General features: G+C 40.5%; 2 protein-coding genes, 1 long non-coding RNA gene, 1 pseudogene and 1 gene segment (V, D, J or C); 4 read left to right on the top strand and 1 right to left on the bottom strand.

The window, feature by feature from the left end:
* The first annotated feature begins 28,789 nt into the window (after positions 1 to 28,789).
* On the top strand, positions 28,790 to 29,700 carry LOC109201807 (uncharacterized). Its single transcript, XR_002061736.2, has 2 exons — positions 28,790 to 29,371; positions 29,505 to 29,700. It is a non-coding gene; the product is annotated as an uncharacterized LOC109201807 (long non-coding RNA).
* A 2,073-nt stretch (positions 29,701 to 31,773) lies between these two features.
* Positions 31,774 to 32,502, top strand: LOC106097417 (lymphocyte antigen 6D). Its single transcript, XM_013267602.3, has 3 exons — positions 31,774 to 31,926; positions 32,063 to 32,173; positions 32,307 to 32,502. The coding sequence occupies exons 1-3, from the start codon at positions 31,878 to 31,880 to the stop codon at positions 32,411 to 32,413; spliced, it is 267 nt and encodes an 88-aa protein (XP_013123056.1). The 5' UTR covers positions 31,774 to 31,877; the 3' UTR covers positions 32,414 to 32,502.
* A 2,793-nt stretch (positions 32,503 to 35,295) lies between these two features.
* LOC112845277 (WD repeat-containing protein 17-like) lies at positions 35,296 to 39,445 on the bottom strand. Its single transcript, XM_025904729.1, has 5 exons — positions 38,919 to 39,445; positions 37,943 to 38,042; positions 37,714 to 37,854; positions 36,930 to 37,052; positions 35,296 to 35,795 (listed from the first exon to the last, which is right to left on the bottom strand). The coding sequence occupies exons 2-5, from the start codon at positions 37,989 to 37,991 to the stop codon at positions 35,764 to 35,766; spliced, it is 345 nt and encodes a 114-aa protein (XP_025760514.1). The 5' UTR covers positions 37,992 to 38,042; positions 38,919 to 39,445; the 3' UTR covers positions 35,296 to 35,763.
* A 649-nt stretch (positions 39,446 to 40,094) lies between these two features.
* On the top strand, positions 40,095 to 43,940 carry LOC100698994 (immunoglobulin heavy constant epsilon-like; annotated as a pseudogene).
* LOC102083215 (Ig heavy chain V region 914-like) lies at positions 43,621 to 46,472 on the top strand. The segment is given in 4 exon segments: positions 43,621 to 43,764; positions 44,440 to 45,121; positions 45,707 to 45,882; positions 45,967 to 46,472. Coding segments are annotated over 3 exon segments (495 nt in total).
* The last annotated feature ends 25,617 nt before the right edge of the window (positions 46,473 to 72,089 follow it).

Genomic DNA, 72,089 nt, shown 5'->3' with positions numbered 1-72,089 from the left:
ATTGCACAGTGAAAAAAGCACTACAGCTCAGTTGTTCCCGCCCTCATTTGTCCTCCTGTTCCCCCTCCCTCTCCCCTCCAACGAGGAGTTAACTAGAGCAACACCCAGGCTGGAATATGGCCAAAATATTTTACTCAAGAAATCACTTAACTAGAACGTGTCTGACAAAGTGAAGTTGACTAAAAGATCTCAGAAAGCAACATCATGGACATCTAAAGAAACAGCTAAGAAACACTGAACTCTATCAGTCTGGAAAGGGTTACAAACAATGTTCCCTATAAGCTGCGCACGTGCGCAATTGCGCACTGCTGGCACGGTCTCTGCGCACAAAAAATCTGTGTTGCGCACAAAGAAAATTAACCTGAATTGAAATTAAAATTAATACTTTAACAATTCTGTTTTGCAGTGTTAGTCAGTGAGTGACTGGCTGCTCCCATATTGTATTAGAAGATGCCACCTTATCCCATAGTCCAGCCAATAATGCGATTTACATTCGTATATACGCAGCTAATCAACGTGGTTGACAGGCTATGACAGCGTCCTTATGTGCCGACACCGGTGTTTTAGCTGGCAAAGCGGCGTGGCTGATGTGGAGTGAAGCCACGTTAATGACAACGTGTACAACCGTTGGAGATGTGAACAGGACAGACAGAACAATTGATGGAAAAAGTGTGGACTTTATACCAGTTTTTAAATTGTGTTGATAGGCCACGTAAAACCAGAGTTGTGATTAAAAAAAATATGCACTGTTTGGTTTTCTTCCTGAATACTGTCATTGCTTATATTTACTGCGGGAATAAACGGTAAAAACAGCGTTTTATAAGAAAAAAGGCTCGAAAGCACTCTCCGCCTGTGAGCAAAAACAAACTCCACCCCCCTCTCCCTTTCCTATTCGTCCAAAAAAGTACCATGTTGACCAATCAAAAAATGATATGGCAACGTGGCATCTAGTTGTTAAGAAACGGGGGGAAGTTTTAGGAGTGACGGCGGTGCTTTGATATGTGAGAGATTTGCGACGTTTAGCGCAAATCTTGTGTAGTTAGTGTGTAGTGTAGTTTTGTTGTGTGTGTCAGAACAATGAGGCGGCTGCTGAACGTTACAGGTGTTACAGGAGTGATACATCTGCTGTTGTCAGGCCTGCAGGTATCAGGCTGTTGTTCTCCTTTATCTCATAGGGGACAGAAATTATTTTTTGGAGTGGCACAAATAATTTGTGTGGCATCAGATTTGATGCAGAACAGCTGATTGTTCTGTAAATAGTTTGAAATGTTTTTAAATAAACGCCTTGGCTGCATTTAAAAAAAAAAAAATAGCTGCAAAACTCTTTGTTGTTTGCCAAACTGAGTTACTTTTTTGAAGAAGTAACTATATAATTAATTGCCCAACATTGGTCATTATATACTGTATTTTGCAGACAGAGAGTTACAGGACTCTCTCCCAGACCACAGACTCATAATACAAGTCAGAGCTTTTTTTAAAAGAGAGAAAGTTGTGTTTTCAAAATTGGAGTTCAAGTTATTTTTACTTCCAATACTGTTAACATACTACACAGGTCAATGACTAGATTTTTTTTACATTTTCATTGTAAGTGGGCTTAAGCAGTTAATTAAAAGTAGTCTAACATAAATGTAAATGCTGTAATTTGATTATTTTAATAAACCATGTAAGTTGGATGGATTAGATATCGGCGCGACCACAGTGCACACGTCTGATGTCGCTCACAGTGGTCCAAGGGATCGCTCACGGAGTTTGTGTGTTCGCTCAGACACGTGAAAAATTAGAGGGAACATTGGTTACAAAGGCATTTCAAACGCTTTGGGAATCGAACCACGATGAGGGCCATTATCCAGAAAATGTGGAAAACCTGAAGGCCTCACTTGTCTCATTTAATGTGCCCTGAAGCTCAAGTGCACCAGGACAATAATGCAAAACACAGCAGCAAGATCATCTCTGAATGGCGCAAAAAACAAAATGGAGGTTTTGGCCTGGTCAAAGTGCAGACTGGAATCAGATTGAGATGATTTAGCATGACCTTAAAAACTCAGCCTATGCTAGAAAAAGTGGCCGAATTAAAACAATTCTGCAAAGAAGAGTGGACCAAATTCCTCCACAGCGCTGTAAAACACTCATCACCAGTTATTGCAAATGCTTGATTGCAGTTCTTGCTCGATGACAAAACCACTTATTAGGTTTAGAAGGATATTACTTTTTCACATGAGGTAAAGTTGGAGAGCTTTTTTCCCAAACTAAATGAAACCATCATTTAAAAAACTACAATCTGTATTTACTCTGACCATCTGTGTTAAAATTTGAAATTGGAAACATGTAAGTGTAACAAACATGTTAAAACATAAGAAATCAGGAAGGGGCAAAAAAAAGCTTTCTGCTAAAAAAAGATTGAGAGCAGAAGTTTTTTGCACTGCATTTTTAAATGAAGATATATTGCATTTATTTGCAATTAAAGACAGACAGAGCAGAAAGTGTGTTACTGTTTTACATCCACAGACACACAAGAAAAGAAGCAGGCAACATGAGGTCTCATCAAGTTATGGCAATTTTATTTGTGTATTTAAGTACATGTATTCAGAATAAAGTTTTTAAAAAACAAACAAACGTCCCAAGTAAAGTATGGGGGGATTTTTAGGAGGAGAGGGACGGTGAAAGAGAAAGTGGGTTAAAGGTGAGAGGTGAGGGTAGAGAAGATGAGAGAGAGAGAGAGAAGAAGGATGGGGTGAAAGAAAGGTGGAGAGACGGGGAAGGAAGAAGATGCTGCTGGGTCAGTTTTTTCTCAGCAGTCTGCTCCAGAATCCACTCCTGTCCTCGGCTTTCTTTTCTTTTTCTTTTGCCTTCAGCTCTTTTACGGTTTTTTTTAGCTGCTCCTCGGCATCTTGAAATTTTTCTTTCAGCTGCTGTTTGGCCAGTTTCCCTTTCTGTTTGAGGAGCTCTTTAGCTTCCTTTTTGTGCTTTTTTATTTCTTTAAGTGCATCTTTGCAGTCTTTCTTGGTCACCTCAGAGCCTGTCATTTCTTTCTTGAATACCTTCACCTCAAGTTTCTCTTCTGCAAGTTCTTCTTGCACTTTCATCAGTTCCTTCTTCAGAGTTTCACTTTCCTGTTTTGCCTCCCATTTTCCATGTGTCTCTTTTTCTAGAGCGTCTTGTGTTTCCAGCAACTTCTTCTTCATGTTTTGAGTGTAACTCTTTGTATCTTCCATTTCTTTCTCTGCTTCCTGTAGTTTAATTTTCTCTTCCTCCAACACTTTTTGAGCTTCCAGCAATTCTTTCTTGATATTTTCACTCTCATTTTCTGCCTCATGTTTACCTTTTTTCTCCTCTTCAAGTTCTTGCTTTACATGCAGTAATTCCTTTCTCAGTATTTCAGCTTCAGCCATTGCATTTTCAGCCTCTTGTGTTGCCAACTGCATTTTCCTTTTTTCCTCTTCAAAAGCTTTCTGCACCTCCTGTAATTCCTGCATCACATTTTCTGCCTCCTTCTTTGCAGTTTGATATTTATTTTTGGCTTCTTGTGCTGTGGTTTTCACTTCCTCCAGTGTTTTTTGAGCTTCCAACAGTCCTTTCTTGATATTTTCATTCTCATTTTCTGCCTGTTGTTTTCCCATTTTCTCTCCTTTAAGTCTTAGACTTACATGCAGTAATTCCTTCAATACTATTTCAGTTTCAAACTTGGAATTTTTAGCTTCTCCTCTTGATTTTTCTGCCTCTTCTTTTAATTTGACATTTTCAGCCTGTATTTTTTGAAATTCCTCTTGTAGGTTAGTCAGCTCAGACTGTACTGTACCATATGGTGAAGCACTCACCAAGCCTCTTCTTGATCTCCCTTGATTCATTTTGGCCCTTTAAACAAAGAAACCAACGTATTGTGGAGAAGGGAAGTTTTCAATGGGTTTTTTTTTCCTCAACTGTCGTTTGTCCTGCACAGAGATGCTGCTGTAGATGTGTCTCTAGCCGTGTCTGGATACAATGAAAAATGCTGTAACTAAGTGCTTGTGTTGCACAGTTCTTCTAAACATTCCATTTCATGCATGCTCCGCCCACATTGTCAGGAAGGTCAGGTGCTGCATCACCAAATGCTGCTCCCGTTGCCTAGCAATAACAGCTGTTTACTTTTGGGGTCTGGTTCATTATTTAATAAAGAAAACATGTCCAAGTATTGCAACCATGGTGCTGAGGCTCAGCGCATATTCTAGCCTGCTGTGTGTGTGGACAGCTAGAAATCACTGGTGGGCAACATGAGTGAGGAGAAAAGTTTTTTACCAAATGTTTTCATCAAAGCTTCTCCATCGCTGACAGGGATTGTTTGGGTCTTCACACTCATCTCCACGAACCCTAAAAAGTGGGTCTCACTTTGCTCATATAATGCCAGGAGTGTCTCCATATTCCACAAAAGTCTATGCAGACATGTAACAGTATCCCATATTCATATAAATATTATTAATATTATAACAAAAGCTGTCACCAACACAATTGTCCCAAGTGCTTTTGTTTTTTTTAAACAGGATTTTCAAGTAGAGGATTTCCCTATAGCTTATTTTTTAAATATTTTGTACACAATAACAGAATAATTTCAGAAAAACACAAAATGACTGGTGTCAATATTATTTGCCCCACAAAAAAGGTTCCTTTTCATTGAGCTGGGCAATGATGTGCTTGAACTTTGTAATGTGCAAAGCTTTTCAAATCAAGTTAAAACTGTGACCCAACAGTATAAAGGTAAAAGTTCGAGCTGTCACTCGACAAAGCATCATGCCAAAAACAAACAAAATGAGTTTAGACTTGAGAAAAAGAATTGTTGATGCTAACAAAGCAGGAGAAGATATACAGAGTTTTCGCAATGTTTCCAAGTGTGACAAACTGGAGTGAGAAGAAATTCAAAGAGAGCCACACAGTACAGAACAAGCCTGGCAGAGGCAGGAATCGAGAGAGTTCAAAGACTCTGGAAAGAAAACTAGTAAGAGATGTGTTTAAAGACTAATAAAAAATGCTAAGACACGAGTGAATAACTTAGTCAAGTCAGGAATTGTAGTCTGGAAGAGGACAATCACTAGAAGCCTGCACAGGAATGGACTGCAAGATTGCAAACCAAGAAAAACTCGACTTCTGCAAAACAGACACCTTCATACCAGACTGAAGTATAGATTAGATTAGAGATTAGATGAAACTTTATTAATCCTCGGGTGGGTTCCTCCGGGAAATACCGTTTCCAGTAGCACAGCACCGACAGAAGTTGCATGTTACAGAGTTGGAATACCAAATAAAGGGGAATGAGAGTAAGGATATGAGCATAAATATACCATATATACACATATATAAATACAGAACATATAATAGGGTTAAATAGGAATACCAGTGGTTTGCACATTTGACTGAGTCTATTGCACAGTCGAATATCACAAAAAAAATATTGCAAATATTGCACAGTGAAAAAAAGCACTACAGCTCAGTTGTTCCCGCCCTCATTTGTCCTCCTGTTCCCCCTCCCTCTCCCCTCCAACGAGGAGTTAACTAGAGCAACACCCAGGCTGGAATATGGCCAAAATATTTTACTCAAGAAATCACTTAACTAGAACGTGTCTGACAAAGTGAAGTTGACTAAAAGATCTCAGAAAGCAACATCATGGACATCTAAAGAAACAGCTAAGAAACACTGAACTCTATCAGTCTGGAAAGGGTTACAAACAATGTTCCCTATAAGCTGCGCACGTGCGCAATTGCGCACTGCTGGCACGGTCTCTGCGCACAAAAAATCTGTGTTGCGCACAAAGAAAATTAACCTGAATTGAAATTAAAATTAATACTTTAACAATTCTGTTTTGCAGTGTTAGTCAGTGAGTGACTGGCTGCTCCCATATTGTATTAGAAGATGCCACCTTATCCCATAGTCCAGCCAATAATGCGATTTACATTCGTATATACGCAGCTAATCAACGTGGTTGACAGGCTATGACAGCGTCCTTATGTGCCGACACTGGTGTTTTAGCTGGCAAAGCGGCGTGGCTGATGTGGAGTGAAGCCACGTTAATGACAACGTGTACAACCGTTGGAGATGTGAACAGGACAGACAGAACAATTGATGGAAAAAGTGTGGACTTTATACCAGTTTTTAAATTGTGTTGATAGGCCACGTAAAACCAGAGTTGTGATTAAAAAAAATATGCACTGTTTGGTTTTCTTCCTGAATACTGTCATTGCTTATATTTACTGCGGGAATAAACGGTAAAAACAGCGTTTTATAAGAAAAAAGGCTCGAAAGCACTCTCCGCCTGTGAGCAAAAACAAACTCCACCCCCCTCTCCCTTTCCTATTCGTCCAAAAAGTACCATGTTGACCAATCAAAAAATGATATGGCAACGTGGCATCTAGTTGTTAAGAAACGGGGGGAAGTTTTAGGAGTGACGGCGGTGCTTTGATATGTGAGAGATTTGCGACGTTTAGCGCAAATCTTGTGTAGTTAGTGTGTAGTGTAGTTTTGTTGTGTGTGTCAGAACAATGAGGCGGCTGCTGAACGTTACAGGTGTTACAGGAGTGATACATCTGCTGTTGTCAGGCCTGCAGGTATCAGGCTGTTGTTCTCCTTTATCTCATAGGGGACAGAAATTATTTTTTGGAGTGGCACAAATAATTTGTGTGGCATCAGATTTGATGCAGAACAGCTGATTGTTCTGTAAATAGTTTGAAATGTTTTTAAATAAACGCCTTGGCTGCATTTAAAAAAAAAAAAATAGCTGCAAAACTCTTTGTTGTTTGCCAAACTGAGTTACTTTTTTGAAGAAGTAACTATATAATTAATTGCCCAACACTGGTCATTATATACTGTATTTTGCAGACAGAGAGTTACAGGACTCTCTCCCAGACCACAGACTCATAATACAAGTCAGAGCTTTTTTTTAAAAGAGAGAAAGTTGTGTTTTCAAAATTGGAGTTCAAGTTATTTTTACTTCCAATACTGCTAACATACTACACAGGTCAATGACTAGATTTTTTTTACATTTTCATTGTAAGTGGGCTTAAGCAGTTAATTAAAAGTAGTCTAACATAAATGTAAATGCTGTAATTTGATTATTTTAATAAACCATGTAAGTTGGATGGATTAGATATCGGCGCGACCACAGTGCACACGTCTGATGTCGCTCACAGTGGTCCAAGGGATCGCTCACGGAGTTTGTGTGTTCGCTCAGACACGTGAAAAATTAGAGGGAACATTGGTTACAAAGGCATTTCAAACGCTTTGGGAATCGAACCACGATGAGGGCCATTATCCAGAAAATGTGGAAAACCTGAAGGCCTCACTTGTCTCATTAATGTGCCCTGAAGCTCAAGTGCACCAGGACAATAATGCAAAACACAGCAGCAAGATCATCTCTGAATGGCGCAAAAAACAAAATGGAGGTTTTGGCCTGGTCAAAGTGCAGACTGGAATCAGATTGAGATGATTTAGCATGACCTTAAAAACTCAGCCTATGCTAGAAAAAGTGGCCGAATTAAAACAATTCTGCAAAGAAGAGTGGACCAAAATTCCTCCACAGCGCTGTAAAACACTCATCACCAGTTATTGCAAATGCTTGATTGCAGTTCTTGCTCGATGACAAAACCACTTATTAGGTTTAGAAGGATATTACTTTTTCACATGAGGTAAAGTTGGAGAGCTTTTTTCCCAAACTAAATGAAACCATCATTTAAAAAACTACAATCTGTATTTACTCTGACCATCTGTGTTAAAATTTGAAATTGGAAACATGTAAGTGTAACAAACATGTTAAAACATAAGAAATCAGGAAGGGGCAAAAAAAAGCTTTCTGCTAAAAAAAGATTGAGAGCAGAAGTTTTTTGCACTGCATTTTTAAATGAAGATATATTGCATTTATTTGCAATTAAAGACAGACAGAGCAGAAAGTGTGTTACTGTTTTACATCCACAGACACACAAGAAAAGAAGCAGGCAACATGAGGTCTCATCAAGTTATGGCAATTTTATTTGTGTATTTAAGTACATGTATTCAGAATAAAGTTTTTAAAAAACAAACAAACGTCCCAAGTAAAGTATGGGGGGATTTTTAGGAGGAGAGGGACGGTGAAAGAGAAAGTGGGTTAAAGGTGAGAGGTGAGGGTAGAGAAGATGAGAGAGAGAGAGAGAAGAAGGATGGGGTGAAAGAAAGGTGGAGAGACGGGGAAGGAAGAAGATGCTGCTGGGTCAGTTTTTTCTCAGCAGTCTGCTCCAGAATCCACTCCTGTCCTCGGCTTTCTTTTCTTTTTCTTTTGCCTTCAGCTCTTTTACGGTTTTTTTTAGCTGCTCCTCGGCATCTTGAAATTTTTCTTTCAGCTGCTGTTTGGCCAGTTTCCCTTTCTGTTTGAGGAGCTCTTTAGCTTCCTTTTTGTGCTTTTTTATTTCTTTAAGTGCATCTTTGCAGTCTTTCTTGGTCACCTCAGAGCCTGTCATTTCTTTCTTGAATACCTTCACCTCAAGTTTCTCTTCTGCAAGTTCTTCTTGCACTTTCATCAGTTCCTTCTTCAGAGTTTCACTTTCCTGTTTTGCCTCCCATTTCCATGTGTCTCTTTTTCTAGAGCGTCTTGTGTTTCCAGCAACTTCTTCTTCATGTTTTGAGTGTAACTCTTTGTATCTTCCATTTCTTTCTCTGCTTCCTGTAGTTTAATTTTCTCTTCCTCCAACACTTTTTGAGCTTCCAGCAATTCTTTCTTGATATTTTCACTCTCATTTTCTGCCTCATGTTTACCTTTTTTCTCCTCTTCAAGTTCTTGCTTTACATGCAGTAATTCCTTTCTCAGTATTTCAGCTTCAGCCATTGCATTTTCAGCCTCTTGTGTTGCCAACTGCATTTTCCTTTTTTCCTCTTCAAAAGCTTTCTGCACCTCCTGTAATTCCTGCATCACATTTTCTGCCTCCTTCTTTGCAGTTTGATATTTATTTTTGGCTTCTTGTGCTGTGGTTTTCACTTCCTCCAGTGTTTTTTGAGCTTCCAACAGTCCTTTCTTGATATTTTCATTCTCATTTTCTGCCTGTTGTTTTCCCATTTTCTCTCCTTTAAGTCTTAGACTTACATGCAGTAATTCCTTCAATACTATTTCAGTTTCAAACTTGGAATTTTTAGCTTCTCCTCTTGATTTTTCTGCCTCTTCTTTTAATTTGACATTTTCAGCCTGTATTTTTTGAAATTCCTCTTGTAGGTTAGTCAGCTCAGACTGTACTGTACCATATGGTGAAGCACTCACCAAGCCTCTTCTTGATCTCCCTTGATTCATTTTGGCCCTTTAAACAAAGAAACCAACGTATTGTGGAGAAGGGAAGTTTTCAATGGTTTTTTTTTCCTCAACTGTCGTTTGTCCTGCACAGAGATGCTGCTGTAGATGTGTCTCTAGCCGTGTCTGGATACAATGAAAAATGCTGTAACTAAGTGCTTGTGTTGCACAGTTCTTCTAAACATTCCATTTCATGCATGCTCCGCCCACATTGTCAGGAAGGTCAGGTGCTGCATCACCAAATGCTGCTCCCGTTGCCTAGCAATAACAGCTGTTTACTTTTTGGGGTCTGGTTCATTATTTAATAAAGAAAACATGTCCAAGTATTGCAACCATGGTGCTGAGGCTCAGCGCATATTCTAGCCTGCTGTGTGTGTGGACAGCTAGAAATCACTGGTGGGCAACATGAGTGAGGAGAAAAGTTTTTTACCAAATGTTTTCATCAAAGCTTCTCCATCGCTGACAGGGATTGTTTGGGTCTTCACACTCATCTCCACGAACCCTAAAAAGTGGGTCTCACTTTGCTCATATAATGCCAGGAGTGTCTCCATATTCCACAAAAGTCTATGCAGACATGTAACAGTATCCCATATTCATATAAATATTATTAATATTATAACAAAAGCTGTCACCAACACAATTGTCCCAAGTGCTTTTGTTTTTTTAAACAGGATTTTCAAGTAGAGGATTTCCCTATAGCTTATTTTTTAAATATTTTGTACACAATAACAGAATAATTTCAGAAAAACACAAAATGACTGGTGTCAATATTATTTGCCCCACAAAAAAGGTTCCTTTTCATTGAGCTGGGCAATGATGTGCTTGAACTTTGTAATGTGCAAAGCTTTTAAATCAAGTTAAAAATGCCTGTGACCCAACAGTATAAAAGGTAAAAGTTCGAGCTGTCACTCGACAAAGCATCATGCCAAAAACAAACAAAATGAGTTTAGACTTGAGAAAAAGAATTGTTGATGCTAACAAAGCAGGAGAAGATATACAGAGTTTTCGCAATGTTTCCAAGTGTGACAAACTGGAGTGAGAAGAAATTCAAAGAGAGCCACACAGTACAGAACAAGCCTGGCAGAGGCAGGAATCGAGAGAGTTCAAAGACTCTGGAAAGAAAACTAGTAAGAGATGTGTTTAAAGACTAATAAAAAATGCTAAGACACGAGTGAATAACTTAGTCAAGTCAGGAATTGTAGTCTGGAAGAAGACAATCACTAGAAGCCTGCACAGGAATGGACTGCAAGATTGCAAACCAAGAAAAACTCGACTTCTGCAAAACAGACACCTTCATACCAGACTGAAGTATAGATTAGATTAGAGATTAGATGAAACTTTATTAATCCCTCGGGTGGGTTCCTCCGGGAAATACCGTTTCCAGTAGCACAGCACCGACAGAAGTTGCATGTTACAGAGTTGGAATACCAAATAAAGGGGAATGAGAGTAAGGATATGAGCATAAATATACCATATATACACATATATAAATACAGAACATATAATAGGGTTAAATAGGAATACCAGTGGTTTGCACATTTGACTGAGTCTATTGCACAGTTGAATATCACAAAAAAATATTGCAAATATTGCACAGTGAAAAAAAGCACTACAGCTCAGTTGTTCCCGCCCTCTTTGTCCTCCTGTTCCCCTCCCTCTCCCCTCCAACGAGGAGTTAACTAGAGCAACACCCAGGCTGGAATATGGCCAAAATATTTTACTCAAGAAATCACTTAACTAGAACGTGTCTGACAAAGTGAAGTTGACTAAAAGATCTCAGAAAGCAACATCATGGACATCTAAAGAAACAGCTAAGAAACACTGAACTCTATCAGTCTGGAAAGGGTTACAAACAATGTTCCCTATAAGCTGCGCACATGCGCAATTGCGCACTGCTGGCACGGTCTCTGCGCACAAAAAATCTGTGTTGCGCACAAAGAAAATTAACCTGAATTGAAATTAAAATTAATACTTTAACAATTCTGTTTTGCAGTGTTAGTCAGTGAGTGACTGGCTGCTCCCATATTGTATTAGAAGATGCCACCTTATCCCATAGTCCAGCCAATAATGCGATTTACATTCGTATATACGCAGCTAATCAACGTGGTTGACAGGCTATGACAGCGTCCTTATGTGCCGACACCGGTGTTTTAGCTGGCAAAGCGGCGTGGCTGATGTGGAGTGAAGCCACGTTAATGACAACGTGTACAACCATTGGAGATGTGAACAGGACAGACGGAACAATTGATGGAAAAAGTGTGGACTTCATACCAGTTTTTAAATTGTGTTGATAGGCCACGTAAAACCAGAGTTGTGATTAAAAAAAATATGCAATGTTTGGTTTTCTTCCTGAATACTGTCATTGCTTATATTTACTGCGGGAATAAACGGTAAAAACAGCGTTTTTAAGAAAAAAGGCTCGAAAGCACTCTCCGCCTGTGAGCAAAAACAAACTCCACCCCCCCCCCTTTCCTATTCGTCCAAAAAAGTACCATGTTGACCAATCAAAAAATGATATGGCAACGTGGCATCTAGTTGTTAAGAAACGGGGGGAAGTTTTAGGAGTGACGGCGGTGCTTTGATATGTGAGAGATTTGCGACGTTTAGCGCAAATCTTGTGTAGTTAGTGTGTAGTGTAGTTTTGTTGTGTGTGTCAGAACAATGAGGCGGTTGCTGAACGTTACAGGTGTTACAGGAGTGATACATCTGCTGTTGTCAGGCCTGCAGGTATCAGGCTGTTGTTCTCCTTTATCTCATAGGGGACAGAAATTATTTTTTGGAGTGGCACAAATAATTTGTGTGGCATCAGATTTGATGCAGAACAGCTGATTGTTCTGTAAATAGTTTGAAATGTTTTTAAATAAACGCCTTGGCTGCATTTAAAAAAAAAAAATAGCTGCAAAACTTTGTTTTTTGCCAAACTGAGTTACTTTTTTGAAGAAGTAACTATATAATTAATTGCCCAACATTGGTCATTATATACTGTATTTTGCAGACAGAGAGTTACAGGACTCTCTCCCAGACCACAGACTCATAATACAAGTCAGAGCTTTTTTTAAAAAGAGAGAAAGTTTTGTTTTCAAAATTGGAGTTCAAGTTATTTTACTTCCAATACTGTTAACATACTACACAGGTCAATGACTAGATTTTTTTACATTTTCATTGTAAGTGGGCTTAAGCAGTTAATTAAAAGTAGTCTAACATAAATGTAAATGCTGTAATTTGATTATTTTAATAAACCATGTAAGTTGGATGGATTAGATATCGGCGCGACCACAGTGCACACGTCTGATGTCGCTCACAGTGGTCCAAGGGATCGCTCACGGAGTTTGTGTGTTCGCTCAGACACGTGAAAAATTAGAGGGAACATTGGTTACAAAGGCATTTCAAACGCTTTGGGAATCGAACCACGATGAGGGCCATTATCCAGAAAATGTGGAAAACCTGAAGGCCTCACTTGTCTCATTTAATGTGCCCTGAAGCTCAAGTGCACCAGGACAATAATGCAAAACACAGCAGCAAGATCATCTCTGAATGGCGCAAAAAACAAAATGGAGGTTTTGGCCTGGTCAAAGTGCAGACTGGAATCAGATTGAGATGATTTAGCATGACCTTAAAAACTCAGCCTATGCTAGAAAAAGTGGCCGAATTAAAACAATTCTGCAAAGAAGAGTGGACCAAAATTCCTCCACAGGGCTGTAAAACACTCATCACCAGTTATTGCAAATGCTTGATTGCAGTTCTTGCTCGATGACAAAACCACTTATTAGGTTTAGAAGGATATTACTTTTTCACATGAGGTAAAGTTGGAGAGCTTTTTTCCCAAACTAAATGAAACCATCATTTAAAAAACTACAATCTGTATTTACTCTGACCATCTGTGTTAAAATTTGAAATCGGAAACATGTAAGTGTAACAAACATGTTAAAACATAAGAAATCAGGAAGGGGCAAAAAAAGCTTTCTGCTAAAAAAAGATTGAGAGCAGAAGTTTTTGCACTGCATTTTTAAATGAAGATATATTGCATTTATTTGCAATTAAAGACAGACAGAGCAGAAAGTGTGTTACTGTTTTACATCCACAGACACACAAGAAAAGAAGCAGGCAACATGAGGTCTCATCAAGTTATGGCAATTTTATTTGTGTATTTAAGTACATGTATTCAGAATAAAGTTTTTAAAAAACAAACAAACGTCCCAAGTAAAGTATGGGGGGATTTTTAGGAGGAGAGGGACAGTGAAAGAGAAAGTGGGTTAAAGGTGAGAGGTGAGGGTAGAGAAGATGAGAGAGAGAGAGAAGAAGAAGGATGGGGTGAAAGAAAGGTGGAGAGACGGGAAGGAAGAAGATGCTGCTGGGTCAGTTTTTTCTCAGCAGTCTGCTCCAGAATCCACTCCTGTCCTCGGCTTTCTTTTCTTTTCTTTTGCCTTCAGCTCTTTTAAGGTTTTTTTTAGCTGCTCCTCGGCGTCTTGAAATTTTTCTTTCAGCTGCTGTTTGGCCAGTTTCCCTTTCTGTTTGAGGAGCTCTTTAGCTTCCTTTTTGTGCTTTTTTATTTCTTTAAGTGCATCTTTGCAGTCTTTCTTGGTCACCTCAGAGCCTGTCATTTCTTTCTTGAATACCTTCACCTCAAGTTTCTCTTCTGCAAGTTCTTCTTGCACTTTCATCAATTCCTTCTTCAGAGTTTCACTTTCCTGTTTTGCCTCCCATTTTCCATGTGTCTCTTTTTCTAGAGCGTCTTGTGTTTCCAGCAACTTCTTCTTCATGTTTTGAGTGTAACTCTTTGTATCTTCCCTTTCTTTCTCTGCTTCCTGTAGTTTAATTTTCTCTTCCTCCAACACTTTTTGAGCTTCCAGCAATTCTTTCTTGATATTTTCACTCTCATTTTCTGCCTCATGTTTACCTTTTTTCTCCTCTTCAAGTTCTTGCTTTACATGCAGTAATTCCTTTCTTAGTATTTCAGCTTCAGCCATTGCATTTTCAGCCTCTTGTGTTGCCAACTGCATTTTCCTTTTTTCCTCTTCAAAAGCTTTCTGCACCTCCTGTAATTCCTGCATCACATTTTCTGCCTCCTTCTTTGCAGTTTGATATTTATTTTTGGCTTCTTGTGCTGTGGTTTTCACTTCCTCCAGTGTTTTTTGAGCTTCCAACAGTCCTTTCTTGATATTTTCATTCTCATTTTCTGCCTGTTGTTTTCCCATTTTCTCTCCTTTAAGTCTTAGACTTACATGCAGTAATTCCTTCAATACTATTTCAGTTTCAAACTTGGAATTTTTAGCTTCTCCTCTTGATTTTTCTGCCTCTTCTTTTAATTTGACATTTTCAGCCTGTATTTTTTGAAATTCCTCTTGTAGGTTAGTCAGCTCAGACTGTACTGTACCATAAGGTGAAGCACTCACCAAGCCTCTTCTTGATCTCCCTTGATTCATTTTGGCCCTTTAAACAAAGAAACCAACGTATTGTGGAGAAGGGAAGTTTCAATGTTTTTTTTTTTCCTCAACTGTCGTTTGTCCTGCACAGAGATGCTGCTGTAGATGTGTCTCTAGCCGTGTCTGGATACAATGAAAAATGCTGTAACTAAGTGCTTGTGTTGCACAGTTCTTCTAAACATTCCATTTCATGCATGCTCCGCCCACATTGTCAGGAAGGTCAGGTGCTGCATCACCAAATGCTGCTCCCGTTGCCTAGCAATAACAGCTGTTTACTTTTTGGGGTCTGGTTCATTATTTAATAAAGAAAACATGTCCAAGTATTGCAACCATGGTGCTGAGGCTCAGCGCATATTCTAGCCTGCTGTGTGTGTGGACAGCTAGAAATCACTGGTGGGCAACATGAGTGAGGAGAAAAGTTTTTTACCAAATGTTTTCATCAAAGCTTCTCCATCGCTGACAGGGATTGTTTGGGTCTTCACACTCATCTCCACGAACCCTAAAAAGTGGGTCTCACTTTGCTCATATAATGTCAGGAGTGTCTCCATATTCCACAAAAGTCTATGCAGACATGTAACAGTATCCCATATTCATATAAATATTATTAATATTATAACAAAAGCTGTCACCAACACAATTGTCCCAAGTGCTTTTTTTTTTTAAACAGGATTTTCAAGTAGAGGATTTCCCTATAGCTTATTTTTTAAATATTTTGTACACAATAACAGAATAATTTCAGAAAAACACAAAATGACTGGTGTCAATATTATTTGCCCCACAAAAAAGGTTCCTTTTCATTGAGCTGGGCAATGATGTGCTTGAACTTTGTAATGTGCAAAGCTTTTAAAATCAAGTTAAAACTGTGACCCAACAGTATAAAAGGTAAAAGTTCGAGCTGTCACTCGACAAAGCATCATGCCAAAAACAAACAAAATGAGTTTAGACTTGAGAAAAAGAATTGTTGATGCTAACAAAGCAGGAGAAGATATACAGAGTTTTTTCAATGTTTCCAAGTGTGACAAACTGGAGTGAGAAGAAATTCAAAGAGAGCCACACAGTACAGAACAAGCCTGGCAGAGGCAGGAATCGAGAGAGTTCAAAGACTCTGGAAAGAAAACTAGTAAGAGATGTGTTTAAAGACTAATAAAAAATGCTAAGACACGAGTGAATAACTTAGTCAAGTCAGGAATTGTAGTCTGGAAGAAGACAATCACTAGAAGCCTGCACAGGAATGGACTGCAAGATTGCAAACCAAGAAAAACTCGACTTCTGCAAAACAGACACCTTCATACCAGACTGAAGTATAGATTAGATTAGAGATTAGATGAAACTTTATTAATCCCTCGGGTGGGTTCCTCCGGGAAATACCGTTTCCAGTAGCACAGCACCGACAGAAGTTGCATGTTACAGAGTTGGAATACCAAATAAAGGGGAATGAGAGTAAGGATATGAGCATAAATATACCATATATACACATATATAAATACAGAACATATAATAGGGTTAAATAGGAATACCAGTGGTTTGCACATTTGACTGAGTCTATTGCACAGTTGAATATCACAAAAAAAATATTGCAAATATTGCACAGTGAAAAAAAGCACTACAGCTCAGTTGTTCCCGCCCTCCTTTGTCCTCCTGTTCCCCCTCCCTCTCCCCTCCAACGAGGAGTTAACTAGAGCAACACCCAGGCTGGAATATGGCCAAAATATTTTACTCAAGAAATCACTTAACTAGAACGTGTCTGACAAAGTGAAGTTGACTAAAAGATCTCAGAAAGCAACATCATGGACATCTAAAGAAACAGCTAAGAAACACTGAACTCTATCAGTCTGGAAAGGGTTACAAACAATGTTCCCTATAAGCTGCGCACATGCGCAATTGCGCACTGCTGGCACGGTCTCTGCGCACAAAAAATCTGTGTTGCGCACAAAGAAAATTAACCTGAATTGAAATTAAAATTAATACTTTAACAATTCTGTTTTGCAGTGTTAGTCAGTGAGTGACTGGCTGCTCCCATATTGTATTAGAAGATGCCACCTTATCCCATAGTCCAGCCAATAATGCGATTTACATTCGTATATACGCAGCTAATCAACGTGGTTGACAGGCTATGACAGCGTCCTTATGTGCCGACACTGGTGTTTTAGCTGGCAAAGCGGCGTGGCTGATGTGGAGTGAAGCCACGTTAATGACAACGTGTACAACCATTGGAGATGTGAACAGGACAGACGGAACAATTGATGGAAAAAGTGTGGACTTCATACCAGTTTTTAAATTGTGTTGATAGGCCACGTAAAACCAGAGTTGTGATTAAAAAAAATATGCAATGTTTGGTTTTCTTCCTGAATACTGTCATTGTTTATATTTACTGCGGGAATAAACGGTAAAAACAGCGTTTTGTAAGAAAAAAGGCTCGAAAGCACTCTCCTGCCTGTGAGCAAAAACAAACTCCACCCCCCCCGCCTTTCCTATTCGTCCAAAAAAGTACCATGTTGACCAATCAAAAAATGATATGGCAACGTGGCATCTAGTTGTTAAGAAACGGGGGGAAGTTTTAGGAGTGACGGCGGTGCTTTGATATGTGAGAGATTTGCGACGTTTAGCGCAAATCTTGTGTAGTTAGTGTGTAGTGTAGTTTTGTTGTGTGTGTCAGAACAATGAGGCGGTTGCTGAACGTTACAGGTGTTACAGGAGTGATACATCTGCTGTTGTCAGGCCTGCAGGTATCAGGCTGTTGTTCTCCTTTATCTCATAGGGGACAGAAATTATTTTTTGGAGTGGCACAAATAATTTGTGTGGCATCAGATTTGATGCAGAACAGCTGATTGTTCTGTAAATAGTTTGAAATGTTTTTAAATAAACGCCTTGGCTGCATTTAAAAAAAAAAATAGCTGCAAAACTTTGTTTTTTGCCAAACTGAGTTACTTTTTTGAAGAAGTAACTATATAATTAATTGCCCAACATTGGTCATTATATACTGTATTTTGCAGACAGAGAGTTACAGGACTCTCTCCCAGACCACAGACTCATAATACAAGTCAGAGCTTTTTTTAAAAAGAGAGAAAGTTTTGTTTTCAAAATTGGAGTTCAAGTTATTTTTACTTCCAATACTGTTAACATACTACACAGGTCAATGACTAGATTTTTTTTACATTTTCATTGTAAGTGGGCTTAAGCAGTTAATTAAAAGTAGTCTAACATAAATGTAAATGCTGTAATTTGATTATTTTAATAAACCATGTAAGTTGGATGGATTAGATATCGGCGCGACCACAGTGCACACGTCTGATGTCGCTCACAGTGGTCCAAGGGATTGCTCACGGAGTTTGTGTGTTCGCTCAGACACGTGAAAAATTAGAGGGAACATTGGTTACAAAGGCATTTCAAACGCTTTGGGAATCGAACCACGATGAGGGCCATTATCCAGAAAATGTGGAAAACCTGAAGGCCTCACTTGTCTCATTTAATGTGCCCTGAAGCTCAAGTGCACCAGGACAATAATGCAAAACACAGCAGCAAGATCATCTCTGAATGGCGCAAAAAACAAAATGGAGGTTTTGGCCTGGTCAAAGTGCAGACTGGAATCAGATTGAGATGATTTAGCATGACCTTAAAAACTCAGCCTATGCTAGAAAAAGTGGCCGAATTAAAACAATTCTGCAAAGAAGAGTGGACCAAAATTCCTCCACAGGGCTGTAAAACACTCATCACCAGTTATTGCAAATGCTTGATTGCAGTTCTTGCTCGATGACAAAACCACTTATTAGGTTTAGAAGGATATTACTTTTTCACATGAGGTAAAGTTGGAGAGCTTTTTTCCCAAACTAAATGAAACCATCATTTAAAAAACTACAATCTGTATTTACTCTGACCATCTGTGTTAAAATTTGAAATCGGAAACATGTAAGTGTAACAAACATGTTAAAAACATAAGAAATCAGGAAGGGGCAAAAAAAAGCTTTCTGCTAAAAAAAGACTGAGAGCAGAAGTTTTTTGCACTGCATTTTTAAATGAAGATATATTGCATTTATTTGCAATTAAAGACAGACAGAGCAGAAAGTGTGTTACTGTTTTACATCCACAGACACACAAGAAAAGAAGCAGGCAACATGAGGTCTCATCAAGTTATGGCAATTTTATTTGTGTATTTAAGTACATGTATTCAGAATAAAGTTTTTAAAAAACAAACAAACGTCCCAAGTAAAGTATGGGGGGATTTTTAGGAGGAGAGGGACAGTGAAAGAGAAAGTGGGTTAAAGGTGAGAGGTGAGGGTAGAGAAGATGAGAGAGAGAGAGAAGAAGAAGGATGGGGTGAAAGAAAGGTGGAGAGACCGGGAAGGAAGAAGATGCTGCTGGGTCAGTTTTTTCTCAGCAGTCTGCTCCAGAATCCACTCCTGTCCTCGGCTTTCTTTTCTTTGTCTTTTGCCTTCAGCTCTTTTAAGGTTTTTTTTAGCTTCTCCTCGGCGTCTTGAAATTTTTCTTTCAGCTGCTGTTTGGCCAGTTTCCCTTTCTGTTTGAGGAGCTCTTTAGCTTCCTTTTTGTGCTTTTTTATTTCTTTAAGTGCATCTTTGCAGTCTTTCTTGGTCACCTCAGAGCCTGTCATTTCTTTCTTGAATAGCTTCACCTCAACTTTCTCTTCTGCAAGTTCTTCTTGCACTTTCATCAGTTCCTTCTTCAGAGTTTCACTTTCCTGTTTTGCCTCCCATTTTCCATGTGTCTCTTTTTCTAGAGCGTCTTGTGTTTCCAGCAACTTCTTCTTCATGTTTTGAGTGTAACTCTTTGTATCTTCCATTTCTTTCTCTGCTTCCTGTAGTTTAATTTTCTCTTCCTCCAACACTTTTTGAGCTTCCAGCAATTCTTTCTTGATATTTTCACTCTCATTTTCTGCCTCATGTTTACCTTTTTTCTCCTCTTCAAGTTCTTGCTTTACATGCAGTAATTCCTTTCTCAGTATTTCAGCTTCAGCCATTGCATTTTCAGCCTCTTGTGTTGCCAACTGCATTTTCCTTTTTTCCTCTTCAAAAGCTTTCTGCACCTCCTGTAATTCCTGCATCACATTTTCTGCCTCCTTCTTTGCAGTTTGATATTTATTTTTGGCTTCTTGTGCTGTGGTTTTCACTTCCTCCAGTGTTTTTTGAGCTTCCAACAGTCCTTTCTTGATATTTTCATTCTCATTTTCTGCCTGTTGTTTTCCCATTTTCTCTCCTTTAAGTCTTAGACTTACATGCAGTAATTCCTTCAATACTATTTCAGTTTCAAACTTGGAATTTTTAGCTTCTCCTCTTGATTTTTCTGCCTCTTCTTTTAATTTGACATTTTCAGCCTGTATTTTTTGAAATTCCTCTTGTAGGTTAGTCAGCTCAGACTGTACTGTACCATAAGGTGAAGCACTCACCAAGCCTCTTCTTGATCTCCCTTGATTCATTTTGGCCCTTTAAACAAAGAAACCAACGTATTGTGGAGAAGGGAAGTTTTCAATGTTTTTTTTTTTCCTCAACTGTCGTTTGTCCTGCACAGAGATGCTGCTGTAGATGTGTCTCTAGCCGTGTCTGGATACAATGAAAAATGCTGTAACTAAGTGCTTGTGTTGCACAGTTCTTCTAAACATTCCATTTCATGCATGCTCCGCCCACATTGTCAGGAAGGTCAGGTGCTGCATCACCAAATACTGCTCCCATTGCCTAGCAATAACAGCTGTTTACTTTTTGGGGTCTGGTTCATTATTTAATAAAGAAAACATGTCCAAGTATTGCAACCATGGTGCTGAGGCTCAGCGCATATTCTAGCCTGCTGTGTGGGTGGACAACCCGTTCTCACTCCCGAGGCGTAAAATACTGACGATTTGTCACGTCCCTCGGTTGAAATATAAACAATGACAGTATTCAGGAAGAAAACCAAACATTGCATATTTTTTTAAATCACAGCTCTGGTTTTACGTGGCCTATCAACACAATTTAAAAACTGGTATGAAGTCCACACTTTTTCCATCAATTGTTCTGTCTGTCCTGTTCACATCTCCAATGGTTGTACACGTTGTCATTAACGTGGCTTCACTCCACATCAGCCACGCCGCTTTGCCAGCTAAAACACCGGTGTCGGCACATAAGGACGCTGTCATAGCCTGTCAACCACGTTGATTAGCTGCGTATATACGAATGTAAATCGCATTATTGGCTGGACTATGGGATAAGGTGGCATCTTCTAATACAATATGGGAGCAGCCAGTCACTCACTGACTAACACTGCAAAACAGAATTGTTAAAGTATTAATTTTAATTTCAATTCAGGTTAATTTTCTTTGTGCGCAACACAGATTTTTTGTGCGCAGAGACCGTGCCAGCAGTGCGCAATTGCGCACGTGCGCAGCTTATAGGGAACATTGTTTGTAACCCTTTCCAGACTGATAGAGTTCAGTGTTTCTTAGCTGTTTCTTTAGATGTCCATGATGTTGCTTTCTGAGATCTTTTAGTCAACTTCACTTTGTCAGACACGTTCTAGTTAAGTGATTTCTTGAGTAAAATATTTTGGCCATATTCCAGCCTGGGTGTTGCTCTAGTTAACTCCTCGTTGGAGGGGAGAGGGAGGGGGAACAGGAGGACAAATGAGGGCGGGAACAACTGAGCTGTAGTGCTTTTTTTCACTGTGCAATATTTGCAATATTTTTTTTGTGATATTCGACTGTGCAATAGACTCAGTCAAATGTGCAAACCACTGGTATTCCTATTTAACCCTATTATATGTTCTGTATTTATATATGTGTATATATGGTATATTTATGCTCATATCCTTACTCTCATTCCCCTTTATTTGGTATTCCAACTCTGTAACATGCAACTTCTGTCGGTGCTGTGCTACTGGAAACGGTATTTCCCGGAGGAACCCACCCGAGGGATTAATAAAGTTTCATCTAATCTCTAATCTAATCTATACTTCAGTCTGGTATGAAGGTGTCTGTTTTGCAGAAGTCGAGTTTTTCTTGGTTTGCAATCTTGCAGTCCATTCCTGTGCAGGCTTCTAGTGATTGTCCTCTTCCAGACTACAATTCCTGACTTGACTAAGTTATTCACTCGTGTCTTAGCATTTTTTATTAGTCTTTAAACACATCTCTTACTAGTTTTCTTTCCAGAGTCTTTGAACTCTCTCGATTCCTGCCTCTGCCAGGCTTGTTCTGTACTGTGTGGCTCTCTTTGAATTTCTTCTCACTCCAGTTTGTCACACTTGGAAACATTGCAAAAACTCTGTATATCTTCTCCTGCTTTGTTAGCATCAACAATTCTTTTTCTCAAGTCTAAACTCATTTTGTTTGTTTTTGGCATGATGCTTTGTCGAGTGACAGCTCGAACTTTTACCTTTTATACTGTTGGGTCACAGTTTTAACTTGATTTTAAAAGCTTTGCACATTACAAAGTTTAAGCACATCATTGCCCAGCTCAATGAAAAGGAACCTTTTTTGTGGGGCAAATAATATTGACACCAGTCATTTTGTGTTTTTCTGAAATTATTCTGTTATTGTGTACAAAATATTTAAAAAATAAGCTATAGGGAAATCCTCTACTTGAAAATCCTGTTTAAAAAAAACAAAAGCACTTGGGACAATTGTGTTGGTGACAGCTTTTGTTATAATATTAATAATATTTATATGAATATGGGATACTGTTACATGTCTGCATAGACTTTTGTGGAATATGGAGACACTCCTGGCATTATATGAGCAAAGTGAGACCCATTTTTTAGGGTTCGTGGAGATGAGTGTGAAGACCCAAACAATCCCTGTCAATGATGGAGAAGCTTTGATGAAAACATTTGGTAAAAAACGTTTCTCCTCACTCATGTTGCCCACCAGTGATTTCTAGCTGTCCACACACACAGCAGGCTAGAATATGCGCTGAGCCTCAGCACCATGGTTGCAATACTTGGACATGTTTTCTTTATTAAATAATGAACCAGACCCCAAAAAGTAAACAGCTGTTATTGCTAGGCAACGGGAGCAGCATTTGGTGATGCAGCACCTGACCTTCCTGACAATGTGGGAGGAGCATGCATGAAATGGAATGTTTAGAAGAACTGTGCAACACAAGCACTTAGTTACAGCATTTTTCATTGTATCCAGACACGGCTAGAGACACATCTACAGCAGCATCTCTGTGCAGGACAAACGACAGTTGAGGAAAAAAAAAACATTGAAAACTTCCCTTCTCCACAATACGTTGGTTTCTTTGTTTAAAGGGCCAAAATGAATCAAGGGAGATCAAGAAGAGGCTTGGTGAGTGCTTCACCATATGGTACAGTACAGTCTGAGCTGACTAACCTACAAGAGGAATTTCAAAAAATACAGGCTGAAAATGTCAAATTAAAAGAAGAGGCAGAAAAATCAAGAGGAGAAGCTAAAAATTCCAAGTTTGAAATTGAAATAGTATTGAAGGAATTACTGCATGTAAGTCTAAGACTTAAAGGAGAGAAAATGGGAAAACAACAGGCAGAAAATGAGAATGAAAATATCAAGAAAGGACTTTTGGAAGCTCAAAAAACACTGGAGGAAGTGAAAACCACAGCACAAGAAGCCAAAAATAAATATCAAACTGCAAAGAAGGAGGCAGAAAATGTGATGCAGGAATTACAGGAGGTGCAGAAAGCTTTTGAAGAGGAAAAAAGGAAAATGCAGTTGGCAACACAAGAGGCTGAAAATGCAATGGCTGAAGCTGAAATACTGAGAAAGGAATTACTGCATGTAAAGCAAGAACTTGAAGAGGAGAAAAAAGGTAAACATGAGGCAGAAAATGAGAGTGAAAATATCAAGAAAGAATTGCTGGAAGCTCAAAAAGTGTTGGAGGAAGAGAAAATTAAACTACAGGAAGCAAAGAAAGAAATGGAAGATACAAAGAGTTACACTCAAAACATGAAGAAGAAGTTGCTGGAAACACAAGACGCTCTAGAAAAAGAGACACATGGAAAATGGGAGGCAAAACAGGAAAGTGAAACTCTGAAGAAGGAACTGATGAAAGTGCAAGAAGAACTTGCAGAAGAGAAAATTGAGGTGAAGGTATTCAAGAAAGAAATGACAGGCTCTGAGGTGACCAAGAAAGACTGCAAAGATGCACTTAAAGAAATAAAAAAGCACAAAAGGAAGCTAAAGAGCTCCTCAAACAGAAAGGGAAACTGGCCAAACAGCAGCTGAAAGAAAAATTTCAAGATGCCGAGGAGAAGCTAAAAAAACCTTAAAAGAGCTGAAGGCAAAAGAAAAGAAAAGAAAGCCGAGGACAGGAGTGGATTCTGGAGCAGACTGCTGAGAAAAAACTGACCCAGCAGCATCTTCTTCCTTCCCCGTCTCTCCACCTTTCTTTCACCCCATCCTTCTTCTCTCTCTCTCTCATCTTCTCTACCCTCACCTCTCACCTTTAACCCACTTTCTCTTTCACCGTCCCTCTCCTCCTAAAAATCCCCCCATACTTTACTTGGGACGTTTGTTTGTTTTTTAAAAACTTTATTCTGAATACATGTACTTAAATACACAAATAAAATTGCCATAACTTGATGAGACCTCATGTTGCCTGCTTCTTTTCTTGTGTGTCTGTGGATGTAAAACAGTAACACACTTTCTGCTCTGTCTGTCTTTAATTGCAAATAAATGCAATATATCTTCATTTAAAAATGCAGTGCAAAAAACTTCTGCTCTCAATCTTTTTTTAGCAGAAAGCTTTTTTTTGCCCCTTCCTGATTTCTTATGTTTTAACATGTTTGTTACACTTACATGTTTCCAATTTCAAATTTTAACACAGATGGTCAGAGTAAATACAGATTGTAGTTTTTTAAATGATGGTTTCATTTAGTTTGGGAAAAAAGCTCTCCAACTTTACCTCATGTGAAAAAGTAATATCCTTCTAAACCTAATAAGTGGTTTTGTCATCGAGCAAGAACTGCAATCAAGCATTTGCAATAACTGGTGATGAGTGTTTTACAGCGCTGTGGAGGAATTTTGGTCCACTCTTCTTTGCAGAATTGTTTTAATTCGGCCACTTTTTCTAGCATAGGCTGAGTTTTTAAGGTCATGCTAAATCATCTCAATCTGATTCCAGTCTGCACTTTGACCAGGCCAAAACCTCCATTTTGTTTTTTGCGCCATTCAGAGATGATCTTGCTGCTGTGTTTTGCATTATTGTCCTGGTGCACTTGAGCTTCAGGGCACATTAAATGAGACAAGTGAGGCCTTCAGGTTTTCTACATTTTCTGGATAATGGCCCTCATCGTGGTTCGATTCCCAAAGCGTTTGAAATGCCTTTGTAACCAGTGTTCCCTCTAATTTTTCACGTGTCTGAGCGAACACACAAACTCCGTGAGCGATCCCTTGGACCACTGTGAGCGACATCCATTGTGTAGTAGACTCAGAATGAGAAGACACAACATCATCACAGATAACTTTTTCTCCTCTTGCCCAGTGTGTCCTGGAGACACTATTATGAGGAGTCTACAGTAGGACAAGGCAGACATCCTTGCTCTGATGAAGGCTTCTGAGGTTTACAGCATAGAGTTTAAATTCACTGGCAGCCTTACTATGGTCAGTTATATCAGGAAGAAAGGACTGGCTATTGTATTTCTGAAAACAATGTATCACAGCAAAATGGTGAATGAAAACACCAGAAAGTGAAAAAACACAGTTGATCACTTTCTACAACAAGACCAAGGAGGTATAGACACCCTGGACAAGATGGTTGGCACCTCAACCTGCCAGTGTAAAAGATTGGCCCTTAACATTGACACCCTGAAAGCCTACACCTTTTTCTGCGCAGCATCCAGATGTTTAAGGATGGTATCATCAGTGCATGACACGTCTTTCTCACTGAGCTCTCAAAGGAGCTTTCCACAACATAAATGAGTTGACTGGGAATTTTTACCCAACTGCAAATCCCAACCAGTGATGCAATGGGAAGGTGTGGGGGTGACAAAAGCCACAACTTGGGCAAAGGAAAAAAGCAGACAAGGCCAAACAAAGCCAACAAAATTTCAGATCCAAGTGATGAAGATCTTAACATCAGCAGTTGGTACAGGAAATGCAATCGACCTGTGTGCAGGGATTCCAGCCAGACTTTGTCACAACTCCATACAGTGAGGGGACAAGGCAAAAAAAGAGAGAGGAACTGTTTAGACACACACACACGCAAACACACACACACACACACACACACACACACACACACACACACACACACACACACACACACACACACACACACCTGTATTCTCTGCCCGGTGAAGCAGGACAGCAGGAGGTCTGAGTGACTCGGCAAGTTGGAGCCAGTCACGTAGTCAGCACCGCAGAGGAGCAACGCACCTGAGAGACGCAGGAAATGGTTTAATGATGTCATTATTAATATTATCAATGAATTGTATTATTATTATTAATGTTATCATTATCATTAACGTGATGGTTGCCTCCTCGCCCTCTGAGCTGCAGCTGGTGACTGTTTACCTTTGTGGCTCGGCTGGATTCTCCTCTGCAGGCAGCTGAACTCTTCTCTTTGACACTCTGACGGGGGGCTGATGGAGACAGACGGACAGGAAGGAAGGACGTTTGCTGTGAGTGTGTGTGGACATGAGGACTGCGTGATAACAGCAGCATATTCTGCATAACTACAGCTCACAGAAGACAGTTTATAGCATCAGTGTGAGAGTGAGCCGAGCTGAAGGCACTCGGTCATGCTCTGCTTTGTTTCATGGAACAGCAGCAGCTTTCAGTGAGTCCTCCACTTTAACTGTTCACCATATGTAGAATCATCCTACGTGGAGTCTGAGGACTTTCATAGATGATACGTACACTTTGTTTTCTTTATATGAAAACATCCAGCTGTGTGCACCGGGCCCCAGAGACCCACTCAGGGTTAGAATTCATCAGTGGGTTTGCCTTCATAATCCAGCTTCAACACCCGAAAACACTTTAAAGAGAAAACCTGACAAAATACTGAGACGTGACAAATTTACTCAGACTTGTCTGCTACAAATGTGTGTATGAGTGTGTGTGTGTGTGTCTGTGTGTGAGTGTGAGTGTGAATGTGTGTGTGTGTGTGTGTGTGTGTGTGTGTGTGTGTGTGTGTGTGTGTGTGTGTGAGAGTTTCAAACAGCGTCGTTCTCGAAGCTCATCCCTGCTCTGTTCCTCTTCAAAGGCCCGTTTCAGGATCAGGACTCAGGTTCTGGGTCAAAGATGGAGTTATGTTAGCGTAAGGCTCAGGGAAACTGTGGTCTGCACTCTAGGGTGTGGTGTCACCCTCTTTGCAGCTGAGTTCACTCAGTGATGAAGGAATGTGTCCTTACACTGGACCAGACTGGCTGCACTGGCAGCGTCTGAGCTTCTCTGTTGTGGTGATTGTTCCTGTTTTTGGTGGAAGCCGCAGCTTTGACGTCTCTTTAAGATGAATAATCATAAAAGACCTTTAATGACTGAACATCAGCCCAGCGACATGCCTACGTGTGCATGTGTGTGCATGTGTGTGCCTGCGTGTGCATGCCTGTGCCTGCGTGCACTCGCTCATGTCCCCAGCAGTACGTCTGCAGGTGACGGGCTGCTCAGCTGTGGGGATAGTGGAAGCAGAGCAGTTATGTGTACATACAAAGATTTCTGGATTTATTAGGAAGATGCTAATAATGAGTAAACCATGCACTTGCTGGGAGACCGTATGCATGGCTCTTACTGATAGCTTGAGTTCATCTTTCATGCTCTGCTTCCTTAAATAGCAGCTTATGAAGTGCAGTTTCAGAACAGCACCACAAGGTGGAACCGCCTTCACCTGAGTGCTGCTGAGCTGGAGGGCACAGCACTGATGAGACAGTCATATATTTTATTCTGAAGCTCTTCCTGATGTCGACCAGCTCTATGATAAATCATTAAAACTTTACTATCTTATATAAAGTCCAGGATTTCTTTCATTTTAGTTTAAAGCGGTTTGATTTCATCGGGCTTTTCATGACTCATCTTCTTGGCCCTGTGGTGGAAACACAGGTCACCGTGTGCTGCTGGGACGTTCAGCCCTGAGAAGAAGATCCTCATTCAGTGACGAGCACATTTCCACCCAGAACAGAATAAAATAAAATAAAGCTTCCACTTCACTGATTTCAGAGTGGGCCATAATGGCTCCTGGTGCTCTTCATCCATCTAATTTCCCCTCATCAGGAAGTCCTCCAAACCTCAGAGTGACGATTCTTCAGTTAGCCAGTCACTCAGTGACCATCTCAGTCTAATGGCAGATGCACCTCTTTCATGTGTCCTGATGCAGTTGCCTTGGTGACCGGCCTCATCCTGGCAGCTCTTCAGCATCACTGCTACACCTCTGCTCGTTAATGTGAGCACCTTGTAGTGTTATTGATACAACGTGTGTGTGTGTGTGTGTGTGTGTGTGTGTGTGTGTGGTGCATGCTGTTAGCTTGCGCGCAGGCCCTCCAGGTGTCCAGCTCCACGGACAGCTGCTCGATCTTCAGAGGGACACACACCTCTCGCCGCTTCAGCAGCTGACTGAGAAACACAAAGAAACACGTTCACAGACGCTGGCGTGCAGCGGCAGAAGGATCAAAAACAATCATCGATGATAATTTCAAATCAAAAGCCGATATTAGCTGACGTCACTGCGCACGTTTCATATCTGTTCTTGTTTCTGGAATGAATCAGGAGATGCTGAACGTTGATTTTGATCAAGGAAAAATGTAAACCTGTCTGAATCCTCCCTTAGTTATGCTGCAATAGACGTAGGCTGCCGGGGGATTCCCATGATGCATTGAGTTTTTCCTTTCCAGTCACCTTTCTCACTCACTATGTGTTAATAGACCTCTCTGCATCGAATCATATCTGTTATTAATCTCTGTCTCTCTTCCACAGCATGTCTTTATCCTCTCTTCCTTCTCTCACCCCAACCGGTCGCAGCAGATGGCCCCGCCCCTCCCTGAGCCTGGTTCTGCCGGAGGTTTCTTCCTGTTAAAAGGGAGTTTTTCCTTCCCACTGTCGCCAAAGTGCTTGCTCATAGGGGGTCATATGATTGTTGGGTTTTTCTCTGTATGTATTATTGTAGGGTCTACCTTACAGTATAAAGCACTATGAGGTGACTGTTGTTGTGATTTGATGCTGTATAAATAAAATTGAATTGAATTGTAGTACTCCAAAGCTTCAGCTAAGGTTTAAACCAGGGGTGTCAAACATAAAGCCCGGGGGCCAGAAGGGGCCTGGCAGAGACTCCAATCTGGCCCTTCGGACGGATTTTGAAAATGTAAAGGAGGGCGTACATGTTGGAATTTCAACTATGTTACAACTTTTCCTACTGATGTTTTAGTTTCCTCTTAAAACTAAAATTGTAAAAATTACATTACAAAACGTAAATAAACTAAAGACATTCAGGGACATTGATGCTAAACCAACGTAATGAAGTAACATAAACAGAAAGGATGTTTTATGATCGTGTACCAGACAAACTGCTGTTTTTCACAGTCGGTCACAGTAAAAACATTAATGTGGATTAACAAAAACTTTCTGTGAGTGAACCGTTGGGCTGCTGGTGACGGCTGAAGGTGATTCTTTGACGTGTTTTGCAGGTGAAGCCTTGGAGTGTCACTGTGGAGGCCAGAAGTTCTGTTCAAGCCCTGTGGAGACGTGCTCCAGCTCTAAAGATGTCTGCTCTACTCTCGTCATCACTTCTGGGCCGGGTAAGTCTCGCCTTCCTTTGCTGTGACATTTGTCCAAAGGAAAGAGAACAAATGCATTGCTGGACCGACTCACGGGCACTGTGAGCGGTTGGGATGATGTGTGATGGTCACTTCTGTCCTTTGATTTTCACAGTGGTAACGCACACAAAGGGCTGCTTGAAGTCGCTGGCCTGCAGGATCCTGAATCGTCCGCCCGTGATGACTGTCAGCTGTTGCAGTTCTGATCTGTGCAACAGATAAACCGCTGCCATGCGGGACGTCGCCCGATTGGTCGACGGTCTGCTGCCGTGTGTTGTGTACTGTAGAACAATAAAGATCAGCTGACTGCATTTACTGTCTCTGCTCCATTTTTATCATCAAACTGATTTATTTTCACTTTGAAATATTTCTGTCACATGTTACCATAAAGTGTCGTTACACACGGTTAGCTCAGGTCGCTAATGATGAGACTTCAGGACGAGAAGCCCAGAAAACAGTGAGTGATGTCACAGTGGCCATGCCCATCGTTTATTTACAGTCTATGATGTCTCTCAACATTGAAACAGTGGCTTTGCTCGGACACAAGAGCCCACGGCCGCATCTGGAGACAGGGTGGCAAAATCAAAGCCTGTCTTTCAAACACATACGCAGGTGTTACATTATGGTAAAAATGATTCAAATGCTGTAAGTTTACATGTTTTTCACATACATATAGACTATAACTTAATTATTTTCTGCACCCCACATAATTAAACACTTTAGTTACATAAAACATGAATTTTGATGTTATGTACTGTGTAGCCTGTATAATAAATAAATATGTACCTAATAAGTATAAAATCCAGAAAGCTACACAACATGGGGCGGTTACTTTACAAACACAAGTCTAACTTCAGTTTCACGGTATTTGTTAGAAGAAAATCAAATTGTTGCTTAAATTTACACAAAATGTCAGAAATCTGCACCGTCATGAACAAAAATTTAAACCCAGTTTTTAATGATTTGTTGGTTAACCCTCTGAGGTCCAAAATATAAGAGGCCAGCTTTGACTCCTTTTGAGTTTACATTTGTATTTCACCTTCAAATTGTTTCATTTTATTTTCCTGCCTTGCTTGGTATCATTCTGTCCATCTCAACCTCACGCGTCTGAATTTAGGTGTTTTGTCACTGATATACTGTGTTACTATTACTGATCTGAAATCACACAAAAAACTTAAAATCCTAGTAGTATGTTTTACTGTAAAAACCACAGACATGTTGAGTAAATTATTTGTATAACTTGAAATGCAAATATAAATTGTACATTTTGTAAATATATACAAGTATTTATCTAAAAATGCAGCCAATACACCTGGCCTTTTTAAATTTTGTACAACCATTTAAAAATATTACTAAAACTAAAATGAGACAACAATCAGGTGTCACAATAAGATGCCCCAAAAATTATTTGTGCCAGTAAAAAATGTGTTTGTCTGCCACAGGACAGAGGAGAACAGCACAGGGATGCACCTGCAGGCCTGACAGCAGCAGGTGTATCACTGCTCTGGGTTTCCACTGCAGTCTGCCTTTGTGACGTTCAGTCGTGGCCTCACTGACACACAAAACAAACAACGACTACACGCTAAAGGTCACAAATCTCCCACATCTCAAAACTCTCTCTCTCTCTCTCTCTCGCTGCCGTCACTCCCAAAACTTCCCACTGTTCCTAATCAACCAAATCCCACATGTTGACTTTTTTCTTTCTCTACTGTTTTCGTTCTGTCCTTAGAAAATGCTTTTTAAAAAAACGTGACAATAGTATTTAGAAAAAAGCATGGCTTATATATACTTTTAATCATCAGCTTAAATCATTCATGTGATTTGGAGGCACCGACACGTCCGTGGACCCCACAGGGTTAATAACACTCAGCTTTATTCCATTTCCAGAGTGTAACAACCAACCACCTGTGTGAAATCTGGAATTCCCGTGGTGTTCTTCAAAATGTGCTCTGGCACAATCATAAGCATCGGTTGCTACTGACAACAAGAAAAAAGCCGTTCTGCGCTGTGGGCTGAACCATTTGTTAATGGTTTGTGGGGGGGGGGCACTATGCAATATATTCAATTTAAGAATTTATATTCACTGTTAACTGTAACTACGCTCAAAGTGTTAATGCTATTTTAATAAACAACACTGTCATATGCAAACTAGGGCGGCACTTGGGGTGGCAAGAGATCATTTTAGGGTGGCACTTGCCACCCGATGCCACCCTTCTAGATCCGCCCCTGCAAGAGCCTGCGTTTAACCACACACTTTATCATCTTATTCATAAATAAGAACTCAGGAAAAGGGGAGGACTTTTAGAAAGTGTAAATATCAGCTGATGTCGACACCAACCTGCTCCCGTGGTTTCACACTTAATGCTAAACTGGATTTGTGGGTTTTCCCAAATTAGGCAAAAAGCAGAAATAAAAAGCCCGACAGAGAGATGGGATCATTGTCCAGGTGGGAAGTGTTTGTGGTTGAGCTTCCTTTTCTCACAGAAACATGAAGACTGTGATGCTCGCTGTGCTGCTGCTGCTGACCGTCAGTCAGAGTGAGTTAACCTGCAGACCTGCTCTCTGTTCGTCTGTTTACATTTATTTGTTGTTTGTAAGACACTCTGTCGCGGTGTGAGTGAACCGTTGGGCTGCTGGTGACGGCTGAAGGTGATTCTTTGACGTGTTTTGCAGGTGAAGCCTTGGAGTGTCACTGTGGAGGCCAGAAGTTCTGTTCAAGCCCTGTGGAGACGTGCTCCAGCTCTAAAGATGTCTGCTCTACTCTCGTCATCACTTCTGGGCCGGGTAAGTCTCGCCTTCCTTCGCTGTGACATTTGTCCAAAGGAAAGAGAACAAATGCATTGCTGGACCGACTCACGGGCACTGTGAGCGGTTGGGATGATGTGTGATGGTCACTTCTGTCCTTTGATTTTCACAGTGGTAACGCACACAAAGGGCTGCTTGAAGTCGCTGGCCTGCAGGATCCTGAATCGTCCGCCCGTGATGACTGTCAGCTGTTGCAGTTCTGATCTGTGTAACAGATAAACCGCTGCCATGCGGGACGTCGCCCGATTGGTCGACGGTCTGCTGCCGTGTGTTGTGTACTGTAGAACAATAAAGATCAGCTGACTGCATTTACTGTCTCTGCTCCATTTTTATCATCAAACTGATTTATTTTCACTTTGAAATATTTCTGTCACATTTTACCATAAAGTGTCGTTACACTTTTAGCTCAGGTCGCTAATGATGAGACTTCAGGACGAGAAGCCCAGAAAACAGTGAGTGATGTCACAGTGGCCATGCCCATCGTTTATTTACAGGAACTGCAGCTCGCTTCATTTTTCTGCTCCAGAGGTTCCTGCGTGATTATCAGGCGGTGCAGTCCTAAAAATAACCTTTGGAAAGATGGACGTGTGAATACAATTATCTACTTTGGATTTATCCAATCATTTTACACGCAAATGTATAGAATATGTTTTTCATGCATGTCAGCGGTATCTCTTATTTGAACCGTGTGATCTGTAACTCTAAGCCTTTGTTGCATCGTGGGAATAAAGAAAAACATAATAATTTGGTTAAAGTGAAATCTGCATTTCCACAGTGGAGAATAATTTAAAGCTGTGTTATTTAACCACTTCATCGTGTGTGTTCTCTGTGAGCGAGTTTTAGTCCAACAGCCAAGAAAACGTGAATGAATTAGAGCGCACACAGGAAGCACAGCAGCGGCTGCAGACTGAGGACGAAGCAAACAGAAACTTTGATTATGACGTCAGGGCGAGTTCCCGTGGTTTCACAGTTAATGCTAAACTTTATTTGTGGGTTTTCTGTGGTTGTGCAAATAAAAAGCCTGATCCTGAGGTACAGGGTCATCCAACGGGGTCATTGTCCAGGTGGAAAGTGTTTGTGGTTCAACTTCCTGTTCTCACAGAAACATGAAGACGCTCGCTGAGCTGCTGGACGTCACAGTGAGTTCACATGCAGACCTGCTCTCTGTGGGTTCATTCTTATCTGTTTAGAGTTATTTGTCGTGTTGTGTTGTGTTGGCTTGCATGATGTTTTTTAAGCTCTGACGTGTTGCTGTGGAGGTGATTGTTGACATGCTGTCTGACTACGTCTGTGCTTCATGTGTCGTAAATATGGAGTTCCTGCAGCGTACTGTCAGGATGAAACATGCAGTAAAACTCACGATCCATCCTGTCCTGTTTCTTCTTGCATGAAGGCATCTGACTGCAGAGTGTGGGAGAATGACACTCCTGCTGATAAACTGACACCGTGCACATTGGCTGTTTTTACTTTTTTATCATTTACTTTGCTGGTGTGAGGTGATTTTAAATGAGTGGTTGTGGAAACGTCACACGTCACTCCTGGTTTGTCTCCTGTTCATCAGCAGCAGCACATCGAGCATTTCCAGGTAAAAGCTTCGTCACTTTTACAGCCACAGGGTTTCTTCTGTTTGGGCCAATCTGAACTGCATTCTTCCTCATGTCCAGCAGGGGGCGACTCCTCTGTTGGTATAAAGAGGCGATGAGCTGTTTCTGTGTTTCTTCTTCATTCTTCACGTTTTCAGGTGACTTCAGTTCAGGAGATGAGGCCGGAGGTGAGCAGACACAGATTTAAATGTCCCTCCACGGCACGAGAGACCGCCTTTGCGTGCTATAGCCGGTCTGCAGCCATATACGAGGAACACGTCCTTATCCTTAAATGTAGGGGGAACGTGGCGGCTTCCACAAACTGCAAACCCACTCCTTATTTTTAATACATGAATTATGAGTTTATGAGAACACATCAGATTATCAGAAGACACTGATAGGTTTGTAGCTTAAACCTATTCGCTGGAACGTTGAAGACAATGTAATTACACAGCAAGCAAGACACGAGTAGGCAAAGTTCTTTATGTTTCCGTGCACGGGAGAGAACTGAACAAACGCCGTTCCTTCGCTTGACCCCAGTTGCTCTCGTCCGCTCTCCCGTAACACTGCTCTTTTATTGGGGTTACATGAATATGCATAGGTTCATTAACATATGACGTATACATACACACAAAGAGTACCTTGCCTGTACGTTGTGTAAGTGTGTGTGTGTGTGTGTGTGTGTGTGTGTGTGTGTGAGTGTGTGTGTGGGGTCAAGATATGACCCCGTGAAGACTCCCCAAAGCTGGTGCCAGGAGTCTAGCGGTCCATCTAAACAAAAGGCTCTTATGCTCAACCAGATACAGAGTAGGTGTCCTCCTATACCATAAAACAATAAGACAAGGCACGGCCTCTCCCATGCTCCCTGAGTGCTCTGGAATGCACACAACGTGCCTCTGCAGACTACTAAGGATCAAACCTCCTATCACTACACAATCGATTATATACTTCTAAGCATATATGGGTAGATATTTCTAAGCATAAATGACAATCACAATACAAAACCTAACAGACACCATTACACACTGTTCAAAGTATATCTACAAGAACTATATCATTTTTTATATTAAATAACCTCAGAAAATGACTGACTGCACATGTAAGGTTTTCAAAAAAAATTTTTTTTTAATGATCTGCATTCATGAAGTTTTGTGTAGCCCAGCGCTGATCATGTATCGACTGTGATGTAACACAAAAACAGCATGTTATTCATTTGTAATTCCTAGTTTTATATCTTTTGGAGATATATCTTTTATAAACTTATACATGCACCATGGAAAGCTCGGAGTGAAACAGCATTTTGGTGCGCTGCATACTGTGTATACTGTTGTACTGACAATAAAGCTCTTGAATCTTGAATTGAAATCTTGAATTATATCTACAACAAGCTGATAAAGCTGAGAACAGCCTCACCGAGTCGCTCCGGAGGTTTTACATATCACAGAGGTTTCACACAGTTATGTGTGTGTGTGTGTGTGTGTGTACGTGCATGTGTGTGTGTGTGTGTGTGCATGTGTGTGTGTGTGTGTGTGTGTGTGTGTGTGTGTACGTGCATGTGTGTGTTTGTGTGCGTGCGTGCAGCTAGCCTACCCGGAGCCCAGGACAGGGAGTAGACCACTCCTTCGTTTCCAGGGGAGGTGTAAACAGCTGTTAGAGTGTTTGTGTCCCAGATCTTGATGGTTCCATCGAAACTGGCTGTGGCGAGCAGGTTGGGATCATCGGGCTTAAACTTGCAGTCGAAGATGGTTTCTATGTGGTCCTGAAGAAGAAGCGACACAGTGAGCTGAAGCTCCTTTTTTGTCACTCACATTTGAGGATGCCACAGAATACCAAGTCTCGCAGGAAGTCCCACTTCTTGGCTCCCATGTCATAGAGCCCCACGCCTCCGTCCATGAAGCAGCAGACGGCGTGGCCCGGAGGCAGAGAGAAGGAGCGGTTCTGCGACAGGGTCGGGGGAGGGACCGCCTCACTGGTGGAACTGGTGTACTAACTCTTACTGGGGGAGCAGGAGCTCTGAGCTGCAGAGAGAAGAGGGCTGTGACACAAAGTCACCTGTGGAAAGCGTTAGCCGGATCCAGGATTTTAACAACAGAACCTGATGCAGGCTGAAACAGATGAGCTGCAGCTGTAATCCTGTACGTGCAGTGCAAAAACAAAATCCTGCTATCTTATAAATAACATTTTTAACATCAGATCCTTTGGAATGTAGTGTTTCACCGGAGAACAGTCACTGTGAGCTCAGAACTTCTGGCCTTCATTAACACTTTCGTGATGCTGAATTTAACCTTTTAGACAGCAGATACACAGAAAAATCTACTTTTCATCATTGGAAAGTGGAAACAATCCAACACAGGCAGTTCGGTTTCTGCAGAGTTTGTAAAACTCTCTGTATTAATGTGAACGTTCACCCACATCCACTGTCAGGCCTGAGGCTCCCTCTGCTGTTCAGGATGTTGGCAGAGCTCAGGAGTGTGACGGGCGGCTGAGAGGAAAGCAGGCCTTCACCTGGCCTTTAAAAAGATCCTTACATCTTTGTTTAACTGCTGAGTAACTTTCTGCTCTTTAAATGTCTAAAGGATGTCTAACACTGCACAGCTATCAATCTGTTTAGACATTAGTGAGAAATGAATGATAAATAGTTGGATAGTGCATATTTAATCTTTGCTTCCACCTCAGATGGCTGGATGGATGGATGGATGGATGGATGGATGGATGGATGGATGGATGGATGGATGGATGTTGGGTGGATGGGTGGATGTTTGGTGGATGGGTGTTGGGTGGATGGATGGATGGATGGATGTTGGGTGGATGTTTGGTGGATGGATGGATGTTGGGTGGATGGATGGATGTTGGGTGGATGGGTGGATGGATGTTGGGTGGATGGATGTTGGGTGGATGGGTGGATGGATGTTGGGTGGATGGATGGATGTTGGGTGGATGGGTGGATGGATGTTAGGTGGATGGATGTTGGGTGGATGGGTGGATGTTGGGTGGATGGATGGTGGATTAATCATTTGAATAAATCAGCCGTAGATTTTGTACGTGTCTGTTGGGTTCTGCTGTGACCGACTGCTCCGTCTTGACTGAAACTGAAGCTGTTTCAGTGTTTCTCATCTCTCCTGCCGTTACAGCTCATTTACTAAAGACGGTACCTTTCTTGGCCAGTGGGGAGTTGAGGACATGCAAAGCGTGAAATCCCATCTTTTTCAGCTTAAAGCTGTCCAGCGGAGTCGAGCGAGACACGTTCCACACTCTCAGCACGCCGACCTGCGAGTCTGAGGGACAGAAACTGTCAGGATCTGTGTCGTGGATGAGAGAAGGAGGACCCAAACGCTGGACTCACAGGTAGGTAGGTGAAGGTTGGTATTTATTGCCGATGGAATGAACAAACAGAACAGAGGTAGGAAATGGCTGGCTGGCTGGACGACTGACTGAATGACTGAAGGACTGACTGAAAGGCCGAATGGCTGGCTGACTGAACGCAGGCGTAAACGACAACATAACATCACCAGAACATCAATGACACGACAGAGAAGTGGTAAAACTGAGGAACTTAAATACACAGACTGGATGATGACGATAATTGGACACAGGCGAATACACAGCTGAACATAATGAAACAGGAAATGGCAGGAGTGGTGAAAACAGAACATGAACTGAAAACGCTGGGTCAATGACCCAGGAATCCTGACAGAAACAAATCACTGAACACGCCTCGGAGGCTCTTTCACACTGTAAATATATTCAGTGAACCAAACTGAATGTGTTATTGTGGACTTCACAAATCAAATGTTCTCATTATCATGCAAATAAGAATCTATGGATAAAAGATGGCAGCAGGAGAGCGGCATGTCCCACACACCGGCTGCCCGAAGCACACGTCCACCCGCGCAAACAGAAGGGAACACACATCCCACGTGAACACGCGGGCTTTACCTCTGGTGATGAACATGCCGGGCGCAGACGGGACCCAGGCGAGACACTGCACGGACGCGGCAGCTGAGGGGAAGCAGAATGACGTGATGCAGGCCAAGGCCTCGCTGTCCACCAGCCGGATGCCGTTATGGAGGTTAGACACTGAAAGAGATGGCACCAGTTCATTGCTTCTGTGGGCGAATAGGCCACAGACCAGAAGAAAAGCTACTTTACCGCTCTCAGATCTGACCTAGTAAACAGTCGGTCCCACTCCAAGGCACTGACAGGGTCCTCCTCATCCGTCCCCTCTAAAGACTCCGGACGAAGCACGTGCTTTTGGCTTTTACTCCCTCAAGAAGAGAACAGGGGGGTAAAAGTATTTTCTTTGGACACACTGAATTTGCATGATTCACAGTTCAAAATAATCCTTCTTTATCTAAATTTGGTGCAGGTTCCTCACTTGGCCCTCTGTCTGACACAAACTGATTTAGCCCCTCCCACTTTTTCCTCTGATTGGATAAGCTGGTTTCAGGGCGCTGTGTGCCAGTCACGATCATATTAGGAACGAGCACCCGCCTGACTTCCTGTAAGAACGGCCTTTAATACGAATGTTTGTGCAGATCTCTGCGACATGAAAGCTGCGTGTGCTCTGCATCACGTCTCTAATCTGGATACAAAACACTGAAAACTTACAAATATAAAATCAAAATACTTTCTTAACATAGTAACACTTCACACAGTAATCTCCTGTAATTAAGTGGAATTTAATTGTATTTAATTTGAAGTATCAGAGTAATTATAATTACACACAAATGCTCAAAAGTAAAAACACTAAGAGGCTAACAAGTCAGCTTTTTACAGGAAACGAAGACATAACAATATTCTAAATAAAACCATAAAATATGTCTCCGCCCTCCAGTTTAAGTGCCCTGCACTTCCAGGTTTCTTCCAGTCACTCCTTTTGAAAGTTTTGTTTGAACAGTGAGTGTGAAAGAGCTCAGAAACGCCTTTAAAATCAAAGAGCAGCTGAATAATAGATGCTCATCGGCATAAAGAATAATAAATATAGGGTTATGATACAGCCGGCGTGCAGCGTGTTTACGCTGAAAGATGGAAAAATAAATATTTATTTATTTGCAAAATTACCATGAAATTACACTCTACTTAAAATTATGTACTTAAATGTACTTTTTGGTTTCCTGTGAAACTTTTTACCTGTAGCTTACCTGTAAGTATTTTTGTGTAAATATAATTTATTGTGATTTCAAATAAAATCCACTGACATTCCTTCTCTTTTCAGGGGAATGACACTTGTTGTAAGATCACAGACCTCCAGACGTCCACACACTCCAAGCCCGTATTGGTCGGGCTGAAACACCGACAGGCTCCCGTCTGTGTGTCCAAACACCAGTTTCCCCTTCTTGGTGGGGTACCATCTGAAGAGACAGATGTCAGACAGGAAGGAGTGGGCTTCTTTATGCACCGTGACCCCAGGATCGGGACCTCGGTAGACCCAGATGTACAGCGGACCGCGCTGGGAGACGAACGCCACTCCGTCGGCCGAGTTCCAGCACCAACTGACTGACACAGGGACGCCTGAGAAACAGGAAGAGGCTGTGAGGCTTTACAGATTCTGTGCAGAAACAACCCGGCGTGGATGATCCAGCTACCTTTAGTGTTGTCGAGTCGCGCCACCGCCTTTTTCTCTGCTACGTTCCACACGATGAGGAGGTTATCTGCTGAGGCTGAAGCAAACAGGTCAGGGTTGTCGGGGCACCAGCTGATCGCTGTTATGGTCTTCTTGTGTTCTGACATGATTGTATATATGATGAATTCATCAAATCCCAGCCTCTAACACAGTGCGCTGAACCTTAGCTTTGAATGTCCAGTATATTCTAATCAGTGCAATTTAAGCATTCACTGAACCTACAGTATCTACACCTGTGTGGTAAATGTGTGGTAAAGCCACAGATAATGAAATTTAATTATTAATACAATATACATCATGAAAAACGAAAGCTGAAATTGATTCAGTTTAGTACTTTTCTCTGTATGCTCTGTGATTTTAGAGGCCTTAAATTCTGTGATATATGCTGTAAATGATTTTCACAGAGGTCTTAAAGTAGTTAAATCACTGCTGATAGTCTGGTTGTTTATATTTTCACATGTTTTTGTGTTTGTAGGGCTGTTTGATGACGATTTGGACTCCTCTGGGAGATGACGACACACCCACATCTGTTCCATACTGCAGCCATGGATGGTGTTACGGCTCTGAGTCAGATTTGGGGCATCAGACGCACACACTGGAAAACCAGCACCTGGACTTCATGCAGGAGAGACGGCCTCAGCACAAGTGCCATAGATCATTAGAGGAGAGGGATTAAGGGACTCTGACCCGAAGGATGGAGAGCCGGTCCAGACCACCTGTACAGGGGTAACTGGGATCTAACAACTGCAAACAGAGAAATGGTTAGGGCCGCAGCGATCCACTGTGTAACTCAAAAAACTTTCAGGCAGTGTTTTAAAACTCAACCATGATTCAAAAAAAGAAACAGCATGTGGCATAAACGCTAATCACACTTGGCAATCTTTCTTCAATCTTTAAAAAACTTATTAGATCAGATATTGACAGTGGCTGCTAGAATTACACTAAAGAAAAGAGCAACAGTGAATAATTCATATGCTTTACACAAATGCTTAAACTATAGTAAACAAAAAAAAGGAATAAAAGTTCTTAGATAACTACAGGGCAATCCATATCCACAGTGCCTGGGATCAGCAGCCCATGTGATACCAAATATGCAAAATGGTAGCTTTTAAAACTGGTTGCATTATTATTATTATATTGCTACAAGATTTGAGAACTAAAATCTTTGGCAAATTGATAAGAAAATATGGATGTGGTACACATGCAAACTGACATGAAAAATTTAAATGTGCACTTTGTTTCTCTTACTGGCATAAACACACCTCACACCTGCTGTTTGTGATGCTCCGTTGCACTTTGCATTCTTTCACTTCTGTGTTTTGGTACTTTTTTGAGACCTAGTTGTTACTCAATGCTTCCGCTTGCTGCTTGCCCTGATCACACTGCCTTATTATGCATAACAACTGTGCAACAGACTTCCTGCCCTATTTTCGCCTTGCTGAACAACTCTAAACAATGTAAAAGTACAACTCTAACATAGCTTAATGACAACTGAAATTGAAGAGTTCTGCATTCACCAGAATCTGAAGGTATGTATAATTTAGATAAGATTAAAGTTGTTCCTTGTTGTGTTCACACATGATATTTATAATGAGTTTTGTAAATCAAACTAATCTCTTCTTTATTTCAGTGCCATGGATTGTGTCACCAAACATCACATTGTACCCAGTCTCAGATGGGGAATTTGGAATCTCACCAGTAAGGCTCATCTGCTAAATGGTTTCTTTCCAGACAAACTGGCTTTGGAGTGCTTTCAGGACAAATCACCAATGAGTCAAAACAAGAAGCCAAGCAGAACGAAGCTACAAAGTGAAGGGACAGAGCAGAAAACCTTTAGCCTGAGCAACAAACTCTCAGTGTGGGGAAAAGGATCAACTTTTACCTGCAAAGCTAATCACAATTATACTGAATATAAGAAGACAATAAGCATTTGTCAGAGTAAGTATGTACAGCTACTGTCTCAAAGCCCATATTCAACATGAACATTTGCAGGTATATCTAAAGCAAATTAAGAACAGTCTTAAGATAAAGTTTATTAATTAGCATGTTTTTCTTTAATTCCACAGAAATTCACCTTCCATTCATGTAAAGATTCCCAAGTTTAAGACTTAAGCGTCAGACTCTAATGTGCAAGGAACATGTTGGGTCCACACTAATTTTGATGCCATGATCTCCTGGCTGAGAGATTGGCACCACAAATGAAAAAAATGTGCAGAGAGTAAAACACAACTCTTATTATCAGTAAACTTTTTTCTTGAGTCAGAGGAAGCAAGTAAAGCATTTAACATGCAGAGGAGAGCAAATGTGTGTCAGATCTGCTGAGAAGACTATAAATATTGCAGGTAAGATGATATTAGCATTACAGGAAATTCAGGCATCTTATGACCAAAGAGGACCTTAAATAATATTTTTACTTTTTTTTTTTTAAATTGTCCTCCAGGTTAAACTCCATAGAAATCAGGATCTTGCCCAGATCTGCTGAAGGGAACAACTGTCCTCATGTGACCTCTACATCACCTTACAAGTCAATGGTGATTAAAATTAAAAAAAAAGAAAAAAAGATTTTCCTGAAGGCTGAAGGCCCTGGCCTTCTTTTAATCAGTAATCAATTCACAGTCCCTCAGACGTACTGGAAGAAAGACAAAAAATTTACCTGCAAAGTCAATAAGTTTATAGTCAAACTCTGCCAGTAACAAGCTACTCTTGCTTCCCTTTTAGGCAGCTGATTTAACTTTGTTGATTTATACTTTAATGGTTTCTGTTAAATAGATTAATTGATGCCCTGATTTGTCTCACTTTAGTGGACCCATCAGTGGAGCTTCTTCTGGTCCAAAGTAAGGAGTCAAGATCACAGACACTCTTATGCTGTGGATGGGTCTTCAACGCTCATATTAGATGGTTTAACGAGTCTCAGCAAAGATCTCCAACAACCACTGATATCAGCATGAGAGTAGATGGACATGCTAGAGTGACCAGCCAACTTATAATTGATCACTCTGAGTGGAAAACAGGAAAGATCTTCACTTGTACAGTATCTGACAGGTCTCTGAATAAAAATATCACAAGAAATGTCAATCTCTGTTCAGGTAAAGTGAAAATACTATTATTGTGATACACATTAAGATTTTTTTTGTTTTTGTTTTGTTTTGTTTTCGAGTACCTCCATCATCCTCACAGCTAGTTGGGGTTTATGTTCAGGGACCATCACCACTGTAGCAGCCTGAGAACAAAGGACCCGTGACTGTTATCTGTCTTCTGGTTGCCCCTAGTCTAAACGATTTCTCCATCACCTGGAAATTAGCTTGCAACAAAATTCCTGACTGTTATGTCCTTACTAATCCTGCAGTGAGTCACAACAATAGGACAGAGACTCAACAGAGCTTCTTTAATGTGTCAGCAGAAAATTGGGATGCAGATAAACAAGGGTTTTGTGAAGGAAAACATCCATGTTCCAATCAGGGCAATGAAGACCATATAAGCAAAAACAGAGGTAATGTTAGAAATGTAACAAATTGCTTACAGATCTTTCTAAACTTCATGTTCCTCTGGTTGTGACTATATTTTTATGGTTCTCTCTCTTTAGTGTTTTTCAAGACCTTCATGTGCCAACAGTGAAGACAATGCAACCACTGCCTCTGAACTTTCAGTGTCTGACATCCTAACGCTTGTTTGCCTAGTGTCTGGATATTTCCTTGCTAACATCAAAGTGTTCTGGGAAGAAGATGGCCAGACTCTCCCATCCATGCATTACGTTAACAGTCCTCCATGGAAATACTCAGGGAGCAGCTCTTACTCTGTGAGCAGCAGACTAAACATATCCAAAACTGAAGACAAAAGGTCTACGTATTCTTGTGTTGTCAAACATGAGTCATCTGAAGCACCTGTTGAAGCCACTATAACTGATGTGTTTGGTGAGCTGCTGTTTAGCATTTAACATTAATCTTTTATTTCCATTATATTAATTTGAACAAAACTGACTAAAAATGATTAACTGATTACTAAAACTGTAATGCACATCTTTCCAGCCTCAGTGATCTACAGCCAACCATCTGCCTACTTGCTTATGGGCTCTAATTAACTTGTGTGCCTGGTTTTTGGCTTCAGCCCTGTATCCATTAACATCACTGGGTTTCCAAATGGAGACAAAGAACTGCTGAACTACAAAACTAGTGACCCCAAAGATGCCCAGATGGAAAGTTCAGTGTCCAGAGCCACCTTGACCTGTCCCAAGTAAAAGAAGTGTGATTTATTTGATGATATTGAGCATGCTGATGTGAGCTGAGGAAAGCTAGAATGCGGTTTTCACCCTCATTGGTTTTTTCATCATCACCACCTTATTTGGTATCATAGTTACATTGATTAAGGTAAGCGCATGTCATTTAATTGTGTAAAAGTAAGATTCCAGTCTAATTTTTAAATTATACTGTGCATTTTTACTATAATAATAATAATAATAATAATAATGATAATGATACTAATAATAATAATAAACACCATGTTTATCCTTCAGAAAATTGCTTCATGCACCAAGATATTTTAAGTCTCAGATTTTCCACAAGAGTGAGACAAAGCTCCATGTGCAGAAGCAGCAATATAGTTTCCACCTCTATGTAAAAAAACTACTCACTGGTTGTAACTATATTTGTAATTTCAAGATGCCGATAAATGTGTTGGTATGCCAGTGGTGTTATGAAGAGGTGCATTGATTTAAAAGCACAAAGACTGTTGTTGTAACTCTTCTTCATTGCAAACATATGTAGTGTCCTTGTAAATCTGTAAACTCCCTGTCTTTATATAAATTGCATTTGTGTACTTTGTGGGTTTAGAGGAATTCACAACTGGCAGGGAGAGCACTAAACACACTAAAGCTTACTATTGGCAACCTCTGAAGTGATCTGTTGCGCATTCAAACTATCCCATATTTTCACATTAAGAAAAACACATTTATTAACATTGGAATACCAGTATTTAATACACTACCAGGACACATCTTCTCATTTAATGTTTTTTCTTTATTTTCATGACTATTCACATTGTAGATTCTCACTGAAGGCATCAGAACTATGAATGAACACATATGAATGACCTGACATCATGGCTCGTCCTTTCCATAGCATTTGTGTTGAACCTCATCGATTGCTTTTTTGCTTCCCCCTGAGTTCTTGTGCTGCTCACTATTTCACCATGTACCAGGACACACTGATTGATGGTGAGTTAATGATACTTAACATTTTATCTGTCTCACTCGTTTCTCTGTTATCATCTCATCAAATGTTACAGGTCAGAGTATGGAGTCCATTCCTTCCAGTCGTGTAGAGAAAAGGCCTGGGGAGACTCTCAGTTTCTCCTGTAGAGGATCAGCCTTCAGTTTTTATTGCTGTGTTATCTGGTCTTATCTGATCTGGGACAGAGAACCTGCAGGAAAACCCCTGGAATTGATCGGGAGCGGCTTTTTCAACTTCCAGCAGAAACAGTTATGCAAGCAGTTTGAGAGGACGTGTAGAAATCAGCAGAGATGATAGCAACAGCATGGTGTATTTGATCTGATTTGATTCCAATTTGAGGCCAGATGATTCTACTATTTATTACTGTGCCAAAGAGAAACACAGTGGTTAAAGCAGCTGAAGAGGCTTTACAAAAACATCCTGCCATCTATTTTTAGAAGAACCCAAAGGAAGCAGTTGTTCATCAAAAACAGGAACACCGGCTGATGAGACAGTTGTAAGAAATTTCTTTAATAAAAAAGATGATAATGATAATAAGAAACATTATTTAGAAAAAAAGCAAATTTTGAAAATAATGGACATGGATAAAAAAAACGATTCCCACCTATCAGATGTTTATTAAAACTTTTTAAATAAAAATATTTTTAATAAGACCAGAAGCTCCCATGCTATCACCTTGACTACCAACCTGTTGTCTGTAGCTCTGCGGCTGCTGGATCCTGTGACTCTCACTGAAGTCAAGACACTGACAGCATGATCACAGCACATTGTTACTGTTATTACAGTGATATTCAATGTTTTTTCAAAAACATTTAAATATGAACAGTTGGCACAGCTTGCCTCTTTAAATGTGCACTTACTGAATACTGAAAACAACATTTACAGAAAAAAAGGGAACTTTTGTGGCACAGGTCTAACTGTATATCTCTGTGAATATAGAATAAGATTTGAAATGTCAGTTTTATCTTTTATTTCCTGTTTATGTTTATTTTCTGTTTTTCTGTTTATGTTTTGAATACAAGAAATCAATTAAAGAATGTCTGAACTGATTTGACAAAACCACTTTTTTACAATTCTTTAGATCTCTTATAATCTGTCAGCATCCATCTATATGCAAAGCAAACTTCCTGACAGTCTACTATAAAGACTTGAAATCATGCCGCCAGTTAAAACAGAAGAAGAGAAGTTCCCATCAGATTATCTTGAGTACCAAAATGTTCTCTGTGGCTCTGCTGCTCCTGCTGGCTGCTGGATCCTGTGAGTCTCACTGAAAAAAAACACTGACAGAATGATCACAGCATACTGACTGTTACTGTTAAATAAAACATGTTTTCTCCACAGGTGTGAAGTGTCAACAGCTGACACAGCCAGAGTTTGTGACTGTGCAGCCAGGTCAGCGTCTGACCATCACCTGTCAGGTCTCTTATTCTCTGAGCTACTATCGGACAGCTTGGATCAGACAGCCTGCAGAAAAAGGACTGGAGTTTATTGGAAGTGCACATTATGGATACAGCACAGGGTACAAAGATTCACTAAAGAACAAGTTCACCATCAACTTAGACACTTCAAGCAAGACAATGACTCTAAATGGACAGAATATGCAGCCTGAAGACACTGCTGTGTATTACTGTGCCAGAGTCTCACAGTAATACAAAACATCAGTGGAGCTGAACAAAAACCTCTCACAGCTTCAACATGTGTAACATCCTCCACCACTAGAGGAGCCCGAACACTGTTATCTGCTGCATGTCGCTGTTTAGCGCTGGAGATTGCCATGATAATATATATTCTTTTAAAGTTATAGTTATGAATAAAGTGTTACATTTTATATTTACAATTCAACCTTAGTAACTTGCTCAATTTGACATTTTTTCCTGTAATTAAGTGACAACAATATATTTTGATACTCATTTATATGAGAAGTTCTTCCAGCTAAACCTTTGTGTAAAACCACCTGTAATGAATGTTAGAATTGGTTGTGTTTCATTATTTGCAAAAAATAAAAAATAAAAAAAATAAATACAAATCTGTAATGATTACTAAGCAGGCAGGACTCATGCTAAAGTTCAGTGAATTTATTTAAAGTGAATTAAAATACAAACAAAAACTTGGCACTAATGAAGGTCCAAGTAGGACAGGGCTGACTTTTCCACAGATCCACACTGATACACAGATTCTCTCATAAAAATACCAAATAGCTCACCTCTCTTTAGCAGAAATTATATTTGTCACTTCCCATATATTTGTCCTCCCAATGATATCCTGATATTAATCTTCAGGCTTTGCAGTTTGCATGTTTTCTCTGTTTCAATCATCAGAAAAGATGCACAAGTTAATGACCCTGTGCTTCTGGCTGCCTGGAAATTAGGTTAGGCCCTCTGGCTTTTTAAAAGAAATCTTAAGGGCACTTCACATACAATGTGACGACAGCACTGCTGTGCCCAGAAACCCATTATGTCCAGTGGCTTGCTCCGCACCATTCTACTTGTTCTAGTAAAAAAAAGGAATGACAGGGACTGGGTGAAGATCATAGCAGAAAAAAAAAAATGTACTAACAGGGCAGCCAGTGCAACAAACATTTCAGGTCATTTACTAGCAGTCTGGGTAGCTCTGCTTCCTATATGAAGCTCTTATAATATATCATTCTATTCATCTGTTAGTTGTGTGGTGGCAGATTTCTTTTCTCATGTATTAATCACATATTTAATCATATCACATTAGTTATAGTAATATCACTTTCTCACTCTAGTATAGTAAGAACACTCCTGTCACCAGTTTGTATGCATGTGGAATGTGATCACAAGTGAGGCCCAAGTTTTATTGCACCTTCACAGCAGAGTCATTTTCCTCTTGAGGGCTCTGGACATCCTGTTGCAGATGAGGTGATGGTTGGTCGGAGCTTTTCTTAGAATGAACAGTTAAGAATCTGCTAATAATTGATCTGCTGTGGAATGTTCTTTGTTTAAGAGCGTCTGTGTCTGCCTATATAAGATGTAAGGGCTGTGGCCACAATTCAGAGATGGTCCCGGTGTTTCACTGCGATGCTCTCTCCACATTGCAATGTGTTGATTAAACTCACTTCAAATCAAGCTCACTGGGTGTGTTGCAGGTTATTGTTAAAATTTCCATAACAGTTGCTAAAAATATTTCCTAAATTCTTGATATACTGCTGAGTTTACTTTGTGTTGCTGAGTAGGAGGAGTCTATGTAAAACTGATACCTTCAGTAGATTTATATATCTTGGTACTCAATCTACCAGAGACACTGCAGACTGGACAAAGACATCTGACCTTAACAATGATCAGAAAAGTTTAAATTGCTCTTTTACTCATTCATTTATTTTTTTCTTGACTGGTAAGGACGTTTTTACATTTTTTGTACAAATTAATTGTTATGAAGTAAAGTCTTTGGAATAATAAGCCATTAACATTTCTGTACTGAGGGTCAAACACTGACAGAGTCTGAACCAGTGGTTAAAAGGCCTGGACACTCCCACAGACTGACCTGTACATACTCAGGGTTCAGTGGTGATTATAGTAATGCCTGGATCAGACAGGCTGCTGGAAAAGGACTGGAATGGATTGCTTGGATCAGCAGTGGCAGTAGCACCTCGTACTCTCAGTCATTCAGAGGCCGCTTTACCATCTCCAGAGACAACAGCAGAAAGCAGGTGTATCTGCAGATGAACAGCTTGACGACTGAGGATTCTGCTGTTTATTATTGTGCTCGATACTCACAGTGACACAAGAGGAAGAAACGCTGTACAAAAACTCAGCCAAGTCAGAATTTGCTTTCTTCCATTCAAAGCATGTCCAGCACATTAAAAGCAACAACAATAACAAAGATCAAACAGCTTCATCAAGAACTTTGAAGACTAACAATTCTGTCTTCCCATTTTTAAGTGTAAATTTTTAAATTCATTTTGTATGATTGTGTTAAAAGTTTTAAAGAAGTTTAAAGAAAAACTGTTAGTCTTTTAAAAGTTTCTTTTTTCTATTTTATACATCGGTCGGTATGCAAAATAAACTTCCTTCCAGATTAACATAAAGACTTTATTTAATACACTTGGTTGCAACAGAAGGAGAGAAGCTCCCTGCAGAAAACTGTAGCTCTGCTGCTGCTGCTGGATGCTGTGAGTCTCATTGAGCACAAACACTGACAGCATGGACACTACACACTTGTATTAGAACTGTGTTCAGCATGACCTGAACAAAAACACACATAAAATGTGCTTGAACAGTTATACCATGAAACCACCAGAGGGGGAGCTCTAAGACCATGAATGAATTGTAGATTGTTTTTATGACGTCATATTATGTGACTTTTAGGCTATGTCCACACGTACCCGGGTATTTTTGAAAACGCAGATTTTTCTATGCGTTTGCACCTTTCGTCCACACGTAAACGCCGTTTTCGGTCACTGAAAACGGAGATTTCTAAAAACTCCGGCTAGGGTGGATATTTTCTAAAACTCCGTTTTTGCATTTACGTGTGGACGAGAAAAACGGAGAAAACGCAGCGTCAAAGGTGTGCGCCTTTTTTGACGTCACAGTGTGCGCCACGTTGTTGTTTCGGTGAAATGAATTTCTACAATACTGTTACTGTTAATTGTACTCTCTGCAGTGTTTAAATGCTTACATATACACACACAGTTACTGTCCCTCCACACATACCACTCGGTTCTGCTTCTATGCCCCATCTTTGTTTACTATTTCCCACCGAGGCTTCTAGACTTCTGATTGGCCAACATTTCTACATGGTTAGGAATATAGCGCCACCTGCTGCTTTGGCATGTTCCTAGCAGCGTTTTCCTTCATTTCTGCCTTTACGTGTGGACGGGATTATTTTTTAAAACGAAAACGGAAAATCTCCGTTTTCAAAAATACCCGTGTACGTGTGGACATAGTGTCTTTTGTGTTCATGATATCGTCAGTTTAAATTATGCCCCATGAATTAAAACGTTATAGTATGAAACCACCAAAAAGAGGAGGAGACAATGCAAAACTACAAATGTCACTTCATATATACGGCAGCACAAAACACAAAGACTCAACATACACTCTGCAGAATGAACAACAACAACAACAACTGTTACAATGATCAGACCTTTTTATTTAATATTTTTTCTTTTTCTGTTTTATTTCTTGGCTGGTAAGGACAAACTAATTAATTGGAAAAATAAAACTATGTGAGGAAAATGTGATTACGCTAATGAACTCTTAACACTTTTAGGTACTGAAGGTCAAACACTGATTGAGTCTGAATCAGTGGTCAAAAGGCCTGGAGACTCCCACAGACTGACCTGTACATACTCAGGGCTTGGTGGTGATATTGTTGCAGCTTGGGTCAGACAGGCTGCTGGAAAAGGTCTAGAATGGATCGCTTTGATCTACAGTAGTAGTAGCACCTACTACTCTCAGTCATTCAGCGGCAGATTTACCATCTCCAGAGACAACAGCAGAAAGCAGGTGTATCTGCAGATGAGCAGTTTAACAACTGAGGATTCTGCTGTTTATTATTGTGTAAAATAATGTCCACTTCTGTGTTGCAGTATTTACATAATAAATATATATGTTTAAAAACTTTATTTGAAGTAAAATTGATATAAAATTTAGGGAAAGCACAAAAAAGTGAATTTCTATTCTTTTCTTTTTTGTGCATAAACAAAAAGTGTAAAGAAAAAGACACCGGAAGCCCCACGCCCCCGGCATTGGGGGCAAAAAGGAGGAGATCACGTTTAATCGGTTATAACGCCGGTTGAGAAATATAAATCCAGACATGTGTGGTATCCAGAGAAACCTCAGAATCTTAGCTAAAATGTCATATAAACCATTTCTACAACCACCAAACACACCGAAAACAAGCCGCGATTAAACGAGCAGTTACGTAAATGCGCAGAAGTCCGCTAAACACACAAGCCGAACCTGAAATTCTTCAGACTTGATGTAACCGGTTAAAAATAGGCTGGTTAGCTTCCAGGGCTATCACTGACTCCACACACCAAGTTTCACCACGATCAGACCAAAATTCACTGAATTAGCCGCAAAAGAAGACCACAAAAACACACAGCGGCGCAAATGCGCTAAGACAGAAATTGGCTTACCATCCCGATTTCCTCCGTTATTTTCGCCGGTAGCCAGTAGCCATGTGATAGCCGGTAATTACCATGCCAACCTAGCCGCATCAGAGCCGTTTTCGTCAACAACCTCCATTTTAGACCCACCTACAGACACGTGACTGGACAGAGCCACATGCAATAAATTTGGACACACGTGGGTTTTGGCATTACAACGTCTGATTGGTTGAAGTGACGTGAACGTGGCATCGTTACTTTGAATCTATTGGCTAAAACGATTAAAAAGAGGTGTCAATCATGCAAATTGACCAAAAGACCCCAAAGTTACAGCCCCTCAAAATTTAAAGGGCCAGAGGCCAATGAAGCGCTCCATGCGCACGGCAGAAAAGGGCCACTAGCATGTAAATGTGTGGTTAATTCTTCAAAAATATATTTTTAAAAAAAGCATTTTTAGGCCTGTTAATAAAATTTATTAATTTCTGCTTTTCAATACCTAAAAAAATAAACTGGCATGGTGTCCAATTGTGTGCCAAAATTGGACATTTTTGTACAACGTCTGGATATTCATGTATTGACAGGGCTGTAGTTTTTCACTGTTTTACTTTAGAAACACAAATCTTTGCACAGATTATGCTTATATGTTGGTTACTGGATTTCTGGAACCAAATATGATCTGAGCCATATTTTTAAAAGGGTTATATGCTAAAAATTACAAAGAAAAATTAGGCGAGAATAAAATCTACTTACTTTTTCTGTGTTCCAGTCTCAGTAACTTTGACACAGTAATATCTGCTTTAATATTTACACCTCTGATTAAATGTCCCAAGTGTTAGCTTCATTTTGATACCAAGATTGTAAGGACAGAGTTTGTAATTGCAGAGAAATAATCAATTTAATTTAGGCATTGCATTTTTGAGCAGGAAGCTCAGAAACCCCCTTGGGGTTTAAGAGGTTATTAAACAAGTGACTAGAGCTTTTTTTGTTATACTGTTTTCTTATGCACTTGAAACAAGTGTTAAAAACTACTAAATGTCAATTTGACTTCTTGTTTTTCAATGTTTTTTTGTTTTTTTAGATTTATGTGTAAAATGTTTCAAGGGGAGTGTTTTTTTGTTCTTCTAATCCATTGCAGGTTTATAGAAACCTGGCCTGTATTATTACACTGAGACAATGAAACACTCTTGATATATAAAACATTTTCTAGAAACATTTTTTAGAAAGATAAACTGAAGCTAAAGGACAAAAAACATTGCATTAGATAAAATGTATTTCATATGAGGAAACTGCAGATTTATTTACATTTTTAACTTATTTTATATAAAACAAGCTGTTAAAATAGATCCACTTCTTAGAAAACATCTCATTCGATTACTTACACATTCAGCAATACCATTTTTAACAATAATTCATTTGAAGTTGTGTGTGTGGCTTTCTGATAAATAGGTCCCTCCCCTGGCAATGTGACAGTGACACAGTTTGTTGCTGAGAAAAGCCATCTGGTGTGCACTTACGCCTGTGGTGTGCTGTCAAATACTGTACATTTGTGTGTTCAATAGAAATAAAAGAATAATAAAGGAAATCATTGAAAAAATGATGAAGTACATAAAGAGTACAGTGGACAGCACTACAAGCAGTATAAGACATAATGGTATGATTGTCTTGAAAAAATGGTCAGTTTTAATATTTGAAAATTAAAATTTGCTTTAAAATTACAAACAATATACCAAACACTGACAGAAAACTGGCAAACTGTACATGTTCATTTTTTTTTAGTTTTTTACTTGTCAAACAGCAGTATTTTTTCCAGGGAGGAGGAGTCAATGCAAAACTCCTATATTAACTAACTTTATAAGTGTTCAAGCCTAAATCAGGGACCCAATCTCATATAGACACAGCAGACTGGGCAAAGACAACTGACTTTAACAATGACCAAACCTGTTCATTTAGTTATTTTCCTGATTCTGTTTTGTTTCTTGGCTGGTAAGGACATGCATTTTGCTGAACAAATTAAATGATATGAAGAAATGCGAAAACTAATGAGCTATTAACATTTGTGTAGGTACTGGGGGTCAAACGCTGACGGAGTCTGAACCAGTGGTTAAAAGGCCTGGAGATTCCCACAGACTGACCTGCACATACTCAGGGTTCAGCAGTGATATTGATGCTGCTTGGATCAGACAGGCTGCTGGAAAAGGACTGGAGTGGATTGCTTATATTGAGGATGATAGTAGATATATCTACTACTCTCAGTCAGTCAGAGGCAGATTTACCATTTCCAGAGACAACAGCAGAAAGCAGGTGTATCTGCAGATGAACAGTTTGACGTCTGAGGATTCAGCGGTTTATTATTGTGCCAGAGACCCACAGTGACACAAGAGGAAGAAACTCTGTACAAAAACTCAGCACATCAAACCTATTCCTGTTTTTTTTTTTATCATCCATAATCATACATCATCAACACTTTTAAAGAAGCAATGAAAAAGCTTTATCAAGAACTGTCAACAATAAGCATTCTTTTGGCATCTTTCTGTGTGTTAATGTTAACATCCCCTGTGTAAATATGTTAAAACCTTTTTTTCTTCTCCTTCTTTTTTAAGAAATGCCCTGGGGGGGGGGTCAGTGTCCATCTGAATGCAAAGTAAACTTCCTCACAGACTGATATAAAGACTTGATATACTGCAGTTGGTTGCAACAGTGGCAACATGTTCTCTGTAGCTCTGCTGCTGCTGCCGCTGCATGTCGTGAGTCTCTGTGATGGTGTAGCCAATAAAGCTTCAGACCTTCACCTGTCAGATCTCTTATTGTGACCACCTAGTGGGCAGCTTGGGCAGTCTGCAGCAAAAGGACTGGAGTGGATTGGGCTTGATACACTGGGGCACTCAATTTAAACATTAACTGTTGAACACATTCGGTATTAAATGAGAAACTTTAATCAACAGAGTGACACAGAAGTGACAGAATATGGAGCCTGAAGTCACTGCTGTGTAACAACCATCATTAAACCTGAGCAAAAACCTGTCAACTGCCTGAATAGTTGTAACATGAACCCACAAGAGGAGGAGCTCTCAGACCACTGATGAATTTGAGAATAATGAAAAATGAAAGTCCTTCACAGACTTAGTGTGCGAAAAGTCTATGAAATGCAGATCTTAAATAAAATATTATATTATGAAACTAATTTCAATTTAACATTAAAGTTTAGTATCATTCTTAATAAACTGGTTTTAAATGGATCTTTGATTATAAAAACATTTGGGTTAACGTGACATTATATCAGTTAGTGGATGTTCATTTATTATAGTTTACTTTTTATATTGCACTGTATTGCTTTCAGCTATTTTTCCCCTTTAAATTTACAGAAATTACATTTAAGTCATCAAAACTCAAAGATACAATAACACAGCTTCATTGGCAAATGTTTTTTTTGTGATGCTATAATGTTCTGCTGTTTTACATTACATATTTTGGTGGCATGTGTTCATGTAAAGTGAATATTTTCATCTGCCTTGCATGTAAAGAATTTTTAAGAAATAATTATAAAAAACATTCAAATTTAGGTTTTAAATAACAATTTTCTTTTAATAATGCCAACACTATTTTTTTTTACTGTTAGTACTACAGTAAGACCTTAAGGTGATACATAAAAAAAGAGAGACAGTGACTTTTGGAATTAATATTAGATTCTACAGTTAATGATACTTAGTGACATAAAAATCAATACAAAATATATGGTATAATTTTTCTGTTACTTCCACCTAGTGGTGTGGTTATGCAAATCTTCAGGCTATGCAGTTTGTATCTTCTCCCTCTGCTTGTAAAGATTTTTGTTTCCTGTTTAAATAAATGTATGAAAGTTGGTCATCTCATGAAGGGAGGAGAAAAATATCTCACATTGTTTGTGCATTTCTAAGGTTAGTCTGAATTATTTAACATACAATGTGTTATGTAGAAATTGCAATGACAGAGTTTGTGTTTGTCTGTGAGGTGGAGGAGCTGATGCAAACAACGACCTATATGAAACTATGATGGTTTAATATGTGATAAAGAATAGAAGGCAGGCAATACATGATTAACTCACACAGTAGTTTTCAGGCCCAGCTGAGGAATTGCATCCTCAATAAAACTAATTATAATATCAATCACAAAAGCACAAAGCCCCAGTGTTGACAAGGCAGAGTCATGGCAAGTTAATCTCAATAATTTATTTAACAAATTAGATCAAAAATAAGACCTGAGTTGCAACAAAAAGAAAAGTTAATTTACAGGGCAAGAACAATACCAATATAAGTCACAGCCATTCAGTCTGAGGCACACTTATGTCTGTGGTGTGCTGTCAAATACTGTACGTTTGTGTGTTCAGTACAAATGAAGAATAACATTGAGCAAAAAAAAAAACAAAACAAAAAAACAATGAGTGGATGCAAAACTTGATGAAGTACAGGTGGAGCACAGTGGCCAGCACTAGTATCAGTATCAGAGATGGGCAGTAACGCGTTACTGTAATCTGATTACTTTTTTCAAGTAACGAGTAATGTAAGGGATTACTATTGCAAAAACGGTAATTAGATTACCGTTACTTTCATGTAGGAACGCTGCGTTACTGCGTTACTAAAACCGTGATTTTTTTCCGAGAACGTCTCATGACAGTGACGTAAGCGAGTGCGACGTTCGTGACAACAGCTGTCTGCAGATCATAATATATCGAGTGCGGGACAGAGTGTAGCATGCAGCGTTTAAAGCGTGGAAGTACTGACCTTATTTTGAGTTTGATTCCATAAAAAGTGACAAAAACATTAGTGTCCGTTGTGCGTGGGAAGAAAACTTCTTTTTACAGCGAAAAAACCCCTAAACTTCCAAGCAAGCACCGAGTGTACTACGACTGTAATGTGAAATTCACAGAGAAACTCGCGGATTCTTCCACTGACCGCTGCGGCACACCTGCACCAGGGTAAACCTCCGCCTACCCAAGTCCTGCTTTACAGGTGAAAATAGAGCAACAGGACCGCTAGTCTTTGATTTTATTTATTTTCTGCTGTGTTTTACTTGCATCTATTTGAAAGAGTGAGTGTAAACACAAAAAAATATTTTATTTTATGTGCTGGAATGTGCAGAAAATAGGTTTAAATGTTAAACAAATTTCTTCCAGTCAGAGAATGTTGCATATAATTTAATTTTTGCTTGATGCATAAAGTTAAAAGATTAAAACTAATAAAACAAGTTTTAAAAAGAGACGTTTCCATTTGATTACATTTTGTATGATGAATTATGTAGAAAAAGTAGAATTGGGCTGAAAGATCTATCGCTTTATCACCTATTCAGGTTGTAAATCGTGTTTTTATAAAGTAACTAAGTAACTAAGTAATTAATTACTTTTGAAAATAAGTAATCAGTAAAGTAACGGGATTACTTTTTGGGGGAAGTAATCAGTAATTAGTAACTGATTACTTTTTTCAAGTAACTTGACCAACACTGATCAGTATACGATACAATGTTATGAAACGACTGTCTTAATACACTGTCATTTTTAATAAGTAAATATTCTGGTTTTTTTTTATTACAAACAGAATATAATAAAATCATAGAAAACTGGAAAATTGTACATAATAATTTTCAGTATTTTCTACTGAGGAGGAGGAGTCAATGCAAAACTCCTATATTCAATAACCTTATAAGTGTTCAAGAATACAAGTCAGGGAGCCAACCTCACATACCCACTGAAGATTGCACAAAAACAACTGACTCTTACAATGACCGGACCTGTTCATTTAGTTGTTTTGCAGATTGTGTTTTTTGTCTTGGCTGGTAAGGACTTTTTTTAAACAACTGATATAACTGACATAAAAAAAACTGATTAAACTAATGAATGGTTAACATTTCTGTAGGTACTGATGGTCAAACACTGACAGAGTCTGAATCAGTGGTTAAAAGGCCTGGAGACTCCCACAGACTGACCTGTACATACTCAGGGTTCAGCAGTGATATTTATGCTCACTGGATCAGACAGGCTGCTGGAAAAAGACCGGAATGGATTGCTTATATCAACCCTAGCAGTAGCAGCATCTACTACTCTCAGTCAGTCAGAGGCCGGTTTATGATCTCCAGAGACAACAACAGAAAGCAGGTGTATCTAGAGATGAACAGCCTGAAGACTGAAGATTCTGCTGTTTATTATTGTGCTCGAAGGCCACAGTGACTGAAGTCATTTTAAAAGCTGTACAAAAACCTACTGTACTCATTTTTGAACTCATTCTAAATATAGAAATATATGAATATTCAGGCACAACATTTATATTTCACAAGTCTTTTATATTCTTCATATTCAATGTATAGATATACAATCTATCTATCTATCTATCTATCAGATAGATAGATAGATCTATCTGATAGATAGATCGATCGATCCTCAAGGTTGGCAACACAACATCTGACTTTAGTACTTCACCTGTGGGTTTAATTTAACTTTAACTTTAAATTTGACTATTTAACAGTTATCACTTATACATTATAAGTATAACACTACATGAATTGTCAGTTGCATTAATTTTAAAATATTTTTTCCATGACAATGTGATTTTTTTTATATTTTATTTGTTGTTTGACCAGAGACTGCAGATGGAAATTAGCTAGGAGCATCACTTATCTCAGGAGATGTTTTTGTTCATGGTCCCTGGAAAACAAATAAATATCAGTTACAGTTTTTCACCTGCAAATCTCTGCTATAGATGTACGAAAAGACAGGTGCAGGTCCATCCCTGCTGATAGTGCATGGAACAACTTTGAGCAGAAAAAGTTAGGAAAATGTAGTTTAATATTCACTTTCATTGTGGGCGGGCTGTGAAAGTGTGAATACAATTAAACAAATATTAGGCAAAGTTATCATGAAATTTTTTTTTAAAATAGAACAGTCACCCTTCTGTTGGCTCCAGATAATGCCTCGTGTGGTTTATTCTATGCAAACTCAGTGAGCTTCCTCGCTACTCGCACCGCTGCCTACAATGAAGGGCTCGTCTCCGGTAATATGGACCTATACAAGGCTGCGTCCTACAACGTGTGCAGCGCGGTCAGAAAGGCAAAGCGGAGCTACGGGGAAAAATTAGAGTCACAGCTACGACAGTGCGACTCTAGGAGCCTGTGGAAAGGACTGCGGACTATAACGGACTATAAACGACCAGCTTCTTCAATGATGAATGCCGATGCTTCACTGGCTGATGAGCTGAACACGTTTTATGCTCGCTTCGACGCCGCAGCAATTAAAACAACAAACGGCTGCGTGCGCTCGGAGTGCACCAGTGAAGACAATGCATTCATCATCACAGAGCATGCCGTGAGGAACACCTTCAGGAGGGTGAACACCAGGAAGGCAGCAGGACCAGATGCAATCCCTGGCCAGGTCCTGAGAGCCTGTGCTGACCAGCTAGCACAGGTGTTCACGGAGATCTTCAACCTTTCCTTGGCCCAAGCAGTGGTTCCCACGTGCTTCAAACAGTCCATTATTGTTCCTGTTCCAAAGAAACAACAGCCCGCTTGCCACAATGACTACCGTCCAGTAGCACTGACTTCAATTGTGATGAAGTGTTTTGAAAGACTGATGAGAGATCACATCACTTCTTCACTTCCTGCCACCATCGACTCACTTCAGTTTGCTTACCGGACTAATCATTCCACAGACGATGCCATATCTCACCTGCTCCACACATCCCTGAGTCACCTGGACACTGGCAGAGGGAATTATGTTTGGATGTTGTTCGTGGACTACAGTTCAGCATTCAACACAATAATTCCCTCTAAGCTTTTCACCAAGTTGACGGATCTAGGACTCAGCTCAGCACTGTGTCAGTGGATCCTCAACTTCCTCACAGACAGACCCCAATCAGTGAGGGTGGGAAAACAAGTCTCCCCCTCCATCTCACTCAGCACTGGAGTGCCTCAGGGCTGTGTTTTAAGCCCCCTGCTGTACTCACTGTACATTTATGACTGTGTAGCCACATCAGACACCACCTCCATTGTTCAGTTTGCTGATGACACTGTTGTTGTAGGCCTGATCTCCGACGACATCGAGACGGCCTACCTGGAGGAGATTAGGAACCTGGAGAACTGGTGACAGGAGAATAACCTCCTCCTAAACGTCAGCAAGACTAAGGAGCTGATCGTGGACTTCACTACAAAGCAGGCGAGGAATTACAAACCCCTCATCATCAGTGGCACGCCAGTGGAGAGAGTGGACAGTTTCCGATACTTGGGTGTCCACATCACTCAGGACCTGTCACGGTCCTGTCACATCAACACCCTGGTTAAGAAAGCCCGTCAGCGTCTCTTCTTCCTCAGAAGACTCAGAGACTTCCATCTGCCACTGAAGGTGCTCAAGAACTTTTACTCCTGCACCATCGAGAGCATCCTGACGGGAAACATCTGCACCTGGTTTGGGAACAGCACCAAGCAGGACAGACGAGATCTGCAAAGAGTGGTGCGCTTGGCCAAACGCATCATTCAATCAGAGCTCCCTGACCTGCTGTCCATCTACACCAAGCGGTGCAAGTCCAAAGCTAGGAAGATTATGATGGACCTCTCCCATCCCAACAATGGACTCTTCTCACTGTTGAGGTCTGGGAAGCGCTTCCGCTCCCTTAAGGCCAAAACAGAGAGAATGAGGAGGAGCTTCTTCCCCCAGGCTATTCGGGCCCTGAACCAGGTGTAGGACTGGACTCTCCCACACACATCACATTAACACACTCACCACCACACATTTCCTATAATTTATAATCTTTATAATCTCTTTCTGCTATTTGCACATTTTTTACTGCAAATTTCTAAGTTAATTTGTAAATTTTGTAGTAACCTGTAAATTGTAAATCCTGTACAACTTTTTTCTGTCATTTAATGGTCGGGCATTGTACAGCTACAAGCATTTCACCCCTATGTCATACTGTGTATGGTTGTGTGTGTGTGACAAATAAAATTTGAATTTGAATTTGAATTTAAAAACCTCTACACATTTTTGGTTGGAGATACCAGAAATCTCAGCATAAACAATGTTTTCTGTAGCTCTGCTACTGTTAGTAGTTGGGTCATGTAAGTTTCTCCGGATTTGTCACACATGGTTTGCATTTGTCATAGTAACCAATTTATCTGTAACTGCACAATTTGAAATATGCTTCTCTCTTTACAGGTGTAAAGTGTGAACAGCTGACACAGTCAGGCCCTGTGACTTTGCAGCCAGATCAACGTCTGACCATCAATTGTCAGGTTACTTATTTTATAAGCACTTACTGGACAGACCAAGACGCTTATTCTAACCATTATCTATGTGTGTAAGCGTGTTTGCAAGTACCCCTCTGCACTCTAAGTCATTCCCACAATATATCAGTCTGGACAGTCGCACCGAACGAAGCTTCTAACCTTCAAAAGCCAACTCATATGAGCACATTCGCAATGTGTGTATGAAAATGATTATAACTGCTTATTTTAGTAAGAGAAATCAACGATTTTAAACCCTAACTTTCCCTCCTTTCAAACGTTTTAATGTGTGAACAACAGAGCATGTGTTTCGTTCAGCCTTTCAGCTTTTCCCTCTTAACAGGGGTGGGGTTCTGTGGTCAAGTCAGTGCTAAATCAGCTGTCGTCCCCATTCAGTTGGTCAGATACTGGGTGCTTCCAGACCATCAGCCTGCCTCCTCGTGAGAACGCACTAAACGAACACGGGCATTTTATCTTCTAAACACGATTTAGCTCCTTTTGATCATTAAAGCTTAAACACGAAAAGAATGATTTGTGCTTCTCACTGGTTCTCTAGAAAAAAATCCGGAGTTCTGAGAACTTCTTCGTCATTAAATCTTCAGTTTTACCTTTACCCGAATTGTTAATCACACAAATAATGATCATAGAAAACATTGTTTCATGTTAAACCTGGAATTCCCCCCTTTTGACACACTTCCATGTGTTGATTCACCAGAACTAGGAAATTAGAAGAAACAGGTTAGTGACATCATTTCTCCGAAAACATCAGAAATTCTCCTCTCGAGTATCGTTGCTCCAGGCCTGCAACCCTGTGTTAGGAAAGGAAATCAATTTGGTTTTCATGTTAAGTGTATTTAACTCCAGGAGCCTGTATCCACACCGCACCTGCCTAGAAACAAAACCTGTGTGTTAATATGAACTTGACATTTGCAACTCCGTTTTCCCCACTGACCACAGGGGGAAGTAATAGTGTGGCACTGCATATTCTTCCCTTAGTGCCGCTGTTTTCTATCAGTTAATTAGAGTCCTCAAACATGAGATAGACAGCATAGTCAGTTACCAATCAGTGATAAAATAACAGCTTTTATTTTCTGAATGTTTCAGGCAACCACTCACCCAGAGGATCTTCAATCCCAGAAAATTCCTTCTCCTCATTTGATAATGTCTGCCGTCCTTCAATGCTCTGGTAACTGGTTCATCCGGAGCTGTATCATTTTGAAATATATGTACAACAAGCCAAACCACACCTTGATCACACCAATCCTTTTTCTGCCAATGCGATCCTACTCTGGACTGTCAAAAGTGACTTTAACGCCAACTGTTCTGACAGTCCTGTTTATTGCATTCCCTGGTCAGGTTAGCTAATCTCTGCACATTGGAATGAACATAATCAACATGGTCAACATTCTATTGGTTATTATTTCAAAATATTATAGATTCGAACCCCCAATCCCTATGGGGTTTGCTTAAATATATTTATCTAGAACTCCTCAATACATTTTGGAGAATTTTGTGCTTGGTGTCAAAATTTTAGGAATTTGACCATAAGGTGCTATAAGAAAACAAAAAGAAAACAAAAGCTCAGGACAGAACAGTTATCAGTCATGTGCTTCATACAAAGTTTACATATATTTTAATTTCATATTGATCCTCTGAGTGTAATGGTACATTTTAATTTGAATTTATCAAAGTAAAACACAATGGGTTTTCTTTCTCGATTTTGCTTTTGTTCTTTTGCAGTACCACATCCTAGCACATGTCCCTGCTGGTTGTATTGTACTTTTTACTGATTGACTATTTTAAGGGAGAACCTAAATCATGTGGACCAGTGTTTGTTATTATTACATAACTCTATTTTGAACAGGACAAATCTACCATTCCCCTATGTTATTCATAAATATTGTTTTGGTTTTGGTTATTTTCCTCTATAAAATTTAATTGACTTTTCTACAATGGCCTGGGATGCTGAATGGTAAGATGTTCCAGTGATGAGTAATGTCAAAAGTTTTCTCTACTGTAGCATTTGGCATTTCCCAACAATAACCACACCACAGCCAATAAACACAGTTTTCTTCAAGAAACTAATTCCAGTCTTTAATCTCCATTTCAAGTATGTCAAAACTGTGGTCTGCATCACCAGTCCAGTCACACGCATTCATTCACACGCATTCATAGCAGGTATTGCTGATGGTGGCAATATGATGGCATCATTTTTTAAAAAGAAAAAACAATTCTTTATGATTCTGGACTGGATTGACTCGCTGCAATCCTGTTAGACAGGGACTTACCATCTGATCGTGTCCCATATAGGTAACTTTCTCCAAAGGTCATTGTACCTTATATTTGCTCTCAAGAAAATGTTTTACAGCGCTGTTAATTCCAATCATGCAGGCCTGCGTAAAAGAGAAAGCGAGACAGCTGATTATTCGATCATCAACAAAACATCACCACTGCAGAGATGATACCTGACAGATTCTTCTAACTGGCATAGTTCCACCTGCTAAATACACAGAGAAATTTTGTTAGCAGCTGGACATTTCACACAACACTAATATTCACAACTGACCACTTCCTGAACACTTCATGACAATGTTTCATCACTGGAGTGTAAGTTCCTTCCCCATATCTGCACTGTTGCACTCATTTGAGTCACGGACACACTCATTTTATTTAGCTTTTCTTTTTCCTAAATAAAACATGTGACATGCTGTCATATATTCTACAAGCAAGTTTTTTTTGTTTTTTTTTCATGTGGGTGTGTTTATCTAGGTGCAAGCTTCACTGATACTTCCGAAACAGGAAACTCAGTCTTTTTAGTCTCCACTAATTCAACCTTCTGTTATAATCTGTTCACTTGTGAGATCAAATCGTCTTTCCCTAATCTAACAGCAATCAACTAATTTGCATATCGAGTCATAACCCACCAAGTTGACAGGACAACAGAAATGCATATTTAAATTGTCACCACAAAATAGAATTTTCTTCATACAGTAATTACTTGTGTTGCTCAATCAGCAGAAAACATCTCGCAGTTTACTATATTAGAACTGCATTAATTACCTAATGAGTAGTTGGTCATACCAGTTTTTTTTTTCCTTTTTCACGCAAGTTAACCTGTTGTCTTGCAACCCGGAGAGTTAAGTATCAGCAGTAAAGAAACTCAGCGTTTAATAGCAGGTGTCTGTTGAATCTACACTATTTTAGCACTGATGAGAGATATGGGCATATTTATGAGTGTAAGCTGGTCTTTATTGCATGTGTGGGTTAGCAGGCAGCTCAATGCATGCGTATGGCGTGGAGCTGTGGATTCAAACTGTCTCCCCCAGCTCCTTGTTCTCTCCAAAAAGCATTTCACGTCTCTCTGTTTGTGTGTGTGTGTGCTCTATCTCTTTTTTTTCTTCTTTTTTACCCCTTTATTGTGATAATCTGGACACTTTCTCAACCTCCACAAGTCAATTGGCCTCACTTTTCGATCCAATCTTCATAATCTCTCACTTTAACAACATCAGCCTTCATTTTTCCTCCATGTTCTCTCCCCAATCCTCACAGCTGCTGTCTCCTCCCCCACATCTGCAGCAGTTCTCGGTTGTTGACGTCGGGCCGTTCTTCTTCAGCTTTGCCTTATGTCTTTCACTCTTTTCTTCCTTAGCCATTTCAACTCCCAGTATGGCAAATGTGAAACTCAGACAGTTTTCTCAAGTCCATTCACACACAATGATGTTGCAGGTGAACCGCAGCTTGTGATCAGGAGCGCATGCTTCCATCTACAATGGTGTTTGTACATGCTGCTGAACCCTTTGAGGTTTAGGGCAGTGCTGCTGTCTGTTCACCTGGTGTTGACTCTCGACATTGATGCTGTTGCTCTGGAGCTGTCTTTTGTCTTCAGGGAGAGGTTGACCGCCCTCAAAGCTTCTTTTCAGGATAAGATGTACATGGACGTGAAGCTATGAAAATTTTCAGCCAAAACATGGCCTGGTTGTGGTTCCAATTATGTTAATCTATGTTTTTGCTCCGGCCGATGTGCTCGTGGAGAAGGTTGATCCAGGTCCGTAGTCACCTGTACGAACACAGTAAAACACTTATTTAATATCATTTTCATCTTATTTTCATTCTTGATTCTTTATACATGTAAGGAGTTTTCCTGTATTGCAACCCAGGTCGGAATAAAAAGGCTCAGACAGGTTTACGTGTACACGGTCGAGACTCAGGGAGACTCGCACCGCTGCAGTAAAAAGGAAGAGTCTTTATTCAGAGAGCACATACAGGAAGAGAGAAAATAGAACTGCAGGCTTCCTGTGTAACTTCCCCATTTAGGAGTCTGCACAGAGTTGCAGAGTTTAAGCTGAATACTGAAAAGAGCAAACACATTTAGATAATAAAACGTACTTTTAAGCATAACATAATAAAAATCCCAAAATCCTAAGAAATCTCTTAACATTCCCTCCTGTTGTACATATGTATATGTACAGTTCATAGCTTATTGTATCAGTCTATGGCCACTTGTAAACATTTTAATTTTATATGTTTTATATGTTATATCTAAGTGTCTATCTCATTATCATCTTCTTCATTCTGTGACAGGGTGATGTAAGCATGAATTGAAACAGAATAACAGTATTATAACACCAACAACAACAAGTCCTTTAATGAGCAGGGACTTCCAAGAGCCGCTTAAAAGCCACGTAAGCCAGTCTTCTGTGTTTGCGGCATAGTCTCGTTGTTGTGCATCCCGAAGTGGTCTGAGTGTTTTCAGAGCATCAGTCATGTTCGGTGAGTGCACATTATCTGGAATGTACGTGCAACATGTGTTGCTAAAGAGAATTCTCCTTTCTCGGCGAGAATTATGTCCAATGCTACCCTGTGTTGCATTACTGCAATGCACAGAGCATCAATCTCCTGATCCCATTCGTCGTTGAATTCACATGAAGCATACAGAACCTTTTGTCTTTCAGTCCAAAGTTTAAATTTCTCTGGGACATTGGAACCCCATATGGAATCATGCTGCTTGAGGTCTGGGGTGCTTCGTCTTTTCCTTGTTGTTGACGTTGATGTTGTCGTGGCGTCCATGGTTATCTTGAAAGTGTGGTCAGATATGAAAATGGGAGCGCACTGACCTGTCCAGTTCCCAGGAAGGATATCCCAGGCAATCCCTTGCACCCAGAAGGTGCCATTTGAGATGTTGCTGCTCTTCACGGGCCCTCCAGGAGCGTGTGTCTGTACTGCTTTGCAGTCGGTGGTGCTTCCCATTGGCATGGATCCGTTCTCTTGGTGGTAGCATAGGCTGTGGCTCAAATTCCCATTGTTTTCAAGAAAGACTGGGAATGATTTAGCCTTACTTCTGTGCTTCACTTTCAGGTCAACCCAGAACCATTCGTCACATGTGCCGTTTCATCCTATCTGGAGAGGTTCCTCATGGTTGACCACGATTCCCTGGAATTGATGCCCACGGCTGGCGTAGCTTGCGGCACACTTTGCTTGAATTATGTCCATTCCCTTCGCATACAAGGTGGCGTATTGTGTCGCTGGGGGCATATAGGAGCAAACATAGCAGTCTTTTCTGGGTGTGCTATCATGTATATATCGATACCATGCGTTGTTCATCTTCTTTCTTTCGGGTGAGTGTTAAGAAACTCACCAGGAGTGCAACATTAGCCACTAGGAGGACGAGTGTCTTCATGATGACCAGACACACCTGTGACCTCTGATGAGTAGACTACTGGCAAGAAGAAGAAGGCGGGGTATACCCAATCAGCCCTCCCTCCACCAATAGATCACCATACAGGAGTTAGGGGTGTCGGCGTCTAAACGTTTAGGTCGTCACTCACTTTTTTGCAGTGGCTTTGATGGATCCAGGACGGTCTTTCTGCTATTTTGCAGGCAGTAGGTGTGGTGAGTAGCACTTGATAAGGACCTTCCCACCTTGGTGAACTCCAATTTTTCCTTTGGAGTACTTTGATCAGGATCCAATCACCTGGTTTCAACCTGCAAAATACTGGAGAGTTGTTTAGAACAATCTCTTTATTTTCAAGTAATTTCAAGTTGTGAGTTTCTGAGAACTTTGTGTCAGTCTCATCCACATTTTTACCAGGCCTATACACTCAGGCCATGGTCTCCCTGTTTCTTCCATGCATTTTCTCAGTCTCTGTTTTATTTCCTAGTGCTTCAGAGACCTTACTGATTACTTCATTAACAATATGTGTCCCATTGTCTGATCTTATCAGAGTGGGGATGCCATATATTGAAATAAAATGGTTGCACAAACATTTTGCTACTGAGATGGCGTCTGCTTTTTTACTGGATAGATTTCTGGCCATTTTGAGATCACGTCTATGATCACTAGAGCGTATTCTGAGCCTTGGCTTTCATTTAGCTCAATAAAACTCATGTGGATTGTATGAAAAGGATGAGGTGGTGTGCATTATGTTTTTTATGTGCATTATGTTTTTGGCAAATCATGCATGTTCCGACAAATTTCCGAAATTTTATCTACCACTCCTATCCCCCCTCCTGTTGACAATAATGCTGCTGATATGTGTAGGGACTTTAGTAGTATTGGTTTGCCATTACAAGTCATCAAACCACTTTCTGGCTGTGCTCCACCTTTTAACCATTTCCTTTGTTCTCTAGTTGGTGCGGCTTTCTGTTCGTTTATAAGCACATCAAGTGGTATTTGCATTGAGGAGTCAGACATTAATGTGTCTACAGTTTGTTGTGCTGCTGCAAATTTGTGATCACAAATATGATCACAAACAAACAAAAATAAAACAAATTGCCTATGGCCTAAGGCTTTGCGTTGATATTAATTGAGTGTAAGCTGCTTTCTTCATTGCGAGTGTTTATTGCCATAAGGGTTAATTCATGCGTCATATCACTGAGTTCTAAGTTCAAATTATCTCTTCTGACCCTTTCCAAAAATAATTTCACATATAACAATTTGAGTATGTGTTGTCTATTCATTCTATTCATAGAGTCTATTCATAGAGTTCTGTTTCTCTCTGTGGGCTGTCTTGACACACCACAGGCACACATATATATTTATATACATATTTCCTGTTTCTGCAGACTAATCGAACTCTTTTGTTTCTCTTTGTATTCATAGTCTATAAAACCCCTTTAATTCTGCTAAATCTTGATCTAAAACCAACACCTTTATGTCACGCTCACACTCCTGAACAGAGCCCTTTCAGACATCAGGTATCATCACACACACTGCCTTTTCACTCAAAAATTCCACTTGTTCACTCACTCCACTATGAACCTTTGTAGTGTTATTATTACTTATGTTTTATTATTTTTGTACAAATCACTCAATCACTCAAAACCTACTACTCACAGCATTTACACAGTTAGAATCACTCAAAATATGCTTTCATACGAGTATTTCAGACATGCTTTTCAAGATATATAGAGGTCACTCACTGTACATCCACAGTAATGAATTCAAACTCTAACTACAATTGTAGTGAGCAAAACCAGCATCTCCATGCGCGTCACCGCTCCTCATTAGCTTGGTAGTGTCCACATATTTAATTCAGCTTCTCATTAGTTGTTAGTATAGGTCTTCATCTTAACAAAGTCTCATCTAAGATGACAGGTTTACAAGCAGGTCAAGTGTCTCTATGCACCCGATTAGTGTAGTTATTTCTTTATTTTCTTCATCTCGTATATCATTGTACTGAGTTTGAACAAACCTTAAGCTTGAATCAGACTACTTTTAACAATCTTCCACCTCACATCATAACTGACTGAGGTGCCTCTTCTTATTAGTATGTCATTATTAATGTTATCATTGTATTGTTTTTCCTTTTTTATAACAGCAATAGTATATTACAATACACTACTTCACTACTTTACTACTAATATACAATAGTATATTAGTTTATATTTTATTATGTATCCATCACGGGTCTGTGTGAATCTGCAGCTTCACACCTTCCCAAGCTGGAGACATTTTCCTTGGCTGAACAATGACACAGCCTTAATATACCTTATGCATCTCTCTTTTTATTTGATATATTTTCGTGTGAATTATCTGGTTTCACGCATTACTACTCATTCAGCTTGGTTGTCTTCCCAATTTTGTTTCATTGTTAATACCAGTTTACAGGTTGTTAACCTTCCTATTATCTCCTATTATCATGCTTATCACTAGATAAGCTCTACTTTAATTTAACCTTAATTTAACCTTTTGTTTATTCCACTTCATTCCACTTTCCATGCTTTAAAATATTACAACTCTTGTGTACGCTTTGATTTCTTTTGAGCATCCTTTTCAGTATTTATTTCTCCTTGGAGGGATTCTTATAATTTAGTCAATGCGGAGGGGCTACATTTTCCCTCCCATGTGGGGGGTTTAGTTTGTTTAGGATTCCTCCGTCTACATGCACTAATTTGTCCGGCACCTGGACATTTCTTTTCTATCCACTGCTCGTCAGCAGTGAGTTACCCATTTTAATCCTCTTAATTTTAACACTTTACAACTACACAACTGCGGCACCTTCTCTGGCACCAGAATCGAGAGAGGTAGTTGACACGGCCTTCTACTTTCAAGCTATTCTTGAAAGCGGTGTCACCTTTAGGTGATAAAACACGACCTGTTTCTCTCTTTTCACCAGTACTTGGGTGGCCAACAGCAAACAAAATAGTGGAATAGTTCAGCCTCCTTATTGTGCTGTAAAATCAACTTATTCCACCAACAAAAATAAAACAACGACAACACCTTTTCAACGCGTACTACGTTTTATGGACGAGGTTTATCTAAAAATGCTTCCAGCCCTCTTTCAGGCGAGCGTTTACTTCTAGAAACCCTTCTAAAAATGCTTCCAGCCCTTTTTCAGGCGAGCCTTTACTTTTAGAAATCCACCTAAAAATGCTTCCAGCCCTTTTTCAGGCGAGCCTTTACTTTTAGGAATGCTACCAGCCCCTCTGGGCGAGCCTAAACGTTTTATGCGAGGTGTCTGAGTGTTAATATTCACCTGGTTGCTGCCGGTCTCTCAGGCCAACCTCATCGACCCCCACCGCCGTGGACCACTTATAAGAACGCTGGCCAGAACCCGAATGTCACGTCTCTGGACTTTATATCCTCTACCTAGAGAGGAGCTGTCGACAGACTTCAGCGCGGGCTTCTCACGGCGTCAGGACTCGGTGAGGCTTTCCTGTGGGGTCACACAAAAGTGCTGTGTCCCATCCGCCTCGAAGGACCAAGAAATGTCAGGAGTTTTCCTGTATTGCAACCCAGGTCGGAATAAAAAGGCTCAGACAGGTTTACGTGTACACGGTCGAGACTCAGGGAGACTCGCACCGCTGCAGTAAAAAGGAAGAGTCTTTATTCAGAGAGCACATACAGGAAGAGAGAAAATAGAACTGCAGGCTTCCTGTGTAACTTCCCCATTTAGGAGTCTGCACAGAGTTGCAGAGTTTAAGCTGAATACTGAAAAGAGCAAACACATTTAGATAATGAAACGTACTTTTAAGCATAACATAATAAAAATCCCAAAATCCTAAGAAATCTCTTAACAATACACATTTCCCTTTGTTCCTAATTTAAATATTTCGGTCCCTTCTTTTTCCAATTCCTCCTGTTCTGCTTTCGTTTTTTGTGCATAATCCATAATAATTTTACCCTTTTTGGCTCTTGACTCTCTGTTTTCCACGTGCACTTTTCCCCATGCAGTCACACAGACTGCCTCTCCTAGCTCCTCCTTGGGTCCACCTCACACTCAACTCCTCCCCTCTGAGTTGGGTCGGTTACGCTTCCTCCCTCTGTCACTCTGCCTCGCTGCACTTCTGTGAGACACTTCTCCCTTCTCTCTCTTACAGCCAACACCCTATTGCAAAGCATGTCTCTCACTCTACACATTCACACCCAAACACAGTTTTAGACGCGGATTTTAACTTTAAACGCAATTGACTACTTGATTTCAATTGAGACGCGACCTTTCGCGCTTTCACATTCACACACAGTCTAGAGACACTGCAAGGGGCTCGCCAATCTCAGCACTGAATCTAACCGGCGAAAGGACTCGGGCCCACTCTCATGCAGGCTATCAACTGCGGCAGGGATCCAACACCCTGACTGGTTATTTTAGGGGTCCTTAGTCGCCAGGTAACCACCCTAGCCCTCCCATCCCATGGGTCTCGCCCTCGCATCCGCTAGTGAGTGCGGCAGCCAAGCCCAGAACAATTACTACTCTTTCAGTCGTTATCCACAACCGCCAATTTGTTTACCCGGCTTATATACTTATTACACACACAATTTCGATGCTCTAATGCACTGGGATGGATCACACACCGCCTCTTTGTCTGTTGCAGCAAATTGACACTGAGTATTCCATCAACTTAGCGAACAGACCATTAAGATAAGCTCCAATATGCACACTTTGATTAAACAGGTGGTGCTTACCTTTATTTTGAAATGACCCGGGTCGCTGTTCGCCTCTCTGTTCTGGCACATGGTTCCCTGTTATCAACTTCTGCAGACAAGCGTTTCTACCACTAAAGAACATGTAGTCTAATGCCTTTATTATCAGGGCCGTGTCCATTCAATACTTTACTATATAGTTGTATGGCACTTTAGTTAATATAAAGCACAGCATCAAGGGACTTCAGATAATTTCATTTTAACAGAAGCCAGATAACACACACCAATTAGTTAAATTGGAGGAATGTCTTAAAGACATAAAGACCTGGATGGCCGCTAACTTTCTGCTTCTTAATTCAGATAAAACTGAGGTTATTGTACTCGGCACTGAAAATCTTAGAAATATGGTATCTAACCAGATTCTTAGTCTGGATGGCATTACCTTGGCCTCCAGTAACAGTGAAGATTCCTGTGAGGAACCTTGGAGTAATTTTTGACAAGGATATGCACATATTAAACAAATATGTAGGACTGCTTTATTCGATTTGCGCAACATCTCTAAAATTAGAAATATCCTGACTCAGAGTGACGCTGAAAAACTAGTTCATGCATTTATTACTTCTAGGCTGGACTACTGTAATTCATTATTATCAGGAAGTCCTAAAAACTCCCTGAAAAGCCTTCAGTTAATCGAAAATGCTGCAGCAAGAGTACTGACAGGGACTAGAAAGAGCGAGCCTGTATAGCCTGGCTGCCCCTGGGTGGGTCCGGGACGGGCGTGAGGTTCTGGGGGCGCTCCGTCTCTGGGCTGGGGCCCTGGCCGGGTGTGGGTGCAGTTTTCTCTGTGGTGGGGTCGGGTGGGCTGTCCCGGGCTCTGTGGGCCGGGCGGCGCTGCTGCACTGGGCCCCGGTCCGGATGGGCCTGGGCCCCCTTTCCCTGGCGGGTTGCAGAGTATGGGGTGCCTACTGGGGTCAGCGGGGGAGCTGGCCCCAGGGAGGGGTCACTTGCCCCTCCCTTCCTTCCCTCCCCATCTCCAGCTGCCTCCCTCTTCCCGCTCCACCACAATCACCCACACATGCAGGGCCTTGGGGTAAGGGTGTGTCACCAGGGTGCAGAGGAGGCATGAGGGTGGGAATGGATGTTTGTATCTGTGTGTGCCTGTATGTCTGTGTCTATATGTCAGGGTGGGTATCAGACGCCACCTCTCTGGGGACATCTCAGGCCCTCCAAGGTATGGAGGTCTTTCTCCCCCCACCACTTTCCCTGCCGGTGGCAGACGCCCTCAGACATCGGTGCGTTGGTGGTTCTTTGTGTCCGGGGATGGGCGTCCAGGTACACACCGGCTCACTCCTTGGTGGCTGCTTATCGGGGCCTGGAGCCTGGAGCTCGCTCGGGCCACTTCGGGGGTGGGGTGCCCTCGGCCTCTCGGCCTTGGGCTCAGTCACTCTGGCTGCCGGCGGAGCTCACAGGCACGTCACTGCAACCCCCCTGGCTTCTGCTCCGCAGCTGCTGAGTGACCCCTCATCTGGGACTCTCCTCAGCTCTTTCTGGGATAGTGGCGCGGCTGCCCCTCTGTTAGTCTTCCTTGGTCTCTTGTGGGCCTCTGGATGTCTGGAGTTTTGATCTCCTCCATACCTGCTTCATGCCCTGGAGAACGGGGCAGTGGCCCCCCACACCCTAGCACAGTGGTTCCCAAACTTTTTTTGCCAGGCCCCCTTTTTTACAAGAAAAATGTTCGCGCCCCCCCACCCCCGCACAAACACATCCTCCAAACACACACACCCATATTTTGTT

The sequence above is a fragment of the Oreochromis niloticus genome, unplaced genomic scaffold, assembly GCF_001858045.2.
Source record: "Oreochromis niloticus isolate F11D_XX unplaced genomic scaffold, O_niloticus_UMD_NMBU tig00006539_pilon, whole genome shotgun sequence".
Classification (NCBI taxonomy): Eukaryota; Metazoa; Chordata; class Actinopteri; order Cichliformes; family Cichlidae; genus Oreochromis; species Oreochromis niloticus.
Note: the sequence above shows the minus strand (reverse complement) of the source record. Positions and strands in the feature narration are given on the sequence as shown.

Bases quoted from the DNA above. Each gene is read 5' to 3' on its own strand.
- LOC106097417 (XM_013267602.3), top strand. From the start codon at position 31,878: ATGAAGACTGTGATGCTCGCTGTGCTGCTGCTGCTGACCGTCAGTCAG. The intron at 31,927-32,062 runs GTGAGTTAACCT...CGTGTTTTGCAG, and splicing joins GCTGCTGACCGTCAGTCAGA to GTGAAGCCTTGGAGTGTCAC. The intron at 32,174-32,306 runs GTAAGTCTCGCC...TGATTTTCACAG, and splicing joins CGTCATCACTTCTGGGCCGG to TGGTAACGCACACAAAGGGC.
- LOC112845277 (XM_025904729.1), bottom strand. From the start codon at position 37,991: ATGAGGAGGACCCTGTCAGTGCCTTGGAGTGGGACCGACTGTTTACTA. The intron at 37,855-37,942 runs GTCAGATCTGAG...CATCTCTTTCAG, and splicing joins TGGGACCGACTGTTTACTAG to TGTCTAACCTCCATAACGGC. The intron at 37,053-37,713 runs GTAAAGCCCGCG...TCTGTCCCTCAG, and splicing joins CGGCATGTTCATCACCAGAG to ACTCGCAGGTCGGCGTGCTG.